At 28.7% G+C, this 56591-nt stretch overlaps 6 protein-coding genes across 6 annotated transcripts; 3 read left to right on the top strand and 3 right to left on the bottom strand.

The window, feature by feature from the left end:
* Window positions 1-7466: 7466 nt before the first annotated feature.
* LOC107162702 (uncharacterized) lies at window positions 7467-11438 on the top strand. The gene is made up of 7 exons (XM_015509713.2): window positions 7467-7529; window positions 8388-8549; window positions 10292-10426; window positions 10511-10674; window positions 10751-11037; window positions 11096-11232; window positions 11305-11438. The coding sequence occupies exons 1-7, from the start codon at window positions 7467-7469 to the stop codon at window positions 11383-11385; spliced, it is 1029 nt and encodes a 342-aa protein (XP_015365199.2). The 3' UTR covers window positions 11386-11438.
* Window positions 11439-15276: 3838 nt separating this feature from the next.
* LOC149061004 (uncharacterized) lies at window positions 15277-16008 on the bottom strand. Its single transcript, XM_089230805.1, has 2 exons — window positions 15974-16008; window positions 15277-15901 (listed from the first exon to the last, which is right to left on the bottom strand). Exons 1-2 carry the CDS (start codon window positions 16006-16008, stop codon window positions 15277-15279), a joined length of 660 nt encoding a protein of 219 aa, XP_089086931.1.
* A 264-nt stretch (window positions 16009-16272) lies between these two features.
* LOC149061003 (uncharacterized) lies at window positions 16273-18792 on the top strand. The gene is made up of 3 exons (XM_089230804.1): window positions 16273-16774; window positions 17105-17459; window positions 17511-18792. Exons 1-3 carry the CDS (start codon window positions 16273-16275, stop codon window positions 18790-18792), a joined length of 2139 nt encoding a protein of 712 aa, XP_089086930.1.
* A 10351-nt stretch (window positions 18793-29143) lies between these two features.
* Window positions 29144-33336, bottom strand: LOC149061002 (uncharacterized). Its single transcript, XM_089216280.1, has 3 exons — window positions 32861-33336; window positions 30551-30698; window positions 29144-30111 (listed from the first exon to the last, which is right to left on the bottom strand). Exons 1-3 carry the CDS (start codon window positions 33033-33035, stop codon window positions 29487-29489), a joined length of 948 nt encoding a protein of 315 aa, XP_089072406.1. The 5' UTR covers window positions 33036-33336; the 3' UTR covers window positions 29144-29486.
* A 3916-nt stretch (window positions 33337-37252) lies between these two features.
* LOC149061001 (uncharacterized) lies at window positions 37253-39319 on the top strand. The gene is made up of 2 exons (XM_089216203.1): window positions 37253-39131; window positions 39201-39319. Exons 1-2 carry the CDS (start codon window positions 37637-37639, stop codon window positions 39215-39217), a joined length of 1512 nt encoding a protein of 503 aa, XP_089072329.1. The 5' UTR covers window positions 37253-37636; the 3' UTR covers window positions 39218-39319.
* A 10465-nt stretch (window positions 39320-49784) lies between these two features.
* On the bottom strand, window positions 49785-54631 carry LOC149061000 (uncharacterized). Its single transcript, XM_089216469.1, has 11 exons — window positions 54346-54631; window positions 53025-53379; window positions 52813-52953; window positions 52620-52745; window positions 52446-52523; window positions 52277-52372; window positions 51178-51240; window positions 50956-51027; window positions 50498-50739; window positions 50264-50426; window positions 49785-50191 (listed from the first exon to the last, which is right to left on the bottom strand). The coding sequence occupies exons 2-11, from the start codon at window positions 53059-53061 to the stop codon at window positions 50070-50072; spliced, it is 1140 nt and encodes a 379-aa protein (XP_089072595.1). The 5' UTR covers window positions 53062-53379; window positions 54346-54631; the 3' UTR covers window positions 49785-50069.
* Between the last annotated feature and the right edge of the window lie 1960 nt (window positions 54632-56591).

The following is a 56591-nucleotide window of genomic DNA, read 5'->3' as shown; positions in this document are numbered from 1 at the left end:
AAAGAAGGAAAAACTTAATGAAGTTATAAAAAAAAACAAACAAAATAAATACCATGTTTAAACTTAAAAGAGAAGATCATAGTGAGAACCATGGTAGCTTGGACAATGTTGATCACAATATAAAGTAAGTTTTCGTTTATGTTTTGTGATATAAATATATAATAGATTATAATAATAGTAATTATAAATTATAATTTACTGTTGAATTTGATTATAGTGAGCCTTCCTCAGTTGAAGCTGTTATTACTAGTGAAGAACATGATATTAATGACTCCGGAGTGTTAGAAATACCAGGGTATGTATTTTATAATGTTTTATTTTTAATTTTATACTTATACAGTTATACAGAATAGGTAGGTACTTATATTATTTGATCTATAGATATATAGAATATATCGTACTATATTATTTTAAAGCCTTTATCATCTTAATAATAGTACATTAGAACATGTAATTTGTATTCAAATGTTAAATTACTCATCTATAATTAGATTATTGTTTTATTATCATTTGTAGGTCAGATCCAGCTGAATGGAAAATAAATTCATGTTCTATTGATTACATATGTCAAAATGGATTTAGCCAAAATTTAGATTCTAGTTTTAGTCAATCTAAACGAATATACCAGTCAGTTCTTAGAGGTTCATTCAGAAATATCAACCTCTATGTAAATAAAAGTTTTTTTGAAACATTTTTAGTCAATGGTAAGAAATGTCCAAGAAAATATCTAGTTTATTCACAATCTAAGGGTTCAGTTTTTTGTGTTCCTTGCTATTTATTTAATAATACTTCAGCATTTTCAAAAAATGGTTTCTCGGATTGGAAAAGGCCAAAATCAATAGACAAACATGAAAATTCACTTTCACATAAAACATGTGTGGTAAAAATGAAAAATAGATCTTCTGAATTGAACAATGTTAATGAAGTGCTTGCATTTCAATTAAAAACAGAAAAAATATATTGGAAAAATGTGCTCACAAGAGTTTGTGATGTTGTCAAATCGTTATCTAGTCGAGGTTTACCTTTTAGAGGTGACAATGAGAATATTGGTTCGCTGCACAATGGTAATTTTTTGATGTGTCTTGAAATGATCGCAGAATTTGATCCTTTTTTGGCTAATCATTTGTCGAACTATGGTAATCCTGGGAAAGGTTATACTTCTTACTTGTCTCATTCAACATATGAACAATTTATCAAGTTAATGGCGACTAAGGTTCAAAATCAAATAGTTAAAGAAGTCATTAATGCACAATATTTCTCCATTGTTATAGATTCAACTCCAGATATTGCACATGTTGATCAACTATCTTTTATACTAAGGTATGTAAACAACAAAGGTTTACCTGTAGAAAGATTTTTATGTTTTTTAGGAAATGTTGGACATAAATCTCAGTGCATGGCTGATACTGTGTTTTCTATCTTAAAAAAATATAATATTGATATTGCATATTTGAGGGGTCAATCATACGATAATGCAAAGAATATGTCTGGTATTTACTCGGGTCTCCAGGCTAGAATTAAAGAAGTTTCCCCATTGGCTGACTTTGTACCATGTTCAGCACATTCCCTCAATTTAGTAGGGTCATGTGCAGCAAGTTGCTGTAAGGAAGCTAATATATTTTTTAATTTTATTCAAAGTATTTATACATTTTTTTCCTCATCTACTCATCGTTGGAACTTACTTAAAGTAAAATCCACATTGAAAAATCTTTCCAAAACAAGATGGTCCGCTCGGGAAGAAGCATGTAAAGTTCTAAACCAAAATTGGGATAGTGTTAAACAAAGTTTATGTGACATATCAGAAAATATAAATGAAAAATCTATCACTCAAAATGAAGCTCGTGGTTTACTTAGATTAATGAACCGTTTTGAAGTTACATTTATGTCACTATTTTGGGGTGATTTAGTTCAACGTTTTAATGTGGTTAGTAAATATCTACAATCTGTCAATATTGATGTATGTACAGTGTGTGATCAATATATCTAACTAAACGGATAGGATTTCCCAAAGTTTATAATCTATACATCACAGATGCTGAAATATATTCCAAATTTTAGACGGGACGAGCTGTAGGTAAGTCAAAAATGATTTGAAACTTATAAAACGTAGGTATACCAAACATTAAAGTGAGTCATACCCTATCTCTTATTATAAAATTGGAAAAAAATATTCATTATCAAAGAAACGGGACAGGATTCCAACGTCACGATTGTGAGTATTTAGGTCAACACTTAGACGGGACGGGCTGTAGGTAAGTCAAAAATGATTTTCATGTGACGCTGAAGATTCAAGTGCTGTCAATATTAAAGGTTATATATGTAAAAGTTGCAGCATGAAATAATAATTTATTTTTGTTATGAATATTATACATTATACTATTAATTAATAGGTAATAGGTATTACTTTAAATACCTATCTTTGTTTTTAATTACCTATTCTAGAATATTATATTTATTACAACAAATACAAATGGTACCTATTTGGTGTTACTTGATTTTAATACTAATTGTCTGCTATAATTTTTATATTGGAATTAATTTATGTTTATTACCTGTATGCAGTGTTGGGCAGTATCTTCGATACAAGTATCTAAGATACGTATCTTAGATACAATTGTATCTTGTATCGCGATACTTCAAAGCAAAGTATCTCGTATCTAGTATCTTGATTCTGCTTTTTTAGTATCTTGTCCTTGGAAATTATTTTTCAGTACCGATAAATCATACAATTATAAACTATTATTTATTATATATTAGGATTTAGGACATTATGTTATTACTAAAATTATTTTTATTATGTATTTATATAATTTTTAATGATATAATTATTATTATTTAATTGTTCTGTAATTGTATTGTGGTTATTATTGCATCATTGACGACAACGAGATTACGTTATGTCGTAATTTTATTGATTTGTTTTATTATTACTGAATAAGTGTCAATTTTTATTATTTTATTTGCCATATTTAACGAAAGTGGTCATCCCCATAATAATAAACTAATAAACATATTTTTTTTTTAAAACCAGTAACTAATTTCATTAAAATGTATCGAGTATTTTGTACCGAGTATTTAGTATCGCGATACTCCAAAGCCAAGTATCTAGTGTCTTGTATCACGATACACCAAAGCAAAGTATCTTGTATCTAGTATCTCGATACTGCTTTTTGTGTATCTTGCCCAACCCTGCCTGTATGATTTATTGTATCTAGTTCGTGGACGTACTATATAATATATTATAATATAATAACTAATAATAATTTAAATGTTACATTTCAGATTTTTTTTTGTTATGAATAATTTATTTATTATTATCTTAACTTTTATTTGAAATTTAAAAACCTCACATCTATATTGAATATTAAGATTTTATTACAATTAAATAATGTTTATAACTATTCACCTAATTTTATATACTTTTGAAATGTTGGTAAATTTAGTGGGGGAAACTTCTTTAATTCTAGCCTGGAGACCCGAGTAAATACCAGACATATTCTTTGCATTATCGTATGATTGACCCCTCAAATATGCAATATCAATATTATATTTTTTTAATGCATGAACACAAGTATTTAATTAGAATATAATATATTAAAAATAAGAAAAAATCAAAAAATTATACTTAAACATTTAGACATTATTAATACATTTATTTTATTATGATAGATTTTGACCAATACCTTTTAAAAAATCGTTTATACTGCGGTTTTAAAAATCATTACAGATTGCTTTAACTCTAGAAGCTGTGTCTTTATATTTTTTAAGTTTTTGTCTTGGTTCCGTTCCAGCCAAAAATTGATGCATTTTTAAACGATTCAGTTTTTCTTCTTTTTTTAGCGCTTCGATAAACTTCCATATCGAAGGATGGAGTGCATTTAATGTTGAATTAAATGAATTATGCCACCCTTCTACGGAATTGTTTGTTTTAGGAATATCATATTTAACGAGATTGTAACAATTCCATAGCTCTATTGGAAATCTGGGATTTCGGAGTTTTTTATTACGACATAATTTCCCAATCCACGTACTCTCAAAATAATCCAAAAAATCTGATAATAAGGTTTCATTTTCAATATAAAACTCAGTTTCCAAAATAGCTTCGTATGCATTAATTACCAAATGCGGAGGAACAAATGATAATGCATTTAACTTTTTAATGTTTAATGCGAAATTAGATTCTTCACGATATTTAATAGCTAATCCGCTATCTTGAATATGTCTCCATAGAGCTTGCGAATAATGAAAAAAACATCCATGTAATGACGTATTTGGGAACACCTTTTTTATTGCATTTATGGTTGAAACCTCGAAATCAAGCATAAAAGTTGTTGGTTTAAGTTCCAGTTTTAAGTTTAAAATTATTTCAAATAAACGGACATAAATTTCTTCCGTTTTATTTGGAAGGAGAGCGAATAAAAATGGCAAAACGTTACTGTATTGTATACCATGAATGGTATATAGTCGGTAAAAAATAGATGGCGCACTAGAGAATGTACCATCTACATACCAATTGTTACAATTAGTCATCAAATTTAAATTTTCTTCTGTCGAATAAATTAAAATTCGCGGTTTTCCTGATTTTTCATCGTTACTGTCATATAACAAAAATGGCTTACCATCAATTGTTGTTTTGTACTCCGCAGGAATTACTAGCTCATCTAATGTTCTAGGATTTGCTGGTGCCATAATTTCTTTTTGACAAATACGTTGAATCGTTTTTTTCATTGAAGAAATTCCAGGTAATTTACTTGCGACAGATTCAGTTACCTATATGATAATTTAAACGATTATTCATTTTTTTTTATAATTAATAACTTAAATTTTCTATTTATAATATTTAGTTTAAAATAATTTAAATTAATTACCTCTTTCGACATAGTACTCAAAACTACTTGTGAACTCAGCTCTGTTTCTTTTGCTATTTTTTTCATATTTTCAATAGCCTGTTTTGCTTCAATTTTCGAACGATCCGGCCGATGGTTATGTTCACGCTTACTTTCTTTTGTTACTTCTCCCTTTCTACATGTACTCGACCCGGACATTTTTTACTATTATTTTCAATACAGCGCCAAATTGTTTTTTCATTAGTTGTGCGTTCCAATTTGTATAAATAGCCTTTAAAAATTAGCATGTCTCGATTCTTTTCACTTTTAACGAATTCACACATTGTAAAAAGAAATATTTCATATAACACAAATTATTTAGCACTTAATTGTGTTACCAGCGCATGAACGTGATATACTAAATAAGTATCAAAACTCGTATCGTATTGTTAGATTATAAACTCTTATCCGTGTTATATGTATTGTAATTGGGAATTTTGGCAATAATATTGATAAGTACAATAGAACGATGATTATCCGAATGCCTATTAACCGGACGTGCAAAAAAAAAAAAAAAGGTCTAATAATATTTTTGATTGCATTGAACAACTGTGGATATTTAACCAGACTAAAATATCACAATTTTTCAAACCTTAGTCCATCTATATTGATATTCGCTCCTAATTATCTTGCACCCAATTGTCATTGCGCCTAAAAGTCCCGCACCCAATTTTCCGCGCTCTATTGTCCCGCGCCCAATTTTCTGCACCCAAGTGTCGGCATACCCTTATTTATCATTATATCATATGTTCATTATTATTATTAATAATTTATTAATTACCAATTATTACTTATTGTATCACTGTATCTATCAATATTGTAATTGTTGAACTATTAATAGTTATACTGAAAGTTGTTAATAAAAAATAAAATAAAAATAAATTACATTATAGTATATTATAATAATTAATAAAGATGGTAAACTTAAATTTAAGTATACTCGTACAAAGTAAAAACCAATAAAATTAATTATATTAAAGCAATTTGTCAATTCATTTTTTAATATAATATAAATCTTTAATACCTATAGTTTAAATTTAATAATTTGATTGCCAATAAACAGCACCTTCGTTATTGAAAAAGTCTTTGAACAAATTCCTTACTTCAAACCCTTCAATATTTAAAAACCCTCCATTTCTAAAAAATTGCATCATATTGTCAGTTAGTGGTGATTGCTCCGTATCATATTCGAAGAATGGTCGTTTATTTTTCTCCAAGTACCCCTCACGCAACATGTTGTGTAAACAGTAGGTTACCCATATTAGATCGTCAATTGTGGTCGTTTCCAAGTTGATTGGTTGATAAAAAATCCTAAAAATTTGGCTCAATAATCCAAAGCCGTTTTCTGTGACTCTTTTTGTGCACGACAAAGTCTATAATTGAACACAGCGTCTGAAGGATTTTCTCAAGAAGATTTCCTCGTGTATGGCTTCATAATGTATTTATGTAAACGAAGAGCTTTATCACCTCCAGGAAGTTGACATAGTTCTGAAAATCCAAATCTCCCATCTAAAATTTGCTGTCCCATATTTGACTTTAAAAAATACCACTATCGCCTTCTTCACCAAAAGAACCAATATCGACGGCAACAAATTTATAATTCGCATCCACCATTGGCAGAAGTACAATTTTACAATCAGGAAAATTCCATTTGTATGAAAACTTTGCTTTGGCTAGTGCATTTTTTATGATTGTGCTTAAATAGTTGTGGTTAATTCAAAAAGCTAACGATAATGATCTTATTGATTCACCGGTGGCAAGATACCTGTTTTAAAAATAATTCATATTTACCTTAACGTAACTGCTAATTTTTCTGCCGGTGTTATTGGCTTCTTAATTCGATTGCTTGATTGTAAAGTAAATTTTTCTTCCACCAAAGTTAGTAAAAAGTTAAATTGTTCATAATTAATTCAGAAATATTGACGAAATTTATTGTGATTGTTTATTAAATGTCGAATAATTAGTATTTAAAAAAATCCTTCACTTTCACTTGGTTTTTTTTTTCCTTTGGCGTTAAATCAGAAAACAAACTAACCTCATCCTCATCCTCATCCATCAGTAATAGGGTTAAAATATTATTGTTATTAAAACTAATTTATCCATGGTTTAATACTTGTGAAAGTACCTAGTACACACTTGAACAGAATTAAAACCGAACTAACAAAATTACTGTTTGTGGTTACTAAAAAACAATTTACCATCGGTCACGGCGACATGTCGCGCTTTGCAGACCGCACATAAATGAAAACAATACATATTATGATAGCAATATAACGAGAAATTCATAATCATATCTTACGAGTTATGAAGAGTATTGAGTTAAAGATCACAATGAAGCATTATTATAAGGGTTAGTGGGTTAGCCAATTATATAATTAAGTCTAAAGAATAATAGTATGAGGATGCATTATAAAACAATACAATATAATATCAGTTACCTGGTAACGTAAATATTCTCACGGTTCAACAACAACGAAAAAAGGTCCGTTTGTTGATTTTTAATTGTGCACGTTACTGTTTTTAAACTCAAAATATTACACATTTTTTTTAAGACCATCAAAACGTCAAGCCTAACAAAAAATGCAAAGCAGGCTCCTTAGTAAAGCATCATGGGAAGATATGCATCGACAGCACAGAAAAAATGTACATTACATTTTAAATCATTCTAAAGAAACAATTGTATTACGCTCAAAACCAGTAATGTTTGAGTTAAATAAAACATGTAACATGCAGAAACTCAAAATTATGTAATGATATTTGGCTTTTTCATTTGACGTTTATGTGCAAAATATTTCATTTAAAATTTGAAAAATCAATTTGAGATATGATTATAATATAAAGTCATAAATTATGTACCGTGAAACATTTCTAGCAGCCATTTCCAAACAGTATTTTTTCCAAAATGAAACTATGAACATATTTCAGTTGCTCCATACCCACCTCGTTTTACTTATGAATATAATAAGTAAATTAATTGAAGTCTCATATCGTAGTATATTAAATATGATTAATAGTTAGGTAGTATTTAAAATACATGTCTATTTCAATGGACAAGAGTACTAAAAGTCTAAAAATAAAACATTTTTTTCCTGATGCTTTTGCAAACTACTCGGAGTATTTCGATCTCTCGTATGTAATGTATCATTTATCATTCGTATCAAAAAAGATACTAAAGAAAGAAATCAAAACAATTTTTTGGCCACCTCTCCCCTCCTCCGAGTAATATAAATAAACACACATCATTGTAAAATCACTACATTCTTTCGCTCGGCTTAGAATCTATAATGAGAATGAGAACTGAGTATGTTTGATAAATCATCCTGTACATGATATATATTAATATTATGCATATTATTATTTAAGCCCTATCCAAGTATCTACTATATATCGTTCTAGATTAAAACATTACTGTATCCAGCAAACAGTCTGCATATTATCTTAATAAATGTATCATTAATATTTGTTATACTTGTAATATTGCCACGGCACTGTTGTTTCTAGATCAGAGATGCTAAGTCAAAAGTGGACAACAAATCACCCTCACTTAAAATTACAGCGTATTACAAGCCAGGAGTCATTGAGGGAAACGCAGCGAAGCTAACACAAATAGAAGAGGACAATTTTAAATTGGTTACAAATATTAACACCATTTATCGAACGCAGGTAGAAATAAAATGCATTAGATCAATATAATATATATCAATAATGAACATAACACCATAACTACATTCGAAAAAATAGATTGGTACGGGATTTTTCTGATAATTTTTTTATATGATCAAAAACTTAAAGTTTGCAGATTATTAATGCTTTTTTCAATTATTAACATTGGCTTAGGTAAGTATTTACCTAACACAATGTTATGATTACCACGGTTTTTTGACTGTGATGCTGCGCTATATTTTATATTGTGTCTTCATTTATATACAAATGACGACAATTTGTCGTTCCGTTCTCTGTAGGTAGTAGGTAAAAACCAAATGATGTTTCGTACATTAGGTGATTGTTTAGAAAAGAATATACACTTTAAATTAATATAATAATATAATTTACTTTATTAACTCTTAAAGTTATAATTATTTATCTGCGTAAGTACACTACTTAACTCGAATAAGTCGGCCACTGCCCACTGGACTGAACAGATGACAAGACCGATATACAGTCATCCTGTTGCGTATAAGCAAAAAAATAGATTAAACGACTACATACCCGCGTCTAGCGATTTACTATATTACAATTAACACAAAATATACTACCTTTATTCTAGGATAAATGTAGTGTTGGGTACATAAAAACAAGTTAAAAATGTAAAACTATAGTTTATTACTTTTAACTTAAAACTTTTTCTAGTGACTTTTAAAAATAATACGTTCTCAAAATAATTTGTACAACTATATTTAGTCATTTTTTTTACTTAATCATTGTAAGTACAATGATTTAATATATAAATAAACGAATATATTTAGATGAAACAAACACAAAATGCCTAAACCATGACAGTTAGTGTGTATCAGGAGGACATTTTACTCTCGAGTATAATGCGTGTGATTTTTTCTTGTTCCTTTTCTATTGAATTGCCCCTCCCCTCTAATCAAAAAAAGTTCATACAGGGGGTATTATATAGAAAAATTCTCTTAAATATAAATTTCATGACCGAAATCAATTATTAAAGCGAAAAAAAATGTACAAAAATAGTTAATGGAATAGAATAACATAAATTCGATAAATATGGTTCCACTACCATATTGAAACTTACACCATAGTTTTGTATAATATAACTCATATTCCATTAATGATTGATAATAATAAAATAAACTACTTATATACCTTTAATGTTATAATATCGGTTACATATCGGCAAGGCTGGGCAAGTTAATGATTTTTTTTAACTCAGTTAAGTTAAGTTAAATTAAAATCTAAATCAAGTTAATATTTAAAAGTTAATTCAAAATGTTCTATCAATTGAATTAAGTTAAGAGTTAACCAAAATTTAATATTAACTTTTTAACTCAAGTTAAGTTAAAAAAAGTTTCTTGTTTTCTTATAGGTAAAATTAAAATAATCGGTACCTAAAATTGTTCATGTTATTAGACAAAAGAACTATTACTACTTTATGTATGCAAAAGCTAACAGTACACATTTTGTTAGCATACTTATAACCTTATAAAATGTGTACCTACCAGCAATTTGTAATCCTACAATAGTTCACAAAATTAAATTAAATTAACTTAACTTGTTTAAATATAAAATTAACTCAAGTAATTAAAAGTTAATTCAAAAGCTCCTAAAGTTATTAATTAAGTTAATAAATATAAAAAAAATAACTTAACTTTAACTTATTAACGCGTTAATGCCCAGCCTTGCATATCGGTTACATATTGTTAATATAAGTGTGTACCTATCAGGGTAAAACCAATTGTCATAGATTAAAATTATCAAACAGTAGAATAAAAGTTCAAAATAATGAGATCGATATTATCAAGTTAAATCAGACAAAATTTAAAGAAAATGTTGCATTGCTGGATAGGATTGTTCAAGTGGTATGTAAATGTACCTATTTAAATTATTATATAAACCACAAAAATAAATTCTGCTGAAATGCAATATAATTTTCAATACTCTAGAAGCCTCAAGTCGACTTCAATTATATGGAAGAACATTACAAAAAACACATTCAGTTAATAATGTTAATGAGCAAATTCCCAGAGAGTTATAAGAAGAAAAAATATCATGATCCGCTTATCTTAAACACGGAAATACCGAAAGGAATACGAATTAAAAAATCAAAGTATAAGTCCTTTTACACCAGTGAAATTTATTTTCGTACAATTGGAGATGCATGCGATATTAATTTCATACCACAGATGTTATTTGGACATTAATGATTTGACGGAGAATAGATGGTTGGGTCGTATGACTATTGAAGTTTACGATAGCATCGTGCCCAAGACAACTGGTAATTTCAAAATGCTATGCCAGCAGCGGTCGGATGGACTCGATTACAGCGGAACACAAATCTTCCGTATCGTACCTGGGCTGTTTTGTTTGGCCGGTGACGTTGAGTACTCAATCGGACTTGGTGGTTTGTCGGCCACAAAAGGTGAACGGTATTTCAACGATGAAAATTACTTGCTCAGCCATAACGCACCAGGTATAATCGGTACTAAAGTTTTCCACTAAAAATTACCTTTCCGTTTTTCATGGCATAGGTACTCTGTCAATGTACAATTTTGAAAAAAACGAAAACGCTTCACAATTCATGATCACATTTAAGCCACTGACAGTACTAAATGGTAGACATGTCGTTTTTGGTAAAGTCATTGGCGGTATGAGAACATTAAGATTCGTGTGTATCTATTTGACTAAAATGAACAAGAAAATGTATGTGATTTAAAACCGTACGTTTTTTGTTATTTAGATAGAGGATTTGGGGTTTGTAACTGGTAAACCAAAACACAAAATCGTGATAAGTAAATGTGGAACATTCGACAACTGTTAAACATGTACATGAAGTTTGTATCCAGACTTAAGTTTGATCAAATTTATGCTAATATTATCCAGCTATGTATTTTTATTAATATATATTATATACATGTGTTTTTATCTAGATAATTTTATCGCAAAAATTTGTTTTGATATGAAGGGTTAGATTTATTATAACTCAATTACAAATATTTATGTAGGTATTTTATTGATTATTGGACATTATGTTGAGCGATTTTTTTTTTATATCTCAATTTAAAAATATGTCATTTGTGTCAAAATTACTCCCAATTAAAAATGTAATAATGACCATCATGTATTTTTAAACTCAATGGTATTTTTTTTTGTATTTTTTGAGCGTAATATATTTAACAAATTAATTAATATCAAATATAAATTATAATTTTTTAACTGATAACATTATACTAATAAATAATTTTGTGGTAAATCTCCCAAACAGGAGAAAAGTTATAAAATAATTTTTTTTTTTGGTACAAATATAGAAAATATTTTATAATGTAGAGATCTCGTCGCCAAAAGGTATCAGGAACCAATGATGATGAGTAGGGCTAGGATGTATATGCAATAAAAAATTGTAAAATAAGCATTTTATTTATCAAAATATGCAAAAATAAATTTTTATTATTATTTATTATAATTCATAATTTATTATTAGCTCATATTATTACATTAAATATTAGTTTAATTAGACGTAACTTGGCACTTTCACTTTGAACTTTCGGCATACTGGACACTGTTAATTGTTATTAAGACCATTCAAATTATTTAGTATAAACGTCCGCACAAATTTACGCAACACACGACGTACTAATCAATAAAATTATTCTGTGCTGTCTCACTGTATAACAATGTGGAAGTAATTCTACCAGTCGTTCGACCAACGATAAGGTAACGAACAGATATTATCCGACCTAAGATAAAATAGGTAGTATTTATGCTATATATTTACGAAAATTCAACGGATAAACCAAAAACTTTCGGTTTCGTGAAGTACCATTTAAAATTAACAATAACTTATAAAATTAAAAAATGTTAGTAAAAAAATATCAAATTCTAAAATAATCTATGAATAGTAATTATATGCATTATGTCCAAAATATGCAAAAAAAAAAAAAAATGGTCTTATTTAAACGAGAATAAGCCAAATCGTGGACAAATCTGACAACCAATCAATTTGGACTTAAGGAAAAAAATATGCAAATTCATATAAATCCTAGCCCTAATGATGAGTAAGGGTTTTTTCTCATGTCAGGCATCATATATTTAAAATTACAACAAACATGTAATTCATACAACAAAACTAAATAAATAATATCAAGTAAATAAAAAGTAGAACTAAATAAAATATGAATAATAGTAATAATAATAATAATAATATCAAGTAAATAAAAAGTAGAACTAAATAAAATATGAATAATAATAATACACTAATATTGGCAATACAGATTAACACTTGGAGCGCTAGTATCTGATAAAGATGTCGGCTCTAGTTGGGATACAAAGATAATGATTTAAGATGAATGTTGTATATAGATTCGTATTTCGTACGTTGTCACAGTGTTTGAACTATTAGAATAATATAATTGTTTGTCATTTTTCTTTATATTGTAACTTGCTCTAAGTACTTATGACTTAAATTAATATTAACCAGTATTAGTTGTGTTACAATTACCAAGCATAATAACTAGCTGCAATAAGAAAAGTAACACGTATTGCTCCGTTTATGGTTGCTCAACATTTTATAAATATGGAAGTGATATAAGTTTTCATTTATTACCAAAAGAGAATAGTAAGAAAATAAAATGGGTTAATACAAATGGAACTTCACAAATGGTCGATTGTAGACAAGCTTGGATTTTAAGACTACGTATGGATACTGTTAGTTTGAAAAAAACTCAAATTAAAATATGTTCAAAACATTTTGTTAAAGAAGATTTCATATTACCTGGCATGTTAAATATTTATTATTATTATATTCACTTTGTACTTATAAGTTATATTCAAAGTATTACAAAATATATAAATGTGTACACAATGTTTAATTCCATTTTAGACTTTAAAGTATCAAGAGCTAGACTGACACAAAAAGCAGTTCCATCACAAAATCTACTAAACTTATCAATTAAGTCTAAATCTTCCTTAAAAAGGAAATCGCCTAAAAAAACATTTCTGTCACCCAGTGCAGACGAACTGGAGGTAAATACTCTTATAAAAACTAAAAATGTAGTTGTATTCAATTCTGTAAATAACCTTTATTTTATTTACTTTAGTATGATATAAATATGCCTAGTATTCATAGGTTATTTATTTAGGTATTTAACATTGTTTAAGAGGACGCTACACACGTAAATATTGAGACCAAAAACAAGGTCCACGCGAACACGTTTTATCAGAGCTATATAATCACCCTAGGGATTCAAAATTTTTACACAATAAAGAAGACAACTATTTCTATGACGTAAGCGTTTTTATTTTTTTATTAAAATAATTAGGAAAGGAGTTATTAAAGCTCAAATATGTATGATATTATATGTTTTAAAAAAGCTTATAAAACTACATTGAGTCAAAATATGAAAAAAATAAAAACACTACATCACAGATAAAATTCTCCCCAATACATGTGAAAATTTCATGAATTTATTATAAATGTAGCCAGTGTATTTTATGTTCGCGTAAAACAGTTTTTAACAATGTTTTATGGTATTTCAATACAAATATTCGTCATTAATTTTAGCGCTGTTCCCGATGCTAGCGTTCGTTCAGTAAACTAAACCTCAACCCCCACTCCACTGCCAAAACAACTGTAACCGGTACGGCGACGACGCGTCGCCGTTATCGGTAGACATTGATATTATATAAAAATAATAATTATTGCAGTTCGAAGAAACAACCAGAAGCCAGATAATCTTAGATTATCGATTATCATTAGTTGTTTTTACATTATTCACAGTTCACACTATTTTAGCCGTCCATTATAATATGCAATTATTTATTCAAAAAATATGAGATCACACATTCATACACTAGAGAAAATTATAATAAATAATATACATCAATACTATATTCTTAGGCGGGCTGCACACTGAAGAAACTTGTTTTAGAAACTAATTTCATGAAATGTGAAACTTTAATTTCATGAAACCATTCAATTGAAAATCAGATAGATACGCACACTGAGTTTCATGAAACAAATATTTCCCATAGTTGCGCAACCACGGTTTCATGAAACTTGTAATTTTGGTTTTAACAATAAAGTTTCGTATAAATTATACGAAATAATATAATTAGGTACCTATTTATCATATTTTAATATATATATTATATACACTATACACTGTACCTTGTATATACAGCATAGCAACAATAGTAAATAGTATTTATCGTACTTATTGAATATTATTTATATACGACATAAAAATCCCCATAATAATCTTCATAGTAAATAAATCCCCATAAAAAACGTTAAAAAAAGAAACGTTATCGATGTTTTGACCAATAGTATCTTTGTTTTTTTTTTATTTTATACAAAATATCGTTTGTGGACTCGTAATCTACAATATTATTATTTAATAGCATAACGTACGTCATTCGGAGTAGTGACTTGAGTTCACTTTAGTGCTAGTGAATAATTAAATATATAAGTTCGATATTAATTGATTTTATATATTTTTATTGTTATCTAAATATTTAAATACGATGTCGAAAGGAGAACGAGATTTTAATTCAAAATTAATAGAAGCAATCGAAGGATACGTCTGCTTGTACAATTACAAAAACAAGGATTATAGAAATAGAGATAAGGTCGACCTGGCCTGGGAAAATGTTTCAAAGGAGGTAGGACGAACAGGTTAGTAAACAACTTTGAAATAACTCCGATATATATTTGTTAATATCCAATTCCAAAGGCACACTCAACTGTCTTACGACCTAAAGACAGCCTAAAATTGAAAACTCGTTGCTTATCTGTTAAAGAGCTTCTAGGATATGGTCGCATAATATATGTTTTAAGAGGGAATGCCTCATCTGCTGAAAAATAATAAGGGAAGCTGTGTTCGTTTTCGTCAAGTGGTAATGGTTCTGGTGGTGGTAAATTAAGACCATCAGCTTGCAACCATCGACCTAAACGAGATGAACGAAAAACTCCCCCATCGCTGTTTCTACCAAGATCGCCTACATCAATAGTAACAAAACAACCATCTGCATCTGCACACGCCATAAGTTGAACAGAAAAATAACCTTTGTAATTTAAATTACGTGAGCCAGTATTTCCAAATTTTTTAATTCTTATGTGCTTGCCATCAATCGATCCCAAACAGTGAGGCAAACTCCATAGTTGTTGATAACGTGCTGAAATGTTTTTCCATGCATTTGTATCTGGAGCAGGTAACCATTCTGGATGTAAACAGGTCCATATAGCTTCAGTTGTTTCTGCAACAGTCATACCAATTGTTCTTTCACCTCTTACGAAGTAGTGAGCCAAAGCTCTAAAGCTGTCGCCTGTGGCCAGATATCTGAAATAATATAATAAAAAAATGTTGTGAATTTTTAGGTTAACAAAATAAACAAATTTTCTTGTTTTTTACGATTTAATAGAATATGTACTGATAAAAATACTCATAAAATAATATAATTAATATTGATTTTTATAAAAACTCCAATTCTTATAAATATTGCTCATAATTAAACAGAGTTAAAAAATTCAAATCAAACACTCATTTGTATACTGCCTAGCAGTTAATAGAATTGTTTTCTCTTTGTTGTAGCAAAAGAGTGCAAGGAATCGTGGAGAAACTTAAGAATAGTTTATACACGTGCTATAAAGAAGCCACCTTCTGGATCTGGAGTGAATAATAAAAATAAGACGTGGTATCTTTCAGAAAATATGAGTTTTCTAAAACCATATATTAATATTACTTTGGACAAATCATTACCCGGAAATTTACCATCACCACCTAACAACGAGGAATTTCAAGAATTTGAAGAAGAAAACCCAACCGAAATAAACAGATCGGATATACGCAATGACATTGAAAATCCCACATACGATGTTTCGTCTTGTAGTATTAGTGCAGATACTACCAAAACTACCAGCCAATATACAATGGGGCCTCCAAAGAAAAAGAAAAAAACACAAGTTGATACTGCAGACGATTGCATAATCAACTACATTCAGTCAAAGTCAAATAAACCACCAAATGAAGATAATGCGAAAAAACTTTTTTTATTAAGTCTACTTCCAGATTTAGAAGAAATGAGTACAGTGCAATTCAGAGCTTTCAGACGCGATGTGGGCAATCTTATTGACAGAACACTTGGACAATCACTAACACCATACTTGACATCTAACAACTATCAAACAACTTTTCAACATGCTATTAAAATGTGTATTTTTATGTCATAACAACCAACTAGAAAACAGAATTCAAATCAGGGCTTGGAACCTTTATGATTTTTTCGGTTTCGGTTCCAATTCGGTTCTTCAAAAAAATAAAAATTCGGTACCGGTTTCGGTTCCGGTTCTTAAAATTACAGAATTAAGGTTTCGGTTCTGGTACCGGTTAATACCGGTATTTAGAGGTTAATTTTTTTTTTCAAAAAGTAAAATACTCCGTCGTCGAGATGGAAAACTTTCGTAGGTCATCGAGTGAGTGAAATACAAGAGCTATCATCCGTATCACAATGGAAACACGTAAATACGAATGAAAATCCCGCAGATATTGTTTCTCGTGGATGCTCATCATTGCAAATAATCGACTCAAGATTATGGTGGAACGGTCCAGAATGGTTACAAGCCGAAAAGTCAGATTGGCCGAAAACAAATTGCAGTCTGAGTGAGGATAATATATTAGAAGAAAAACCCGTAACTAAAATAATTATGTTGACCACACGTGATACTTCATTTTTGAACAAATATTCTACACTGTCCAAGCTAGTAAGAGTTATCGCCTATTGTTTGCGATTCAAAAATAATGCAAAGCCGAACTCCAAGAAGGTTAGTGGAAATCTTCTTTTCGACGAACTTGAATATGCTACTACTGCCATAGTTAAATTGGTACAATCGAACGCATGGTAAAATGAATTAAAATGTTTAGCGAAGTCGTTACCAATAAAAAATAATAGTCCATTAATACGTCTTAAACCGTTTTTAGATGAAAATCACGTCATTCGCGTGGGTGGTAGGCTAAGAAATTCAAGTACACTAGACATTTTTCAAAAACACCCCGTAGTACTACCAGCTAACAGTCCGTTTACACGTTTAATATTTTCCAATGAACACGACAAGTCTATGCACGGCGGACCGCAATCGATATTAGCACGTATACGTCTTAGGTATTGGCCTTTGAACGGACGCAATATTGCCAGAGCGGTTGTTCAACGATGTGTAAAATGTTTCAAGTACAAACCAATAGTCGTTCAACCAATTATGGGCGACCTACCTAAAGATCGTGTGGAACCTGCTAGAGCCTTTGCAAAATGCGGTGTAGACTTTGCTGGACCTGTATACGTGAAATCGAGTTTACGTCGCAAGGCGGCAACTAATAAGGCATATATTTGCGTGTGGGTGTGTTTTGTAACTAAAGCTATTCATATCGAATTAGTAGGTGACCTAACTACGGAAGCTTTTTTAAACGCGCTTAACCGATTTTTTGATCGACGTGGTGTTTGTAGCGACATATACTCCGATAATGCGACAAATTTTGTCGGCGCTAATCGACACTTACAAGAGTTAAAACAGCTATTTTTATCTGTTGATCATCAAAATAAAATGCAAACTGCACTTAACAAGATCGGAGTAAACTGGCATTTTATTCCGCCCCGGTCGCCCCATTTTGGTGGACTTTGGGAAGCGTCAGTTAAGTCCGTTAAATCGCACTTATATAAGACATTAGGCAACGCATCTCTAACATATGAAGAGCTATATACTGTGCTTGTACGCGTAGAGGCAATCTTAAATTCCCGTCCTCTCACTCCGATATCCACCGATCCTACAGATCTCACGGTTCTCACACCTAGTCATTTTTTGATTGGTGATAATTTATCCGCGTTACCCGAACGTGATGTATCTACCACGCCCCCGAACAGATTGACAAGGTGGAAAAGGGTAACTCAGCTCACACAACAACTTTGGCGACGTTGGAAGCACGAGTACCTAAATCAACTACAAGTACGGGACAAATGGTGCCATTCGAAGGGTCCCTCTCTCTCCACTAATACCATTGTTCTGCTCCGTGATGACAAACACCCTCCACTACATTGGAAGATTGGTCGAGTCATAGAAACCCACAAGGATTCAGATGGAGTCGTACGAGTCGCCACCGTCCGTACTAGCGAAGGTGTTTTCAAACGTGCGGTAAGGATACTGTGTCCTTTACCTTTCGAGGGCAATGTTAAGTTGACGTGACCTGTTCCACAATCGTAATATTTACCATTTATATTTTATATACTTATTCAGTTTCAGATTTTATATATATTGTTCAATCTTTAATCGCTAAATTACTTAATTATTTATTAATTGTTTTAATTGTTTGTAAAATTTAAATTTATATTTCTACTGTGAATACTTATATTTATTATCTATCTACGCTGTAATTATGTAAATTTTAACATTTGGTTTACCAGTCCACGCGTAAAGACCGGGAGTTATTATTATATCATGTGTTTATTATTATTATTATTATTACCATGTAAAATTATATTTTTTATATTGAAACAGCACAATGTGTGATTTCAAGGTGGGCGGTATGTTCGATCCTATCGCGATAGATATTCGTCGCAATAATCATCGACGATTTAAAATAAGATAGTATTATTATTTATTATGATATCTGTATGTGGAGGTACCTACCGCCACCGATAACGACCAGTCACCGTTCAATCGTCGAACATACAGTCCACACTTGCCCTTAAACGCGTGGGCTTTCGTTTATATTAAAATAAATCTAGAAATAATCGGAAACGTGAGTTACTTCATTAATTTCACATCCAACAGTGAGTATTTTAGTACTAATAAAAGAACCATAATTTATTAGAGTGTGTTTGGATGATTTAAGTATTTAACCTTGAATACAAAAAGTTTACGTGCACGTGCACTTTCCGAGTATCCTTGCACAAGTGTAATATCTTTGGAAAAAATGGTAATATCTACGTATAATTTTGTCTTACGGACTAGACAGTGTTTTCACAAGAGTGAGTACCATGTAGGTCTATTAATATTAAGTAGTATATTATTGTTGAATAAATGACAACTAATTTTTTCCATTGCCAAAATAAAATTCAATTCATTTTAATCAACCCACAATTCTAAAATAATTTAATGTAGTACATTAAATTATTTTAAAAGTAAGCTACTAAGTGTCAGGTATAACTGTAAAAGTATGCAAATTAGTAAAGTAACAACAAGTAAGGGATGCATGAAATTAGCCCTTCCTCGGTTCCATCCCTTATAACTTCATTATTGTTTACTTGCAAACTCTTGCTAATTACTTGCATAATTATAGCACTATTGACTTTAAAAGGCTGGGCACAAAACTTTGAAAGCTCGTCCTGGCTGAATAACTTACTTGCAAACTCTGAGAATGGACTTGCAAATTCTTGCTAACTGTAGGAAATGTTTTAAAACCTGTTTGGAGTTTCTGGGTTGACTTTGAAGAGCTGGGCACAAAACTTTGAAAGCTCGCCCTGGCCGAATAACTTACTTATCAACTCTGAGAATGGACTTTCAAACTCTTGCTAACTGTAGGTAATGTTTTAAAACTGGTTTGGAGGTTCTGGGTTGACTTTGTAGGGCTGCGTGAAGTTGACCCTGCAGTATCATTATTTCCGATAACTTCCATAATTTGAACTTGCAAATTCTAAAAATAGTCTTGCAAATTCTTGCAAATTACTTGCTAACTCTGAGCATAATTTTCAAAATGTTTTAACATAGTTGAAGGGCCAACTTCACGTACGTGCCGTGTAGACTCCGTCTCCGTGCGGCACTGCAGTAGCGCTCCGGGGAGTAAAATCAAGAACTACTTGTGGGTTAACACTAAAAGTATTGAGTCGACCGGACGATGTATTTCGTAATTTCGCTCCCATTAATTAATATTTTATTTGTTTTTACCTAATATAATATTTATTACCTTATAGTATATTATGCAATATGATTATCGACTATACTCTATACTACTAAATTAATATTATTTAATTTATCATAAGTATAGAATTAAGAATTATGAATACCAAAAGAAAGTAAAAGTTATCAAAATTGTATACAAACTAGCTGTATCACATAGGTAATATACTAATAATATTCATTCAATACCTACAGATTTTATTCTTTTTTTCATTATTTGTATGAAACTATATAACTTATACTAGGTAGTTCCTATTATTTAATGATTATCTGGTTTATCAAAAACAATAATTTACCATCATACACTTGATTAGAAGTAAATATTATTCCCTATTTAATTATATTAAATTAATTGGATAGGTATAAACTATAAGACATAAGTACAAAATTTAAAATAGTATGTATTTTTTTTACATAAATTATTGTACATTCGAACTTTAAGTATTTAGTTATTAGTAATAATAAATGAATAAAATATTTATATTATTACTACAGTGGAGAATAATATTGTACAACTACTATTTTGTGTATAACTATATTTAACTACACATTATTAAATTTAGCCCAATACCGTGCCACTTTCACATATTTTATTCGTGAAAGAAAATCCAAAACTGAAGAATGATCCTAACATTAAAATTATTCTAACAATAAATCTATGTTTATAATGTTTATTTTGTATTTTGGTATATTATTTTCAATAACCTATGCAGTATGCAGTCGTACTCGTATTTCACCACTGCGTGACCTCCGTGTTGTAGTGTTATAATCAAATAATCTATTAATTTAAAATGTCTACCAAAAAAGACTGGAATCAAGACCAAATTCTGAAACTTATTGATTTAGTGCAGCAAAGTGAGAATATTTAGAAACCAAATCACAAACTATACAGAAATCGAATCCGAAGGACAGATTCAATCAATGAAATAGCCAACATCTTGGGTGTTTCACAGCAAGTAGTTGACAAGAAATGGAAAACTATACAGTCCCAATTCCGCATGGAACAACATAAAGTGAAAAAAAAAATCTGGCGCTGGAACCGATGATAATTACACAAGTTCGTGGTATTTGTATAAGCCATTAAGTTTTTTGACAGATAGAAATAAACCAAAAAATACTAGAGACACTTATGATGCACAGGTAATAACAACATTATTTGAATAATTATTTAAAAAACAATGAATTGTTAGTTTTACTTGGTAAATATTTAATATTAAAATAGTTAATAAACAAATACTACAATAGTTAAAAATTAAAAATACAATTTAATTTATTCGAATTCATCTTGCCAATAAATACGCCCTGTAGTTGCAAAATAATGAGCAAATCTTTCACGAGTTTCGTGTACAGCTGCTGCTGATTTTCGTCCACATTTCTTCATAGGTAAAAATGACGTGGTTTCCGACGAATCACTCCTCCAAGTTCCTTTTTTTAAAGTTTGGTTAGAAGTCTTCGGTGTCAAAAATATCTGGTGGACAATATAAATTTTTTGACGACTCACTCCGTCTTAAAAAATTATGCAAATGAACGCATGCCAAAACAATAGAATTTATTTTTTCGGGTTGTAGTAATGACGGTTTCCTTAAGACTCGAAAAACTGAAGCCATTATGCCAAAAGTATTTTCAACGACACGTCGTGCCCTTGATAAACGATAATTAAAAGCTCGCTGTGGTGAACCTCGTAAATGAGTCCCGGAAAAAGGTTTCATTAAATTGTCCTTCAATGGAAAAGCATTATCGCATACAAAAACATAAGGAGATTTTTCTTGTTGTCCTGGAAGACGTGCTTTTGGCGATGGTAAGTTTAAAGATTCATCGTAAATTTTTTTTGCCAAGATGGAATTATTGAATCCGCCTCCACCTGATATCCTACCTTGACACCCAACATTTGCAAAAATAAAACAATAATGGGTGTCCACTGCAGCAAGTAGAACAACACTAAATGTCCCCTTGTAATTGAAGTATTCAGTGCCACTATTAAAAGGTGCTTGCATTACGATGTGTTTACCATCAATGTCACATACACATTGCGGAATATTCCATAATTCATTATAGTCATTTGCTATTAATTCCCATGCACTTGGTGAATTAGGCATCTAAAAATAATTTTAATGTGTTATAGTACATAGCAAAATATTATTAAAATAATGTAGCAAATTATTATATAATTTTCTGTGTTACCTCTCCTGCACTACCAACCAAGTAAAAAAAAAATTATTTTTATTCTATATGTAGTTCAATAAATGCATTGCTATATTTTAACAATATACAATTTACATTGAAAATTGCAGTGCATAATACTTAATATTTTATATAAGCAGGTACATAAAAAAAATATACAGAAATAAACTAAATTTTTAGTAATATTTATCCTTACTTACAATAAAACAATATTTAAATAAGTATAACGTGTTCCTACATAAGTTATATTATATTATATTGTCACACATTTAATGATTTTTTTATATTTTATAGTATTAACTATTAGGTTATAAAAAATCATATTATTCGTATAATTTTTTTTATTCAGTTCATATATGGTCCTAAACTCCTAAACGTAATAATGACTTATTATTTTTTATTTTAATTAATCTAAGATTTTGAGCGGAGAGATAAATGTATTGATTTTACAATAATTTGTGTTTTTATATTTATTTATTTGTTTATTTTGTGTGTCTGTGTACACGATAAGTTGTCGAAATAATGCTTCGATTTTCAACTTCAGTAGCTTTTCCGGAAATTTACACCATGTATTTATTTTATGAATTTCTATACTTGATAAAATTTTCAAAATATTTCAACAATTTTTAAGTTATTTATAGACATATGTGAAATTTTTCGTTTTTTATTCGTTTGAATACAATTTTATTCATTGGATCAAAAATCTTGAAAATTTAATACAGTTTTAAATTCAAAATTTTGACAACATTTATTTAATTAAAATTTACAAATTCTTTTGTTGTTAAAAATGTATAAAACGTTTAACTTTAATAGTTAAGGATTGAACATTTTAAACAAGTTTCCATGTAAGTAGTTTTATTTTGTAACACAAAAGATCTAAAAAATATACAAACACATTTTTTTTTTATAGTTACTTTAAATTCAAATTTGGATGGAATTATATATTAAATAACAATATTTTTGTAATTTAAAGTATTATTCGTGAATAGGTTCTTGAAATTTCTAGAGTATACTTTATATTCTAATTTTAATAGTTTATGCTGCTAATGACTTTTATGAATATGCTATAATTAATTGTATATACTATGAATGACTGAGTGATGGGTAGATAATGAATCTGATTTTATTGATTTGGAATTTATTTTATAGATAGGCTACTTAAATTTTTTTTTAAATAACAATACCTATAATTAATGTAGTATAAAATATCCAATACTGACAAACCGTCTCCGCTCAGAATCGTATAACTCTACAACAAAGGATTGTAGATACATGAAATTATGACTGAATTTTTAAGAGGACGCCACACGGGCAAACAAAACGGAGCAATGACCAAGAGAATGCGCTGTTAGGTGTTTTCTAGATCCGCAAGCACGCGACGCGACGTTTAAGCCGCGCCCACTGGCCACTACTCATTGTCGGCTGCCGGCCGACGACTGTGCTCATTCGGGAGAGATGTTTATTATTTTCTCGACCTCCGTTCTTGGCGGATCGCGTAAATTATTAAATTCATACACGTAAATGCATTGCCACCGTAATATTTTAAATATTCTCGCTTATCCACGTGTAGGTACCAACTTTTAATTAAAACCACTGTCTGCCCAATTTTGTACCCTTATATATAACAATATTGTGTAGGCTAGAAAATCTAGTTTCTACTGTACCTTTAATTGTTGTACGAACATTTGAAGTAGGTAATCGAGTTAATAATATTTTGCGTATAATAATTTACGATTTACATTTAGTGTGTAAGATTATCAATAAACATGCATATGTATTTATTTTTGTACTTACCAATATGCTCGAATGTAAGTATTATTGGAATTAAATTGGAAAACGAGGTAGGTTTAATTGTACAAATGGGTAGACATAACAAAAAGGTTAAGCGATCTATTGAGTTTGGGGGTACGGTATTAAAATGGATGTATGGAGTAGATTATGTTGACGTCTGACGATGTACAAACATATGATAGTTCGATCAATAAATTAGAAAACAATCAGAAAGATGTTATGCGTATTGTACATGATCAGATATCTATATTAAAAAGCACAATAATTAATCTCAACGATTCTGTAACAACATTTAATGAAAATAAAAATCATGTGTGCGCAAATAATGTGCGCCAATACTAAAAGCACAACTACGATTAAATATTATAGCTTAATATATATTTATATAATAATTACCTTTTTTTCAAAATACAAATGAAATATTAATATAGATAGAGGTAATTTATTAAAAACGTGTAGGTTGGGGTATCTGGGTATACTTTTCAAGAACACGATTTAATATTTATTTTTTATTTTTTATATTTTCAAGTATATGATCTGGATCTTGAATGTCAGTTTTGCACATCCTTTTAGGATACATTGGGTTGACTAATTCGGGAAGCAAGCACTTCAAATAATACCTATAAATGTAGTTAAAAATTAAGTGCAAGGTTGAAGTATAATATTAATAATAATAAAAATAATAATATATTATTATAATCATATTTGCATTTATTTTAAAATATATATTAAGTCTTACGTTTTTAATTTTTTAATTATATTATTCTCCCAAAAAGTTGCGTCATAATTAATTTTTTCTACCGCTATCCAATCTGGTGTATAAATTACAAAATAACATAAACTTCTTGTAGTAATATGCATCTGTCCTATAATTTGATAATAATATATATTGTCTGGGTTAATAATATATATTATCTTGGGTTAACCCATTAAGGACTAGCGTAACCGTATGGTAACACAATTATAGTTGTGTTTGAGTGCATGCTATTTTTAAACTTATTGGGTTATCCAGTTCCACGATAGTTCATATCGTCGATAATGACCCAGTGATTAATTTTATATATAAATATCGATAGTATATGCGAACGTTAAATATTTATCAACAAATTCAATTTAGTTTGAAAATTATTTCGTAAAGCATGGATTTCAATTTCGAGTAAGTAAATTAAATATGTTTAAAATATATGAATCAAATATAATTTGTATTTATACATATTCAGTATATTATAAGGATTAATATTAACTAAATAAAGTGTGATATTATCCAATATTGAATAAGTTATGAAAGTTAAAAGTTTGATGTTACCGTATGGTAACGCTAGGCGCCTGTACTACATATATTATTTATTTTTCAACAGAACTGGATTTTCGCTGTCTGAAGCATTAGACATTTTATATAATGATGACATAGATGCAGATGAGATATTTATTGAACCACCGGAACCGTGTGTTCAAACTGATGAAGATTCCGGAGATGAAAACAATGGTGAAGTTGACAATTTATCAGCACGACAATTACGATCTAAAGCAGAAATTAAATTAGCCAATAATAAGAGGTACGGCGGTATTGGTGATGATAACATTTATCCTGAAGAAAGTTTGAGCAGTAAATCTGGGACATCGAGTGAACAATATCAACATGTAAGCGTGAAAAGTACTGATGAGTGGATGAAAAAAATTAAAACTGGTAAGAAATCTTTTACGTGGATAAAAGGGGGAGATTTTGAAGAGCTTCAATTGAAGTTTCCTCAACCTGATTTTTCAAAGTATAAAAACTTATCTATAGTAGACATTTTTGAAACTTTTTTGGATTATGACATAATTAATTATCTCGTGGATGAAACTAGACGTTATGCACATTTTTTAAATTGTCCAGATCCACATATAACGCATGACGAAATTCGATGTTTTATTAGTATTTTATACCTTAGCGGATATTGGAGAAATTAATTCGTTTGCCGGCTATATGTTTATTTATAATTGCATTAAATTGTTCGCACAAGTTGTTATTTTTACTTTCTTACTTTTTATTTAAAACCAATACACCTATTGTTTGACAAGCGTTTACGACAGCTTCGTTAATTGGAATCATAGTTTCATTGCATATTTCGGAATACAAGGTTTTTTTGATATTACATACTCTGCTTTTAAAAGTGATGATGGTTTGAAACCCATATATGCTTTCCGATTGATAGACCATATCAATAAATGAACAATCAAACCCACCTACATGTCTTGTTTGTACTTGATCAATTAAGTATTTTATATCGACTATCCTTCGACCAGACAAAGTCCTAATATATAAAAATAAATATCTTCAATTAAAGATTATTAGGTATTTTATTTAACTAATTAAAAATATTACGAATAGGATGTTGATTCATCATTTTCAGTCACAACAGTTAACGAATGTGAAGATATACTAAAATCCCTAATAAATACAATTAAAATATTATTACAAATAAAATATAATATTTATAATTTTTTTATTATTTTGTATTTAGGAATACATAAAAATATTCAAATACTAACTTATAGTTGTTGTCTTGTTGAACTAGAACATCATTGTAATTATTTGAGTCTTTTTCATTAGAAGATAGCATATTTTCTCTATACAAATATTTATTTCTTATTATTTATTCATTTTTTTGTTGTTTTTAGATTATTAAATGCTTAGGTATGTTATTAAAAGATCTAATATATAAATCACACATATTTTTAGACTTACATAGCTGAAATATTTATGTTGGTTCCTTGAGTCGGAGAACTAATATCAACAAATGTATTATCCAATTGAACATTATTTTCACTAACATTGAAATTGGATATTGGTGTATAATCTTCTAATACTCTAGTATCATCAGTGATTAAACTGAAATGAAATTAGGACTTAGATACTCAAATAAAACTAATTATTATAAATCAATTATAATTTATATTTCAACAACAATATTATTAACGTTTTAGCTTATTGTATGATATAAAGCTTTCCTAGTACAACGTATGAATTGGGAACAACCATTTTAAACTTTGAAACTTTAATCTAACAGGTTTTTGGAATTTTTATATAATTTAAAACTTAGCCGTGCGATGAATTTATTGGTTTTAACGGGAGGAATACGATTCCGTACGTTTTTTTTTTTTTTTTTAACACGATTCCGCACACTTAATTGTTCATAGGAATACAATAGGAATTGAGTTCAACGTTGTCAAATTTATTAAAAATTAAAATAAACGATGTATAATATACATTGTATATGAATAAATCTAATTATAAAAAATAAATAATAAAAATAAATCTAAAAAAATTGTTATCTCATAGTCTGCCGTCATTACAAAAAAAAGCGTAAAATAATTTAACCCTCCACAGGCAAGGCTATAAATTCCAACAGACCAGACAAGGGTGGTCACGAGTGACCAATGTAATTTTATATTAGAAATAATCAAACTTTTTTATAAATTCTCTTTATTTTTACTTATCATAATTAATACTAACATGCATACTAAAGTATAATCAATGGTAATATATATATTTATAAAAAAAAAAAAAAACAACTTGAATCTATAAGTGGTTGAGATGACCAAATAGTTTCTTGGTCTTTTCCCAAAAAAAACTCACGATCTGTAAGCTGGAAGCTTACTGAGGTATAGCAGATAAGCAAAAATATATCAGGCAAACGATGGACTTATCTATAAAAGGGTAATGGATAATCCGGTGCATAGTATTTAGAGTCCCGCCACACCATGCGTTTCAGCGGGTCCGGGTAAACCGGATGCGTTTTGACCGGATGATTTTGCCTATGTCACATCTATGCGTTTTTGTTCCCGCCACTGCATTCCAAGTTCCAAACGCCACCACTAGTCCCCAAATTCGTCAATCACCTACGGCCAAAATTGTCATTACATTCAACGTCTCTACGCTCTCTGAGGTAGACCTAGATTACTTACGTAATTTATGCAGAAGTATTTTATTATATTACTTGTCAGTTATAACGTTATAGGTACGAGTATAATATTTAAATAGGTACCTACCTAATTAAAGTGTGTCAAAATTATTACATTTTTGTATTTTTAATTTATTTTTTGAACACTCCATAAATAAGTATACTATACTTGTATTTTATAAATGTGTTCAATCGTAGTTATATAATTAGTTTATATTAAATACATTTAAATATAGATAAAATGAATCGTCAAAAAATTAAAGTTGTTGCTGTAGCCGAAGCATTAGGCTTATTAGATCCACCGAAAGCAAAACGAAGGTATTGGGTACACCCATTAAATATGGATCGTGAGAAAATAGGCCAGTTTACGACATTTTTTGAAAATATTAGACAATATCCTGATAAATTCTATGAGTATTACCGTATGTCAATTTCAAGTTTTGATGAGTTGCTAAAAACTCTACGGCCACATATAACGAAAAATACCACAGAATTTCGTAATCCGATATCTGCTGAGGAACGTCTAACAATTACTTTAAGGTAAGTTTTTTTTTTATATTACGTATAAAAGTTAAGTTTTTCAACGTGATATATGTATATGATTATTAATAGTTAATAAGTTATCACTAATCATTTGTTATCAAAAATTAAAAATAATAATTTTTATTTTTTAAAATAATTTCTGTATTAGGTTATGAAAATACACAGACAAACAGTATATATTATAAGAAAAAAAAATGTAATACTTTATTTTTATTCAAAGATCAAATAATATTTAACAGTATAGTATAAATTATAACATTAAAATATAACAATCTTCGTTATTTAATTATAAAATATAAAAAATGAAACAATTTCTTGTTCTTAAAAAATTAAAAATTACATTCTTTTTTAACGTCATTAATACATAATAAGCGACATATAATATTTTACTGTATAATAAAACCTTGTTATTTTAATATTTATAAAAAAAAAATAAAAATGTCATGTTTGAATTTAAAAACTGAAATGACGCACCTTATTGCAATAAGTATAATTTAAATTTTACTTATTAATCATATACTGTTAAAATTTTTCAAACAATTCTCCACTAGTAGTAGGTTGTTGGGATTGATCAGATATATAAGTATATGAGCTTTTAGGATATGGTGTGGAATGTTTAGCATTTGGATTGAAATTAGATGAATATATTGGCAAGGGTTGTGGCATAAGATTATGATTTTCATTGTTCCCCATGCCGGGATTGAATGAAGGACATATATTTGAATATTGAGTTGGAATAGAGACATTCTGACTAGTGTTTTGACTAATGTTAAAATATGGTGGAGTTGATGGTACTTGATTAGATCCTAATGATACGTTCCTAAAATATTGTAGAGCCATGAGACGAAAATCTGTTTTTTGATCATAGTTTAGTCTTTTATAATCGGGTAATAAGGAATATAAAAATGCCTTATCAGGATCAGAAGTTACATCTTCTTCGGAAGTAGCTAAATTGCTTAGTAACTCTTTTTGAAATGGTGTCATCTTTTGTACCTTGGAACTATTTTGTTTTTTACTTTTTGGAGTTGAATATCTGTCAGATTGAGGTGGTATCATTTCACTATCTAAAACCAACTCGTAGGATGAATCTTCTCCACCGGTATTTTCCACTTGTTCTTGTACACTTTCATCGAAATTACCTGTCGTCCTATGAGCAAATAAAAAATAATTCATCTAGTTGTCATTACTAGTGAATAGTGATGTACGTTTTTATGAATATTTTGTGTTATGATCATTTTTAAAAATTAGAAAATTATGAAAATTTTATAATTTCTTATCAAATAAAACTAACTAGGTACTCTGCAGGGGCGTAACCGGAAATATTTATAAAAAAAAATTATGTAGGTACAAAATGTGTCACAGCGCAGTGGTCTGATCTAGGGGAATAATTTTTTTGGTAATTTTTAACAAAAACTGTGATTATTTTTGAATTCAAATTCAAAACTCAAAAATTATTTTTGTGTTTCAAAGTATTTTTAAAAATCTAAAATTTTTGAGTTTGATTGCATTATAAATATGTTTGTAATAAATATCTTTATTATATTAAATATACTTAAGATTATAATTTAGATTTATATATTCATTACCTTCTTTTTTTAATTATGTGCTGCAAGAACGTAAGTGATTCTGCGTATACATATTTTTTTCTTTTAGCACTATCGCCACTTTTACCCTGATTCATAAATTTTGAATAGTGGTCTCTAATATGTCTCCATTTGGCTTTCAGATCGGTCACTATAATAATATTAATTTATAATATTATAAATAATTAATCAAATCAGTATAAAATTGAATATTTACGTGGAGCCTTGTTTAAAATTTTTCATCCTTAGATAAAAATGTTGAACATTTTATAAATTTTTAACTACAAAATAATTATTAAATTTTAAATTTCATAAATTTTGTCAAAATTCTAAGTTTAAATGCTTATAAAAAAAAATTGAGCCTATGTATTTTTAATATTTTTCAATTGCTATTGTAACAATATATCCAGAGCTTAGTATTATATTTTCACGCATTTTTACCCAACAAATAAAAAAATTGTATTGATATTTATAGAATAAAAAACTACAAATATCCGTAAACAGCTCAAAATAAGTCAAAATGTTTTAAAAATATTATGCTGTATAGAAAATGCTAATATAAACATTCAGTCAGAGTTACACCAAAAACCAAAATCGATTTTGAGTAAAAATTCCCGTTATTCCTTAATTTTTCTTTTGTTTTTCACAGCGCTTTTAAAAACTACTGGAAAATGTTTACTTTTGACCCCCTAAAGTATTAACTAGATTCACTTTTTTATCAGAAAAAATACTGTTGAAGAAAATCTAAGCACTTTTACTATCCTAAAAAGTGATGACAGACACAAAAAAGAATAAAAGTATAAAATATAATATAGGTATATAAAAAAATACACATTATTTAAAATCAATACATTCATCGCTCCGGCTTATAGAATCTAAAAAATTAAATATTCGTAATTTTTACGTATTTTGTCAAAATCATAACTTCAGACGCTCATATACGTTATTGTGGATTTACGTTCAACTTTCTTTTTAATTTTAGCTAACAAAATTTAGAAACCTTGTAAACCTTGCAAGGAACCTATTGTATTACACATTTTAAAGTTTTTTATCGACATACATTTAAAAAAAAAAAATATTAATAATCTAAAATACTTAAGTTGAAAATATGGAATCATTATTTCGAAATCTTATCGTGTACACTGACACAAAAAAAAAAAAAATAATAAAAAAAAACATACACATTGTAAAATTAATGCATTCATTGCTACGCTAGAATGTAAAAACTAAAAAAAGCGACCCATCAAAATGTATTTGTTAATAATGTATTTTTTGTTTATTAGATATTTATCTACTGGTACGTGCTTCGCTGCATTAAAATTTGATTTTTGTGTGGGAAGAAGTACGATTGGAGTGATCGTAAAAGACACTTGTAAGGTGATATGGTCAATTTTAAATTCTAAAGAGATGCCTAAACCGACCAAAGAAGATTGGGTGGAAATATCAAATATATTTTATTCTAAAACAAATTTTCCAAATTGTCTAGGAGCAATAGACGGCAAACATATTAGGTGTAGAAATCCCAACAACTCCGGTTCGTTCTACTTTAATTATAAGAAGTATTTCTCTATCGTTTTGATGGCAATAGTTGATGCAAATTTGAATTTTGTTGTAATCGATGTTGGTTCATATGGTCGTGAAGGGGACTCCAATGTGTTCAAGGAGTGTGCATTTGGTAAACAATTATATGAAGGTAAATTGAACATACCAGAACCAGTTACTTTACCAAATACAAGTTCCAACCCACAACCATATGTGTTTATTGGGGATGAAGCGTTTGCTTTACATACAAACTTACTTAGACCGTACCCTGGACGTAACCTTACTGATTCCCGAAGAGTGTTCAACTACCGATTATCCAGAGCAAGGCGCACAGTCGAATGTGCATTTGGAATACTCGCGAATAAATGGCGTGTTTTACATACGGCCATTCAGGTGGAGCCAGATTTCACGGATGACATTATAAAAGCATGTTGCATACTGCACAACTTTGTTCGTAAAAGAGATGGTATAAATTATGAAGATGCTGAAACGCACAACTTAGAAGATATTGAAGCTCGTGGAACAGGGACTCGTTCGCATGGTGTTGAAGTGAGGGATTACTTTGCCAACTACTTTATGGGCCCAGGAGCAGTAGATTTTCAATATGACATGATTTGATTTTTAAATAAAAATATAAGTTTTAGAATAAAATTATTTTTAAATTTAAAAATATTTTAATAAATGTATTAAATAATGTAATTTACATGACATCATAATATAATAATTGTATACTGCAATTTAATAAATATAAATATAACTTAGAATCCTTACCTTTACTTTCTTTTGCATGTTCTTCAAGCTCACTCCAATCTTCAAACATGTACTCACCAATCGTATTCCAACTTTTTTGTTTTATATGCTTATCCATATAATCTTTGGATCCAATTTCCCATATGGAAGGGTTATTTTGGATACATGATATAAATTTATCGGTATCAAAAACCATTTTTCAAAATATAAATATTTATTTAAATATTTAAAAAATATGTCCAGGTAAAATATTCAAAAAACGCAGCGGATAAAACGCACAGTGTGGCATACACGATTTAAAATAATGTGTTTTGATGACTTGTCCTGCCGATTCGTTTCCCGCCCGACCGCAACATGTTGCGGTCGGTTCGCGGCAGGAATCGACCGGTCCCGACAAAACGCTCTAATATAGCACCTATGATTAGAAACAATGCAAGTTGTTGTTCCGGTCGACCGGATGCGTTTTACCCGGACCCGCCAAAACGCATGGTGTGGCGAGGCCCTTAATGTTATAATCTAGTTATTAATGTCTTATCTTAGTCCGGTCACCCGTGACCGGGCCTTGCCTGTAGAGGGTTAATAATATAAATAATTTTTTCAAAAAATAAAAATAGTTATCTCACAGTGAGCCGTCATTACAAAAAATAATTTAATATAATTTTTTCCCTTGATACACAAAGCCAATAGATGTAAGATATTTTATAATATTTTTATGTATTTTATAATTATTGAAATGTTGTATAACGTTATGTATACGTTTTAAATCGGACGATCCCATTTTATTGTGTATGTTTCTAGCAATTGAATTAATTTTTGTCATAGTTTCGGATTGTATTTCCATTAGTACAGATATTACTACATGCGTTGGTGGATGAGCACTATGAAATTGTCCGTTGTACATTTTATGAAAATTTTCTGCTCCATTTGTGGTTCTAAAAAAACAATTCTTTTCAATATCCTTAAATAAAATGTATTATAAAAAATAAAATATATAAGTTACCTTGGAGTAATTGAAGGTTCACATGCCCATATTGCAGGTGGGAATACACAACCAGGTTCTATGTACGATTTAAGTACGTAATCAGAAAATATATGGCCTTCACTTTCATTTGGACACGTGCTCATAAGTTCTAAAAATCCTTCTTCAACCTTTTCTAATGGGAGAAATGGTGGTCCAAAAAAAGATTTTAGCCAAATGCCTAATTTGTCTCCATCCATCAAATATGAAGTTCTTAAACTATTATGTTCTTGTATCTAAATAACAAATTTATGTGAATAAAATATAAAAATGAAGTAATAATATAAGTAAGCCTTTATTAACGAAAAATATTAATATACATTTCCGATTTTTAGGTGTATGAGGAACTGATGTCGAAATATTTGCTGCTGCTTTCTTACTAAAAACATCAATTTATGTTTATTCTACAGTTACAAATAAGTGGCAAATATTCAACAGATATATGGACTTAAAGAAAAAAATAATGATGAACGAAAAGTGAATTTATATAAGGAACGTTAACAATGTACACTATGATGTAGTTATGGATGTGTAATTATATAAATTATTTTATACAACTATTGTATAACTTATTTTATTAAACTTATATTTTACAAAATTTTAAAACAATTAAGTTGATTTCAGAAGTATTAATAATTAATTACTATTTTTTTCTATAACACTTTTTTAATCAAAAATGCTGAACTTTTATATATCTGCATATCAAATTTGTTATAAATCGAATTATGTGGTATCAAATTGGGAGAATTGGTAGTGATCCAATAGTTATCGGTGAACAAGTCGACCCCACCTACGAGAAAATAAACGTTTATAAATACCGTTGACATTGGCTCTAACATCATGTAGTACAGTACCTAAACGTTTCCATGTTTTTGGAGGTTCAGATTTCAGATCATAAGTAAACAAGATCCTAATCGAGTTTTGCTTCTGTGATTATATAAAAAATCTCTGTCACTGATTCATAAGATAATTGATATTAGATGCTTGACCAAAATAACTGATATGATTGAATCGTTTGACCAAATCAATAGACTGGTCCGATTTAAATCATAGAGTAATATAGAGAGGCCAATACGTATTACGCCTGTATAAAATACTGAAGCCGAGAAAGGTCTGTAAACACAGTGTTACCACTTAATTATTTGAACATTATTGTAAAGTTGTGTACAAAACTGCCGCGGTTCATAAGACATTTCAATTTAATTTATTGTATATAGGTTGCATCCTGTATTATATTATATTATGTATAATTTGTTTTGTTTTTGATCATTATTCAATTATATTTATGTATAATATAAATATATTTATAATAATATTAATGTATAATAATTGATACATGATAGTTCGATAGTTAATTGGTAATTACTTAATAATTAATAACTACTATTATTATGCCAAGCTGTATAATATGTGGAAGAACAAAAAATCAGACTTCTAAAGCTGCCAATGTATCGTTTCACACGATCCATACGGGGGGTGTGCTTTTTTGTAATATTTATAAAAAAGATTTAAAATTATGTGAAGATATCAAATTATTATTTCATTAGTAAAGAAAACGGCATAAATGCATTATATACTTATAATACTTTAACTGACAAGGTACAATATACTCATTAGCCTGTATACTTGTTGATAATTGCGAAATAACTTAATAGAGCTTATTTTTTTATCATAAAGATAATTTAATTAACAATTTAGTAATAATAGGATAGTTATAAAATACATTATCTAAATCTGTACATTTTAAATTGTTATTGCTTATTATTTTTAATACGTTAAATTTGAACAATGTAACCATTGTAAACTGGTATTTGACATCGGAAAGGTACCGGGTCGCCTTTGTCGACCGTACGTAATTTTAACGCGGCGACGCGGGCTCTGCGCCGAAAACACTAACAGAGCTCAATGTGAAAACCAATTTCTCCCAAACCTAAAAATATAAGTTAGTTCTGATTTCACCAATAACTTATTTATGTTATTACTCATCGAATGAAAAAAAAAGTCAAAAAAATCCATTTTGAGTTTCTCAAATATGCAAATGTTTAAAATAACTTTATAATTCAGTTTTATGTGGTTTATTAACATTAACATAAAAAGTAAGTACGATAGGCAAATTCTGATTCCACAAAAATGCTGAGCATATAAATACAAACATTTCTAAAAAAAAAGTCTAAAAACTTAAATTTTTTGGTATTTTAAATTCTTGGTTTATTTTTGAAAAAATTCAGCATTTTGAAGTTTTTTTTACCATAACTTCCAAAAATAAGTTCGACCGGCTTTTTTTGAAAGTACCATCAAATTAGGCATGCAAAAAGACACATTTTGTAAGAAAAAAATTCCAAAAATCGCTTGGGAGCTAAACTGCATTCGTTCCAAGAAAACAAAAGTTTATTAAACATTTGTTACTATTCCAGTTACTATAGTTAAACATTTTCAAAATTGAGTTTGATCGAAACAAAGTTTCTTTAAATCAATTTAAACTAAAATTATAATATGTTTATTGTTTTTTAGGTTTCCTAAAGATGAAAGTGATAAAATTAAATGGAATAATTTTTTAATCAAAAACTTTTTAAATCCTAAAAATGTGACAATTAATAGTTTGATTTGTTCACTTCATTTTGATAAATCTTGTTTTATATTAAATAAAAGTAGGAAACTATTAAAGAGGCATGCCACTCCATCTATAATTGTTGATCGAATAAAATGGGTATGCATATATTTTACATTCTTAATCAATATAGGTATTCATATTATTATTTACTAGGTAGTATAAATGTTTTTTATTATATAAATAACTTATATGTAAGTATTATTATAATTTTTAGCCAAAAACAGTATATTCTGAAATATTGACACCCTTGTCTGAGCCCCCCAGTACTTTTCATCCATCAAATATTATACAATTTGATAGAACTTTAGTTAAAGTTTCTGAAACTGTAACACCTTCAGCTGTGCCTACAAAAATACCAACTTCGAGTTCTCTTCAGCCATCAAATATTTTTAATTTCGATAAAGGTTTGGTTAAGGTATATATTTTAAAGTTAATTTCAATAATACTTTATGCTACCTATGTTATAGTATCTAAGTAGTTAATTAGTTTTTTTTCTTTTAGTTGTCTGTAAACAATGTAGAGGTAGAAGAAGTGTTACCCTTAAATGAGACAACTTCTTCATGTAGTATTTCTGATACACACAATAATGAATTATTGGTAAAATAAACAAATAAAATTATTAATATTTCAATAATGATAAACAGGGCTGTGAATTTCATGCACTTGCATGTTTTTTTTGCTACATTGTATAAGAAAATGGATTTAATCAAAATTTGTTTTGCGTTATTTATAAATTAAATACGAAATCTTATTTTGCATATTTTTGCATATTTAACCGGTAAGGGCATATAAATGCATGATTTCGCGAGTTCCTCTTGTTTTTGCTTTTTTCTCATTTGAATAATATGTTTTTCTCATTAATTTGTAAAATTTCTTGAATTTGGACGATACAATTTTACCGTTGTAATTTTATCGCGGTGGTAATAATAACAGGAACATGTGTTAAACCCGGTCTAGAGTGGCATGCAATTATCTCCTGTTATTATCGCAGGTCTATATCTGTGGTCAAAAGTCTAACTTGAAATATCTTTAATCTTAATCTATTATATTATGGTAGACAAACCGACGCGCGATAGTGTTGTCGTCGTCTCGTGAGTGGTAATACGTTGTTTGTAATATTTTCGTTTAAATTTTCTATTAGTTAACACTTAACAAGCATAATTTTAAAATGCCAAAAGAAAAAAAGACGACATCCAGTCGTTTACAAAGTTATGTTACTGAATTTGGAACAGAAATATTTTCAACAGATAACAAAATTTTATTTTGCAAAGTATGTAATACGAAAGTTTCAAGTGAAAAACGTTTTTCTATAACTCAGCATATCGCAGCCGAAAAACATCGTAAATCTGTTAAACGCGCTGAAGAAAAAAAGGATAAATCTCAACAGCTTTTATTTCAAAATTCTTCAACAAAATCGTCATTCAAAACTGATTTATGTAAAGCTATGTTGAGTGCTAATATACCTTTCAATAAACTGAGCAATCCACATTTCAAAATCTTTTTAGAGAAATATACATCGGAAGTTATACCAGATCAATCAACTTTACGAAAATCATATGTCGATAATTGTTACCAGGAAACTATGGGAGAAATAAGAAATAAAGTGGCAGAGAAAAAAATTTGGGTTTCAATTGACGAAACGACGGACGCTGAAGGACGCTATATTGCCTCCGTTATAATCGGAACACTACTCACGGATCGGCCAGGTGAAATTTTTTTATTAAATGTCGAGCAATTAGAAAAGGCTAACCACAATACTATATGCACACTATTTGAAGATTCGCTTTGTTTACTTTGGCCTGGTGGCATACATCGTAACGACGTATTATTATTTTTGAGTGACGCCGCGCCCTATATGGTGAAGGCAGGAGATACGTTGAAAGTGTTGTACACAAAAATGGTCCATTTAACATGCACAGCACATGGATTAAATAGAGTTGCCGAATATATCCGTATTCAATATCCCAAAGTAGATAAACTGGTTGCTAATGTTAAAAAAGTATTTAAAAAGGCACCATCTCGTATTATAAAATTTAAGACTGATGCGCCTAATATACCTCTACCCCCCGAACCAATTCTGACACGATGGGGAACATGGATTTCCGCTTCAATATATTATTGTGAAAACTTCCAAATTGTAAAAAATATTGTTGAAAGTTTTGATGAAGATGATGCGCTTTCAATTAGAAATGCTCAAAAATATTTTAAAGCACCACAGATTAAAGGTAACTTAGCATTTATAAAATCAAACTTTGAGTGCCTTCCTACGGCTATAACACGTCTTCAAAAACAAGGCATGGCATTAATAGAAGCGATACAGATTATTGAAGATGTTTCAGCCAAATTCAATAATTTAAAAAGCCAGACCGGAATCAAAATTAACGAGAAATTACAGACAGTTCTAACTAAAAATAAAGGGTTTCAAATTGTTTGCAATATTTCAAAAATATTAAACGGAGAAGAAGAAAACGTTGGTTGTTTAGATATACCTGAAAACTTAACAAGTAGTGACATGGGATATTTCAAGTATGCCCCTACCACGTCAGCTGATGTAGAGCGTTCATTTTCTGTGTACAAAAACCTCTTGGCGCCAAATAGGAGATCATTCAAGTTTGAAAATATAAAGAAATCGCTGATTGTACAATGCAATACTTATTTTACAGGTAAACAAATAAATTGTTTAAATATCTATAAAACAATGTGTTCTATCTATATTTAATGTTTTTTTTCAGGCGTCGAAGAACAATAGAACATTGAAGCATTTATTATTATTATTACAAGTCCATTTTTCAAGTCATTTTATAATTAGTAATTACAATATTTATTTAAATAAAACGTTTTTTCATCCAGTATATGTGAGTATAATTTTTTTTTTCATATTTTGCATATTTTTAAATTTTATAATTTATAGTGCATATTTTAAAGCATATTTCACTTGTTTTTAGTGCATAAATGCATGCATATTCAAGACTTTTTTAGTGCATGAAATTCACAGCCCTGATGATAAATATATTGACTTTAGAATATTATACCAGTAGAAGTATCTCCCATGCAATCTTCATTCCTTGCTGCTATTGAGATTAAAAATGATGACACTCCACGTCGAATATTACTAAACCGTGGCATTCGACAACTTTCACAGGAGATGAAAATAAAAAATAAAAAGTTGAAAATTCTTAATCAAACTATCAGAAGAAAAATAAGAGAATTGCCAGTATGAAGACCATTATTCAAGATTTAAAGAAACATAATCTTATAGATGAAGATACTAGTGTTACTTTATTTGAGTCATTCGGTGAACACAAAGAACTTATCACTAACTGGTATAAAAAAAATACGGGTAAGAAAATTAGTAAAAAATATAGCCCTACAGTGAGGCAATTTGCTTTATCTCTTCACTTCTTTTCGGCAAGAGCTCATGATTATGTGAGAAAACAATTTGATACTATTTTGCCGCACTCGCGTACGCTTAGTAAATGGTATAGATACGTAGATGCAGAACCAGGATTCACAGATGAATCATTAAAACTTTTAACTATGAAAGTAAAAAGATCATCTCATAATATATATTGTGCTTTAGTTATTGATGAGATATACGGCAGCATTTGGAATACGATGGTAACAAATATTATGGTCGTGAGGATATGGGAATTGGAATAAACAATGATAGCTTGGAAGTTGCCAAAGAATGTTTAGTTTTTTTAGTTGTGTTTGTAAATGAAAGTTAGAAATTGCCGATTGCTTATTTTTTAGCTCGTAGTTTAAATAGTTCTCAAAAAACTGAATTAATTCGCCATGCATTGCATGTCTTAGAAAGTACCGGCGTTAAAATAATCAGCCTAACCTTTGACGGTTGTTCAAGTAATATAAATACTGCTCAGATTTTAGGTTGTAATTATAATATAGAAACTTTAAATACTTCTTTTGCTTCTAGCTGTGAGAACAATCCTAACATTGTAACACTTTTAGATCCGGCTCACATGGTGAAATTAGTGAGAAATGCTTTTGGCGAGAAAAAAGTATTTTTAGATTTTGAAGGGAAATAAATAAATTTTGAATACATCAAATTGCTATGCTGTTTGCAGGAGAAGGAAGGTTGCCACCTAGCAAATAAGTTGAGAAAGCAACACATCTTTTATACTAAACAAAAAATGAAAGTGAAACTTGCGACACAATTGTTGAGTCAATCCGTAGCAGATGCTTTAAGATTTTGCAAAAATTCTCTTAAACTTAATGAGTTTTGTAATGCAGATGCTACAATTCAATTTATGCTTTTAATGCTTTTGACATATTAAATTCGAGATCCATCAATTGCATTGGTTATAACCTTATAAGAAAGCATTATGCAAAGAAAATATAGAATCAGTTATTTTATTTACTAACAAATTCAAAACCTATATCAAGGGTCTTAAAGTTGAAGATAAACCTGGAATATTTGCACCTGTACTTCAGTCCAGCCGCAAAACAGGTTTCATAGGATTCATTATCTGTTTAGAAAGCATATTACAATTATATTATACATTAATTAAAACCAATCAGTTAGAACCACGGACTATGATTAATGTTAATGTTAATGTTAATGTTAATCATAGTCCGTGGTTAGAACATATAAAAATATATAGATTAAGTCACCATCTCGAACTGTTTTTTGGAAGTATTCGATCACACGGATCCGACAGTTCGACAATTCCGTTCAGCCTATAAAAAATTAGTAATTCGGATCAATGATATTACAAATTTTAATATAGGAAATTGTATACCGCTAGAAGATATTGGAATTCTGCATTACTATAGTTCTGATCCAGTGAATGTTTTAAATAACAATACTCCTGGTTTTAATTATGATGCTATTCTTCAGGAAGAAAATTTGAGAAGTATAAATTCATTTATTTTAGATCATGAACATAGGAAGCCTTAGTAATTACTCTTTTAGTAACTTCTCTAAAGAAGTTATTATTTCCATTTCTGGATTCGTAGTTCACAAACTTACTAATGTGCTCAAATGTGATACTTGTAAAGATGCGTTATGTGCTAGTGACAAAGAATGTTTTTTAAATTCATTAATTACATTAAAAAATAGGAAAGGTGATAATGGTGGATTAATTTATCCCAGTAATGATGTAATTGATATATGTTTTAAAACTGAAAAAACATTAAAACAATTTAACTATACACATAAAGCTGTTAATAAACTAAAAATTCAATCTGAAGTTTTAGGTCACTTTTTATTTAACTCAATTGTATTCAAACAATTAAAAACTCATAGTAGCGAAACCAGAAATCCTTTAACTGATCATATCACTCTTCTAATAAAATCTATCACATCAAGATATATTAACTTAAAAATCAACTACAATTTGAAAAGTCACAATGAAACACCTTCCATTAGAATGTGGTATAATAAATTAACTATTTTTAAAGGACAATAAGTAATTATTTTTGTGTTTTATAACAAAAATGTTATGTATAGTTATTAACATTATTATTTATAATTATAATTATAATCCTTATTTATTGTTATAATTATTATTTCTATTCAGTATTACTATTATTATTTATTAATTATCATAATATTATTAACACTATTCAGTATTATTATTATTATTTCTATTCAGTATTAATGTATTATTAACATTATTAAGTAATTTGTTAAATAAATAAACAACTGATTTTTTGAATCTGAGTCAAAACATCCAGTCCAAAATAATGTACAGATACCTTTAATTCTATATTAATAATAATAATATAATATAGCTATAGTTTATAAGCATTAATTGTTGAACTACACATACCTACTTTTTGTTGAAATGTAATGATTAAAAAGGGGTCAAGTGGATGTCGCTCTGGCTCTGCTGTACAGTAGGTTACAAGTTGGTCACCGTAATGGATGGTATTACATTTGAATCCAATAATATAATATCATTGTATACGAAAAACGATTCTGAGCGAATATGGTATGCTATAATATTACCAAAATAGGTAGGATTATTGTTATTAAAGTAATTCATTTTAGTATTAGGCATTCGGCATTCGGCATTATTATTTACTACATTAGGTTAAATTAATTTGTCAATTACATTTGTAAATGTCATTGTGTGTATACAATATAACAATATACTCTAAAAGTTAAAAAACACAAAAAAAATTTAAAAAAACACACATTATAAAATCAATACATTCATCGCTCCGCTTTTACATAGGTATAAGATATAAATTATTAAATTATAATAATATAATATTACATCATAGTATCATACTATAATATTATCATAGAGTATTACACTATGAATATTATATTATATATTTACAATATTTTATTCTTTTATGATTACATAATATTTTGTTGCCTCTAACTGGCCAACCCCTGTAAATATAGACATTTTGCGTCTCACTTTTCTGAGACATGGGCATCTCTATATTACTCTATGATTCAAATGATTGGAATCATTCAAATGACCGAAAATTCCAACCCTTAGTTATACCTAGTTCATTAATAATTATAGTTATAATTATGTACAATTCCTCCGGTGATTTAACTAAGGGCTAACAATCGCCTGTTACTGTAAGCAATTTATTATAAACAATAATATATTCAGTGGCGCCGAAACAGTAATAAAATAGTCAGGCAAACTTTCCAAAATAGGCATTATAAACCAACAAGTACACCAAAAAATTTTTTTTGAAAATTAATGAGGAGCTCAGCCTCCTCCCCACCATACCCCCTTAATAATTCTATTATTTACTCAGTGCTCGAATTGGAAATATAATAGAAGGGGTGCTAAAGGACTTATAAAAATTTAGCGTTCCACTCAATGATTTAAACCAAACTTCGCCCCCCACACCCCCCATGTAGTATTTTCAACACAAGTCAAACAATCATTAAAATTAAACAAAGGTTACACTACAACAATAAATAAATATTATTAAATTATATATATTTATTTAATAATGTGTAATTATTTTTATTTACATGTTTAAAATTTTTAAACAGAATCAGAGACATAGCTAGGTGCTGGCAACAAGGCATTTGCCAGGGGTGCAATTATACCTAAGGTGCAATTTCAATGAGTGACCATTTCACTCAGTTATGCTGCTTATTTACAAAATTAGTAAATTGGTCATACATTTTTTTGAAATACCTAACTAATAATAATTGTAATATGTACAAAGTCTAACTTTACAAACCTGATGATCCTCTTCAGAAATAGCTATATTATTTGATTCATTTTCTTTTGATACTTTTCTTTTAACTGAATCAACTTCAACCTAAAATGAAAAAAAGAAATATTAAATTGAAAACTCTTAATATTATACAAAAATGCAAAAGCCTTATAATTGTCACATGATGTTCATTCTATTATTTTAATTACAAAGTAAGCAAATAAAAATAGCAATAGCAAAAATGTTTTATATTTAAATACCGGATTGACATTTTATCTTAATAAAATATGTCATGCCGTTTGACTCTTATTAGTGGTATAAAAAATATTAATAAATCTTTAACAAGTTATAGAAATATAATAATCAAATTATGAGAAAATTTTTAATCGATAATACCTGAATGTTGGTATTTGCATTTGTCCCAAGATCATCATCAAGGGATTCAACATATGTGTTTTCTTCTTTTTGTTTTTCATTGGTTTTCTACAATTTAAAAATATAGTAATACATTTTCATGAAATATAAATAATGATAAAGTTTTAGTTTAGCCAATTAACTTGGTACTTACTTTAAAATAAGAGTAAATACCGGATTTGCAAAGCTTTTTTGGTTTAGAAGCCATTTTTACTTTTTACTTATTAGTTACTAGTAAGTATACAGTATACTATAGTAAGTACAATAATTTATTAAACACATGTCATAAATTAACCAACGTTTATTATCTTGTGGATGGCAGTGCAGTCATAGATTTTATCATGAATACAAGAATATTCTAGTCTTCGTAGATCTTATATATTATACAATTGATAAGCAGTACTGCAGTAGTGTACAAAAAGAAATGTTATAATTAAACAATAATCGATAAACACCGACCTCAACTCATGAGCATAACAATAATGCTATAATTATTATTAGACATAGATATTATGAACTACATAGGTACTGTTTACAGTGTTACCGACCATCCGATAACATGAATTTTTAATCTTAATCTCGATATATTATACATTATTTATACACATTATTAGTATATCAGTATATGTAAGCCTGTATTATAATAACTGACTAAGATTTATAGTCTGTGGTCCGTGATTATAATAATAAATTATCTTTTTTTTTTGATTTTTATCATTAATGAATTTTACAATTTATCGCATATTTTTTTTCAAATTGATAATACAAGTTTTTCAATAATAATTTACACGGGAGACGTACCGTCCCCCCGTTCAAATTAAAAATATAAGAAGGGGTACGCTAAAAAAAATTAAAATTTGAAGGGGAGCTCCGTCCCCCTGCGTCCCCCCCCCAATTCGAGCACTGTATTTACTACAACACACATTTTTATATATTTCTTTAAAAATATTATAAAAATGTATAATATACAGGATTTGCAATAATTGTACTAATTTTGAAATTAATAGTTTATGGTTAATATTAATGTTGTAATAATAATGTTTGTTTAAAAATTGTTCAATGTGTCAGTCATTTTAGTATATATAATCAAAATCCAATGTTGAAAAAATATTTATAATAGTCTTGTACTAATCGTAAACATTTATTTAATCTGATTTTTCTTTTGACGGACGTGGTGTTTCCAGTTTAGACGAGAGTAATATGTTGGTGCATATTTAATATTTAGTCATTTTTTGGTGGTTGTTTGCTTATTGTATATTTAAGTATTTATTAGAGCTATATAAGTCCTTAAACACTTCACTATTTTGTGCACAAATGCATGCATATTTGTGTATCTTTAAGAGCTAGAAGACCCTAAGCCAAACAGTAATCATGATAATTGACCATATTATCTGTTTCCATATTCTATTACTATTTACTTGCTAATATTAGCCTAAAATATATTTTTATATTTTGAAAACATGGTTACGTTCCAGAATAGGCCAACATTGCTTAACAGGTTTGGCTTTGCTGCATGTTCACAGGTTGTAATTATTATATCAGTTGATGATATAATCGAAAAATTTTCTAAAATGAAGAAAAGGAAAACAGAATTTGTTATTTGAGAATTTCAGTATTTGACTACTGTAGCATCCCAGCATGCAGGAGAACGAGCGACTGGTGTTAATTCACAACAGGCTTCATTTATTCCTACATCCCCTTTTGTACAATCCCACAGCTGATGTGCGATTGCTATAGTTATACGCCTTAACTCAGTTCTGCTAAATGGTTCATCTATACTCTGATTTGCTTCACTTAAATGCTCAACTAAACACCTTGACAATTGATCTTATTCTATTTTATTCTGGACTTCGTGCTCTCTTTTTATTAGAACCATTTCCAGTTCAAACATAAAATCTCTTCTCTTATCCTAAAATACAATTTATCTTATTTAACACTTATATCTATACCTAATTTCACTAATTGTGTATTACTTTATTATTACTTATGTCTACTACTCTTTCTTTATAGAATACTAGCTGATCCCGTGCACTTCGTTGCCCGTTAAATGTACTAAATTTATATGACTCAAACTTTGTTCAATTCGTTATTTAATAATCGGTATATGGATTTCAAAACTTATCTTAACTCTTCCGTTACCTGGAATAAAAATTCTGGTTTGCAAAAGTATAATATTATCAGGTAGGCAATCTACCTGCGGTAGATCGCGGACTTGGTGCTATTTGTACGTAAGTTTATGATTTAACTCTAAAGTATTAAAGTTATACCATTATACCAAGTTTCCATTTTTACTTAATTCCACTAACGGTGAATTAATATAATCAATTAATACAAAATCCTTGATTATGCTAGCAGTATATTTTTATACATATAAATAGATAGCTGCATTACCCGGCGTTGCCCAGGGAAAAAATAGCCCGGGAGGTATTCAACTATTTTATATAAATAAAATGAGGAGGAAAAAACTACTATTTTCTTATATTTTGAACCTTTTTTATTTATTAATTTATATATTATCTCTGTACATATTTCTTTTAAGGTTATAATACTTCTTTGTAAACAATATTTATATTTTTTTTTTTTGCTGGACAGATGGCGACACTGTCATTTTATCATCACCTCCATATTCCTCTAACCCGGTAACTTTCTCAAATTTTTCATGCCCAAAACCTTCTCTGTGATGTCCTCTTTAATTTAAAAAAAATTGCAAGACGATCCAATAAGTAGTTTCGAAGCCAAACCGTAACAAAGATTTCCTCTTTTGCTTGATTTCGGTTATGTATATATATATATATATATATAGATTTCTATATATTTTTCTTTTTCATATTTACTTTAGTTATGGTCTCATATTATTTCTTTACATCGTTTTTATGCACGGTGACCTGCTGTCTACCTCGCGCTATTACCACGTTTTCATTATCTAGCACTTCTAGAATTTCATATGGTCCTTTCCATAACATGCTTAATTTATTCTTTCAGGTTTTATCTTTAAGTAGTATTAGACCTTTTATATTTAAGTCCTCACTGTGAACTTTTTTATCATAATGATTCTTAGATTTTCTTTTCTTTTGTATTAATCTTTCTCTCGCGATTTTATGTGAATCTTGCATTTTTTGTTTTAAATCGAATACATAATCGTTATAATTATACCTAGGTTCTGGATTACATTTTAATGTTACTGGTATATCTAAATCTCTTCCATATAATAATGCATAAGGTTGGTAATTAGTTGCTGTGTGCTCTGTCGAATTATATACGAATAGTGCGTAAGGAAGTAATTGATCCCAATTATTTAAATCTTTATCTACGTAATGCCTTAGATATTCGGCTAAAGTTCTATGTGACCTTTCTAAACTACTGTTTGTTTGTGGATGATAAGGACTTGTATTTATTTTGTTAATTTTTAGTAATTTAGATAATTCGGAAAAGATTTTACTGAGAAAATCAGTGCCCTGATCTGTTAGAATCGTTTGGGGTATTCCATGCACACATACAAACTTAGTAACAAATTCCTTTGCTACCGTATTCGCCATGTGGTCATGTAACGGGACCCCAGCAAAATATTTCGTCAAATCGTATTGAAAAGTAAGTATGTAGTTGAAACCTGAGTCAGTTTCTATTAATAGTCCTACAATGTCCATAAATAATTTAATATCAAAATTATTCTCATTTATATTCATTTCATATTATTTTATACCACAAAATTATTTTCATATAACATTTATTTAAATTCACTTTATACTCAATTATTCTCTTTTTAACACTTTTATCGGTACATATACATTTTTATATACTACCATTTATATACTCAAACTTTCGATACGGAAATGTTTATTCGAGAAGGTCGAAAGTCGAAAAGCAATTTGGGACGTAATTTCTGATGAATACAGCGATGGTAATTTAAAGAAAAGACGATGGGAGGAAATCACAAATATAATGTGTTTAGATAGTTTAACAGAAAAAGAAAAAAATGAATTCGCTATACTATCAATATAATATAATTTTTGAGGAGAATTTTAACTTTAAAAAAATATGTATTCATAATTAGTAATTACTATCCTAATGCCATCTTGCCATTCTAGCAGATTTGTATTTATAAAATAATCAGCAAATAAATCTCTATTAGACCCTGATGCTCTACTTGCTCTGCTTGGAGGACCTGGGGGTGTTGCTAGTTCTGAAGGGACTTCCAATGTGTCTTGAAATCTATATCCATCTTTTTGTCGCACGTGATTATGTAACATAGCATGTTTTTATTATGATAATTGCCAATTATTTTCGAACATCCATTGGACGGTGAAAAATTCTCCATTTGTTTGCCAAAATGCCGAAGGAACATTCTATGTAACGCCTTGCCCGAGACAGCCGGTAGTTAAAAATCCTTTTGTTATTTGTTAAATTTTTTCCTCCATAAGGACGCATTAAATTGTCAGATAAACCAAACGCCTCATCTCTAACAATAACACATGGCATCGGTATTCCGTTGTTTGATATGGTAGTTTTCTCCGGTATTCGTAAATTGTTATTAACGATTATTTTATGCAAAACTGATTTATTTAAAAACCGATGAATCACTACACTTTCCATATGCGCCAACATCTATATAAATGAACTTATAATCTGCATCGCATACAGCAAGTAAAACGATCGAGAAATAATTTTTATAATTATAGTAAAGTGACCCTGAAGCGGCTGAAGCACTTGGTTTTATCACTCTTATATGTTTGCCATCAATGGTGCCAATACAATTGCCCACATAACATCCTAACCTTGAATGAGCTTTAAATTAATATTGTAATTTGAATGTTCATGCTTAATTAAATTTTAGGTTTTGGTTGAATCGTGATCGTTTTAATATGAAATAAACCTTGCCTGAATATCATTTGAACCAAAAAAAAAGATCGAATCAACACTTAGTCCTCAATGTCGGTTAAGCGTTAAAAAATAAGGGTTTATTAAACCTAGAATCTTGGCTTAAATTTATATTTATACAAGACTTGTTAAACCTTAATATTATTAATTCTTAATCAATATTTGATACTCATTGAACCTCCTTAAATATCTTTTTTATCAATTTTATGTAAATTATTATACATATCAAAATATAGCTTAATTCAACTATAAATTAAATTCCATCCATTTAATCTGTTTGTTTTACCTTTAATTGAATATATAATTCAATAAATATTATTATCTATATAATGATAAACAAAAGGTTTGGTAAACAAAAGACAACACGACCAACAAAAAACAAATAATAATACATGGACACATGGTAATAATAAATAATATTATAAATTATAATATATTTTCAAATTATATTATTACTTTAAAGTATTAGTTATACATTTTAGAAATATAATATTATAATTATTTTTTATACAAATAACTAAAAAATCAATGTAAATGATAAAATTAAATCTAGCATCTAGCTAACAAAAAATGTTTGATTATACATATTACATAATATATAATTTATGTATTATATAAAATATTAAAATGAAAAATAAACAAAATAATAAACTTGTATCATTAACAAAAAAAAAAAAAAAAGAAAATTATATTAAACAAATGATAATAGTACCAATATAATTATACATATTTTGTATCATTTACAAAAAAAAAATATATATTTAAACAAATGTTAATAGTCCCTATATTATGGATGTATTATATAGTATAAATTAAAATTTTCTGTTACTTTATAAAATATAAAATAAAATCTTAAAATGTAAAATTAATACATTTGTATTAATTACATAAAAGAAAAAGAAAATTATATTTGAAAAATTAATGATAAGTACCTTTTATCAGTATTATATATTATAGTAGTAAATTGTAAATTTAATTTTTCATTACTTAATAATACATAATATAAAATCTTAAAATGTAAAATAAATATAATTATACATTTGTATTAATTACATAAAAAAAAAAAGAAAATTTTATTGGAACAATTATAATGATAAGTACCTAATATCAGTATTATATATTGTAATTTTCTGTACTTTAATATGAAAAAATTATTGAACTGTCTTATTTCTAATTTTAAATGGCGTTTGAATTAGCACATATTTTATAACCTGTTCAATTTCGTTGGTTGAATTATCGGATGCAGCAAATTTTTTAATAGTTTTCACAGATTCTAAAAAATAAATAATAAATTTAATAAATTTAGTTTAAATTATAGTATAGTTTATATTATATTATACATTACCAAAAATAATTTTATTCACAAGTAATTTTTCAAACGAGCATTTTTTATTTCCGCGTCCGTTGTATGAAAATGTGCATAGCAATTCAGGTGTAAACATTAGAGTCATTATTCGTTTTACCATAATTTTAATGGATTTTCCACCAACAGATGATAAACGTTTGACCTAAATCAATAATAGTTTAACTTTTGTATATATAAGTACATACAAATAATGTGCTTAAACAAATTACATACCAACTGATGCCGATAATTTTTATCAATATATAACTCATTTTCAAATTCTTGTAGATTTTCCTGGCTTTTAATAGGCAATTTATCATCTATAAGACAAGTGTCGTATAAGAGTTGAGATTCTCTAGTTTTTGTCAAAGTATTTTCTTCGTCTCTCTGAATAATTATATCTAATTTCTCATGTATTGATTTAATTTCATATTTAATTGTTAGCACATAATTCAATAACCTCGCATATTGATCATCTGTAAAAATACGTTAAAATAATAAATATTCTTCATAGATAAACAGTGTTCAGTGGGCAAATCGGGAATTATTAAGATATCCAATAAAAACAAAAATTATGGAATATGTAAATCAAAATTATCAGTTAAATAATATTATGTAATCAACAATAGTATGATTGGAATAATGTTATAGTTGAGGGTACATATTATATACTTATTATTTCTAATAATTACCTTTATAAAGAGTTTTTTGTTTATATTTTGATGTAGGTCCTTCTGTGGATTTAATGGATATACTATTGTTGACTAAAATCAAAATAATTGCATACAGGAAATTAAATTCAATAATCATTTGACAATATAATAACTAATAAGGGTACATTCTGTCATTCTAATGCATTAATAATAGTTTCAGGAAAATAATGCATTTAAATATGAATTAAAAGCAATACACACCAGATAATCCAGGTCTTGGAGAAATCTTTATTGGACTGTTTGAAAATAAACTTGTCTTAGCTCCTTAAAAAAAAATAATATAACAAACTACGTAAATATAAGTTTAAAACATTTTCAAAGAAATAAAAAAATTTGTATATGTAGGTAGGTGTACCTATACTATTAAATGATAAATGTTGGTTATTGCGCTTTTCAGTTATTAATATATTGTTGTTTAAACAACTATAACTGTCCAAAAACTGTTGTGGAGACAAAGTTTTTTTTTCAGCCATCGAACAAGTGTTATCTGTTTATAGTTAATTAATAATGTTAATACTTTATACTCCAGACTAGAATATTAAATAATAATTAAGAAGATTCTAAGAAAATGTCATCATTTATTAAATTTGATATGACACTGGAAGCTGCTATCAAAAATAACAAATAAATACTTGCTGCTAGTACATGCCTATTTAGATTTTATGCGTTTTACGTAGTACCGCGGAAACAATTGTAGGTGCTGGATAAAGGTGTACACAAATTAGACAAAAAATGACAACCTTATAATAATTGATAAAGATGACAAAGCTATTTGAATTACACAAGTATTAATTTTGTTTGTTGAATGTATAAAAATTAAAAGGAATAAAATGCTTTTAAAATGAATGGATATATTAGTATTATTTTAAACTTTGTTCATCATTTTTTTATTTAATGCATATTAGGAGTGCATAATTTAAAAATGTTAGGACATATTTTCGAACTTATTATTAGTGCATATTATAATAATGCATATTTTGCCAATTTTTAGTGCATGAATGCATGCTTATTTATGCATTTTTTAGTGCATGAACTTATGAGCCCTAATTATTACTATTACTAGGTTATGATCACTATTATTATTACTATTATTTCTCACTTATGTTAGAGGTTAAATTTTTATTTTTCTGTTATACTGTGAACTTGAAACGTCATCTTTCTATTTTATGTTATGTTATGTTGCAAGTTATTGAAAGTAATTATATTAAAAGCTGAAAGTGATTATACTGAGAGACAGAGTTATTTCTTACAAACAAATAAAACTATATTTGTGAATACTAAAAATTAAAATTATAATTACCATTAATAATAGAATTGTTTGGCGTACAGGCAGTTAAACTTGAATCACTCCTATTTGGACTTTTATTAATATCATCAAATAGGCTCATTTTTACACCTTAAATTGTAGATATTTGATTATAAAACATGAAATATAGTCTAATGCAAATTAAACTTTTATTTTACATTACCGTGTGACTGAGATGAAGATGTATATTTGGATGTTTTTAATGGAGACATAATAACACTGCCGTTATCAGATTTGTTTCCTAAAAAAAATAAAAATTACATGATATAAATTAAATTAAGTTATAGTAACAAATTATAATTATAATTTTGAATTTATTAATAGAAATTTTAAATACCACTTATCAGCATTTTTGGAATCGACTTGTTCATAGTTTTTAAAGGTGTGACATTATAAATATGAGTTACTGCTTTAGAGGATGTAGTAATATCATCATTCAATGTAGCTGCAGGGCTCATTTTGTCTATAATATATAAAATATTTAACTTTATCAATGTTATTTATGGATAAAATGTAATTTATTTACCAACCTGGTACAATATTATTATTTTTAGAGACTTTTAATGGCGACCAACCATCAGGTCGACGTTCAAGAACAATATCCTGTCTTAAAAATGTTATGTTTTGGTTGTCGGCTACAATAATATTTTTATTAGGACTAGAATCTGAATCTAATAAAACATGAAAAAAAAAATGCTATAATAATACACTACGAATCTAAAAAATATAAAAAACTACTTGCCTGCAGAATGATAACATGGTATTGAATTTTGGTTCATGTCAGATAATGTGTCAGATTGTTCACTATCTATAAACAAAAATACTTGATAAAACTATAATATACGATGGTAGCATTATAAATGAATATCGATAAATAAAGATTAAATACATATTATATTATAGAAATAAAATCGTTAAATATGCTTATTTTTTGAAAATCATACCAACTGTATCTAGACTAAACATTATACCAGATTGTAAACAAACTCTATTTTGTCTTCTAATTTTTTTCTTTTTTAATTTATCTTCTTCTGTCGAAGAAAGGTCAGATTTACCCTTTGCCATCTCACATTTTTTTTGGGCCTTTGAAAAACTGTCTAAAACATATAAAACAACAATGTTTGTTAAAATAATTTGTAATTCTATGCAATAAAATTATTAAATATTAATTTATGTAAACAAAGACATTGCATTCATCGTTTAGACCCTAATAAAATATTAAATATAAAAATACCTATAAAATATTCATTGAGTTATTATAAACATTATATTTAGAACAAACAGTGTAATTTAAAAATGGCCTTAATTATGAAAGGGTTTTATCAAATAAATTATATTAATGAATCAATGTATTAAATAAAGAAATTATAAATTGATATACGTTAAACTAACCAAAAAATTGAAAATAAACTACCCACTTCATTCGCTCAAAATTATTTTTTCAATTTCAATGATTTATCATTAATTCAAATTGAATACATTATATTTATATCTAATCCTAACTTACTGCACAACAGAGTAACTAACTTACCTACATTTTGTAAATAAAATTGTTAAATTTTAATAAAAATTGGTGATTATAGAAACAATGATTATAGAAAAAAATTTATGTAATAAATTCAGCGTGACAAAACACAATGTACTTAGAAAATAAACTTTTAGATTATGTTTAATCTGTCTAACTGAAAGAACGAAATTAAATTTTCAAAATTGCATTTATTTTAATGAGTTAAACAAATATGACATTTAAACAATGAAACAAGACAAGACTATAAAAATGTTAGACACATTATAGCTACTGTAAGTAGAGTAATGTTTTCTATAATTCTATAATATATGGAACAGTAATGTATAAGTATAGATACCTACATAAAATGTTATATTATTACAGCCTGTTTTATTAAAAACAACTTCCTACGTGTAATAATCAAAAATAAAATTTTTCTAAAATAGGAAACGAATATATTTGGTTAGTGACGAGGGGAAACATTTTATCATATACAGATACTTATTATATTTAATTTAAAATACAAAATATACTTATAGTTTTCCATAATGCTTACCGATATTACTGCTCAAACAACGTGCTTCAAAAAACGAAAAATCAAGCTAATTTGGTCGTACTTGATTGAATATTGCTTTTTTTATGTCTTTAGTTTTGGACGATCTTGGCCAAGCACAATTCCCTTTTGCATACCAGAATCCAGGAACTACTTCCACAGTGTTGTCCAAAACAAAATGTACAACACACCACACCATTTTATGTATTTGTATTTTCGTAAAGAATAAAACCGTTCAAGAAACGCGTGCGAAGGACGGACGCCGTCGCCGAACACGATTATAATATTGCATCCCTGGAATAATAATGGCATAACTCAAAAAATGTCGATTTTGAGTTGGCACCACTGCTGAAACCGCGCGAACAATATCTACTATTTGCGCTCATCAATTTTTTTCTATCTTATTTTTTCACTGCTAGATGGCGTTAAGTGTCGTTAGTGTAATGTTCTGAAATGTTTAGTTTGTGATAATACAATCGGCACAAGCGTTCGACGCCGGAGGACGTTCGTTCAGTGGCATTTTTAGAGTTGTGCCGATTGATCGCTGATGCAGGTAATTTTTTTTTGATTTGTGCCTTTTGTTCTCCAGAATTTTCTGAGTTGTGCCTTTTGCTTTGTAAGAATATTTTGATTTATGCCTATATATTTCTCTTAGATTTTTTAGTTAATTTCTAACAAATAAAGATGAAGACGTCGTCACAGAGGATTAAAAAAATTATCAAACTTTCTAATACCACAACTTGTAACTACAAGTACACAGAAGGTTGTAATAGGTAGATTTTATACGCTGATGGTTATCTACGGTTCTTACAAAAATTCAGAAATTGTTCTTTAATAATTGTAATATTTTTTTATTTCGAACAATATTAAATTATACAATTTAATAACAACATTAATATTATTTGATCATTAATAAATATATAATTACTGTAAAAAAAAAATACAATAGAATTCACATCTGCGGTGGGCGCGTAATACAATATATAATAGTCGGCCGAGTAACAATAAATACGACGCGTTCACGTAAAATACAAATATGAGTTAGACGCGTAAGATGAAAATACTTAGTGTTCGCGTAGAATATAATATAAATATGAGTTGTACGCGTAGTATGAATATACTTAGTGTTCGCGTAGAATATAATATAAATATGAGTTGTACGTGTAGTATGAATATACTTAGTGTTCGCGTAGAATATAATATAAATATGAGTTGTACGCGTAGAATGAAAATAAACAATAATCGGCCGCGTGACAATGAATACAACGCGGTCGGGTAAAATATAGATATGAGTTGGACGCGTAATACAATCTATAACGATATTACGTACTGCACGACAGTGTCTTATCAAGAATAAACGAAATGTTATGACATACACATCTATGTTATAATTATTGCTCACATTCCCACCAAGAACATTATATTAATGACTTACGGTTATATTGTATCAGTTGATCTCCACGAAGTCTTTCTTCAATGGTACACCTGTGTGGAATTGATGATGCACTGATCTCGTCCGAAGTTAACACAAATAACGGTGGCCGTATACACGACGGCGTGTGCAGCGGCGGCGCTGTTCTAGCCTGCCGAATTATCGGCGGCCGAGAACTCGCTAACACTCGCGGCGGCGGTGCGGTCTTAGCCTACCTATTACAGGTGGCCGAAGACAACACAAACGAAGGAGAAACGACGGCACTATCACTACACAACGACACTATTTACTACACGACGAAACTATTTATGACTGCACTATTCTTCCAAACTCACTACTTTACTCTATAGGCATAGTCCGAATGTCAGATCACCTTCTAGCCTTCCTATTACAGGTGGCCGAGAAAACGATCCGACACTAGCCAGTTATCTAAGAGACCGAGTAGTCGGTAAATGAAAAATGACACTTTTGCTATTGCGCTTCGCTGGTTATATCGACTTCTACAGTATCTGGTCCGGGGTAGAAGTTGGGGCTAGAATATATACTAACGGTCGTAGGTACCGGCTTATTGTATGTTACGGATCGACCGTCTACGCTCTCTGTCGGCCGTGGTAGCGGTACGTAGAGCGATATTTACACTGTTGTTTCCACTTTGCCACTTGATGGCGCGTCGTGAGTTTTGTACTCGTTACAAGGTGATATTTGGCCTTCTATTCCTCGGGAAACAGAGAGGTTTACCACTAGCGATGAGTTCAGAAAATTTGATTTAAATATATTTAACCATCTTCTTGAAACAAACACGACACCTACTATACCT

The sequence above is a fragment of the Diuraphis noxia genome, unplaced genomic scaffold, assembly GCF_037042655.1.
Source record: "Diuraphis noxia isolate RWA-SAM2 unplaced genomic scaffold, SU_Dnox_SAM2 contig0001, whole genome shotgun sequence".
In the NCBI taxonomy this organism is placed as follows: domain Eukaryota; kingdom Metazoa; phylum Arthropoda; class Insecta; order Hemiptera; family Aphididae; genus Diuraphis; species Diuraphis noxia.
The sequence above is the reverse complement of the archived record's forward strand: the minus strand, read 5'-3'. Positions and strand labels throughout refer to the sequence as shown.

Coding starts and splice junctions, on each gene's coding strand:
- LOC149061003 (XM_089230804.1), top strand. CDS start 16,273: ATGAGTTTTCTAAAACCATATATTAATATTACTTTGGACAAATCATTA. Junction 16,775..17,104: donor TCAACATGCTATTAAAATGT/GTATTTTTATGT, acceptor AAAATCCCGCAG/ATATTGTTTCTCGTGGATGC. Junction 17,460..17,510: donor TTGGTACAATCGAACGCATG/GTAAAATGAATT, acceptor AAAAAATAATAG/TCCATTAATACGTCTTAAAC.
- LOC149061000 (XM_089216469.1), bottom strand. CDS start 53,061: ATGAACCAAAATTCAATACCATGTTATCATTCTGCAG. Junction 52,746..52,812: donor AAATAATAATATTGTACCAG/GTTGGTAAATAA, acceptor TATATATTATAG/ACAAAATGAGCCCTGCAGCT. Junction 50,192..50,263: donor TGTGAATAAAATTATTTTTG/GTAATGTATAAT, acceptor TTTATTTTTTAG/AATCTGTGAAAACTATTAAA.
- LOC107162702 (XM_015509713.2), top strand. CDS start 7,467: ATGCAAAGCAGGCTCCTTAGTAAAGCATCATGGGAAGATATGCATCGA. Junction 8,550..10,291: donor ACACCATTTATCGAACGCAG/GTAGAAATAAAA, acceptor TGTACCTATCAG/GGTAAAACCAATTGTCATAG. Junction 11,233..11,304: donor GTATGAGAACATTAAGATTC/GTGTGTATCTAT, acceptor TTTGTTATTTAG/ATAGAGGATTTGGGGTTTGT.
- LOC149061001 (XM_089216203.1), top strand. CDS start 37,637: ATGCCAAAAGAAAAAAAGACGACATCCAGTCGTTTACAAAGTTATGTT.
- LOC149061002 (XM_089216280.1), bottom strand. CDS start 33,035: ATGGTTTTTGATACCGATAAATTTATATCATGTATCCAAAATAACCCT. Junction 30,699..32,860: donor ACATGCAAAAGAAAGTAAAG/GTAAGGATTCTA, acceptor ATATTATTATAG/TGACCGATCTGAAAGCCAAA. Junction 30,112..30,550: donor CACATAATTAAAAAAAGAAG/GTAATGAATATA, acceptor ATTTGCTCATAG/GACGACAGGTAATTTCGATG.
- LOC149061004 (XM_089230805.1), bottom strand. CDS start 16,008: ATGAGTATTTTTATCAGTACATATTCTATTAAATC. Junction 15,902..15,973: donor AGTACATATTCTATTAAATC/GTAAAAAACAAG, acceptor ATATTATTTCAG/ATATCTGGCCACAGGCGACA.